The sequence below is a fragment of the Mobula birostris genome, unplaced genomic scaffold (genome assembly GCF_030028105.1).
Source record: "Mobula birostris isolate sMobBir1 unplaced genomic scaffold, sMobBir1.hap1 scaffold_319, whole genome shotgun sequence".
NCBI classification, from domain to species: Eukaryota; Metazoa; Chordata; class Chondrichthyes; order Myliobatiformes; family Myliobatidae; genus Mobula; species Mobula birostris.
The window spans coordinates 162,718-234,806 of record NW_027276252.1 but is presented as its reverse complement, the minus strand read 5'-3'; the positions used below and the strand labels follow the sequence as shown (position 1 = coordinate 234,806).

The window sequence follows — 72,089 nt, the reverse complement described above, 5'->3', positions numbered from 1 at the left end:
GCCAGACTTTTGGCAGCAGGAGAGGGAGGGAGGCAAAACGGGAAAGGGAAAGAGAGGAGGAGGGGTCAAGAAGAATGCAAGTCAGCAACAAAATGAAAATAAGATAAAGAGTGATAGAAAGATAGGGTGAACCAGGGGTCCAGAGAAAAACAGTTTGATTTTATCATCAGGTATACATACACTGAGTATAAATGCCATAAAGAGAGAGAGAAGGAGACAGACGGGTTCAAAGGGAGAGAGAAGGAGACAGACGGGTTCAAAGAAAGAGAGAAGGAGACAGATGGGTTCAAAGATGAGTCTAGGGGGAGAAGAGAAGAAAAGTGGATTTCATCAGCAGCTGCCATATGTATGTTTTCAACCTATTGACTTTTGATAGGGAAAGCTGTTGTAATGGGCAGATGTAGCTTTTAAGGTAAATAGACAGCTCTTCCGGAACCATACTGACAAGTGGCAGAATCTTTGTTACAGAATATGCTGCAGCACTGTGGAAAACTTTCTCAAACTAGTGCCTAGTAACAACAACACCCTTCACTCAGCTAAGTGCTCAGCACCACCCTTCCCACAGTATGAAGGTTCCTCACCACTCCTCCCACAACACAGAGCACCATCACCGGACATCCCACAGTGTGGTGCTCTTCTTACAACACAGCGCTTCTCCCTTATCACTCCAGCACAATGCAGAGCTCTGCCACCACCCTTCACAATGCGGAGCTCCCTCACTGCCTCTCCCACAATGTGAAGCTCCCTCACCAGCTTCCCACTATGTAGAGCTCCCTCACTACCCCTCCCACAGAGCTGCAGTTGTCTCTAGCGCTACCCAATCCTCACCACCCTCCCTCACAAACAATGCAACAGCATGGAGCTCCACCACCATTCCTCCTTTACCACCCACAGAGTGTAGTTGGCTGCCAAAGTGGCCATCCCACAGAGCAGTACTCCCTCAACGGCCCTCCAAAACAAAGGCACTTCTTCACCTCCTTTCCCTCAGCGCCTACTCCACAGCATGGCCCTCCCTCAGTGCCCCACCCATGTTCTCTCGTCACCCCTCCCTCACGCCTGCTCCCACAGGGCAGTAGCCTCACAAGCCCTCCCCAGCATGGCGTTCCCTCACTGCCCTTCCCTCAGTGCGCCCTCACCATCCCTCTCACGGTGTGCCTTTTCTCACTATACATCCGAAAACACAGCCCTCCCTCACAACCCCTCCCCAGCATGGCATTCCCTCACTGCCACTTCCTAAGCACCCCTCCCACAGCACAATCCTCTCTTGCTACCCTTCCCTCATCGCCCCTCACGTGCCATGCTGCTTTACCACCTCTGGTCTTCACTGAAGTATTCCACTTCTGCCACTTCAGGGCCCAGAGGGTAAATTGCTATCATTGCGCCCCCCTGCTCCCCATTGTATTCATATCAGGGCCCAGAGGGTAAATTGCTATCATTGCCCCCCCCATTGTATTCATATTGGGGCCCAGAGGGTGAATTGCTATCATTGCCCCCCCCCATTGTATTCATATTGGGGCCCAGAGGGTGAATTGCTATCATTGCCTGCCCTCGGCCCTGCTGCTTTCCTGACATGGTGCACAGCTGCTTGAGAACAATACCCGTTGCTTTTGAGAGAATGTAGAATACTTGTGGCATCTGCAGAGTGACAGCCAGCCTTTGTTCCGCTGAGCTGGACCCTCGGCCAAAACAAAACAGCCTTCAGTGACCAGGAGACCCGCCCCCTGCACTGCTCAGCCGCTCCAGATAACCGCCCTTCGTCAGTTGCAGCTTCAAGCTGTATGTGTGTGTGTTACTGCGAACCTCAGCCCTCAATGTAGACAGCAGCCTGCAGAGACTTGTCCAGCATAGAAACTACAACCCATCTCATCCAGACCAACTGCCATCCCTACCTGCCTGCATGAATTTCACATCCTTCTGAATGCCTGCTAATTCAAATATCTGTCCAGGTGCTCCTGAATGTTCTTCCTTTCCTACCACCACCTCCTCTTCTGACAACCTATCCCAGATGCCAACTACAAGAGCTAAGAAAAGACCATGCTATGTACAGACACCCAATCAGTAATAAAGACATGGTCTGCAAGTTACAACAGGAGAGAGAAAATGTATGTAAATGGCAATGCTATGATAGTCATGGGGAATTTCATTATGCAGGTAGATTGGGAAAATCAGATTGGTACTGGGTCCCAAGAGGGGGAATGTCTCGAATACCTATGAGATGGCTTTTTAGAGCGGCTCGTGGTCAGCTATTTTATATTGTTTTTTGAGCAATGAACTACAACTGATAGAGAGCTTCAGGTAAAGAAAACTATGAAGCCAGTGTTCATAATATGATAAAATTTACCCTGCAATTTAGAGAAGGAGAAGATAAAGTCCATAAGACATAGGAGCAGAATTAGGCCATTCAGCCCATCGAGTCTGTTCCACCATTCCATCACGGCTGATCACAGATGCCACTCAACCCCATACACCTGCCTTCTCGCCATATCAGGAAATGATCAACTTCCACCTCCTCTTCCACCGCAGTCTGTGGCAGAACATTCCACAAATTCACTACCCTCTGGCTAAAAGAACTCCTCCTTACCTCGGTTCTAAAGGGTCGCCCCTCAATTTTGAGGTTGTGCTCTCTAGTTCTGGATACTCCCACCACAGGAAACATCTTCTCCACATCCACCCTATCTAGTCCTTTCAACATTCGGTAGGTTTCAATGAGATCCCCCCACATTCTTCTAAATTCCAGTGAGTACAGGCCCAAAGCTGCCAAATGTTCCTCATATGTTAACCCCTTTATTCCTGGAATCATCTTCATGAACCTCCTCTGGACTCTCTCCAATGATAACACATCCTTCTCAGATATGGGCCCAAAACTGTTGACAATACTCTAAGTTCAGCCTGACTAGTGTCTTATAAAGGCTCAGCATTATCTCCTTATTTTTACATTCTATTCCCTTTGAAATAAATAGCAACATTGTATTTGCCTTCTTCACCACAGACAAAACATTTAAATTCACCTTCTGGGAGTCTTGCACGAGGACTCCGAAGTCCCTCTGCACATCTGATGTTTGGATAATAGTCTGCACTATTGTTCCTTTTACCAAAATACATTATCATACATTTCTTAACACTGTATTCCATCTGCCACTTTTTTGCCCATTCTTCCAATTTGTCTAAGTCCTACAGCAACCACATTGCTTCCTCAGCACTACCAACCCCTCCACCTGTTTTTGCATCATCTGCAAACTTTGCCATAAAGCCATCAATTCCACTAGCTAAATCATTGACAAACAATGTGAAAAGTAGCGGTACCAATACTGACCCCTGAGGAACACCACTAGTCACTGGCAGCCAATCAGACAAGGCCCCCTTTTATTCCCACTCGCTGCCTCTTGCCTGTCAGCCATTCCCCTATCCATGCCAGTATCTTTCTGTAACTCCATAGGTTTTTATCTTGTTAAGCAGCCTCACCTGTAGCATTTTATCAAACGCCTTCTGAAAGTCCAAGTAAATGACATCCACTGCCTCTCCTTTGTCAACCCTGCTTGCTACTTCCTTGAAGATCTCTAACAGATTTGTCAGGCAAGATTTCCTTTGACAGAAATCATGCTGATTTTGTCTTATTTTATCATTCGTCTCCAAGTACCCCGAAACCTCATCCTTAATAATAGACTGATACATGTGAGGTATGCTTCTCCCTCTCAAATTGCAGTATGAATTCAACCATATCATGATCACTGCTTCCTAATGGTTTCTTTACATTAAGTTCCCTAATAAGATCTGAGTTATTACACAACACCCAATCTAATATAGCCTTTCTCCTACATTCCTTGTTTCTTTTTCGTGTGCACAGAATTGCCTATCTGTCCCCTTCACTATAGAGTACCCTATTACTACTGCCATCCTGTTCAGTTCTCTACCCTTCTGAGCCACAGGGCCCTGCCAACAGTACTCAAAATGGAGTACTTGTTGTTGAGGGGGACAGCCACAAGGGTGCTCTCCACTATCTGAGGTTCTCCCTTCCCTCTCCTGACAGTCACCTATTTATCTGTCTCCTTTAGCCTGGAGTGACTACCTCCCTGTAGTTCCTGTCTATCACCTCTTCACTTTCCCAAACAAGCTGAAGATCATTGAGCTGTAGTTCCAGTTCCTTAATACGGTCTCTAAGGAGCTGCGGGTGTGGCCATCGGGGAGGCTGGGAGTCCCCTGGAAATTCCTCATCTGTAGACAACCCCCTATTCTCTCAAGAGTTAAATAAGAAATAAGATATAAGAATGAAAGAATGGACTTATCTCCTTATCTTACCTCCGCCTGTTCTCGCTGAAGACCTGATGAGCCAAAGCCTTACCACTCTGACTCAGACCATTCCCATAACAATCGCTCCGACAATGATCGCTCACTGGACGGTACCCCTCTTTTAAGGAGAATCGTTTTTTTAAAGCTCTTTGCTGGACTTGCGCTGGGAATGTTTCTACTGAGGGGCATCCTTTTAGAACAGAGATGAGGAGGAATTGCTTTAGCCAGAGCGTGGTGAATCTGTGGAATTCATTACCACAGGCAGTAGTTGTGTATATTTAAGACAGAGGTTGACAGATTCTTGATTGGTCAGGACATGAAGGGATACTGGGAGAAGGCAGGAGATTGGGGCTGAGAGGAAAGTTGGATCAGCCATGATGAAATGGCAGAGCAGACTCGATGGGCCAAATGGTCTTATTAATCATTCATTCCTGCCCTCTCTCAATAGATTTTCAGTAATGACTACAACATGCTATTTCCATGTACTGATCCATACTCTGCTCATCACCTGTACTTATAATACTCTGAGCATGCAACTATATACCCTGCAAAATATCCGAGCCATCATACCTATGGTTTTAATTATGCCTTTCAATACTTGCTCGGACATTTACCTTCTGGTCCGATCCTTCCCTTACTGATCTGGGGCTCCAGTTCCCAGCCCCCTGCTAAACTAGTTTAAATTCTCCTGAGTAGCATCAGCAAGCCTTGCCAGACTATTGGTTCCTCTCTAGTTCATGAGCAACCCGTCCCTCTTATACAGGTCACTCCTTCCCCAGAAAAGGTTCCAATGATCCAAGAACTTGTCCCCTGCACCATCTCTGCAGCCACTCATTCCTCTGGCTGTCACCCCATTCCTATCTGCACTAGCCCATGGTACAGGGAGTAACTCTTCAGCCTCTTTCCTAATTCGATATACTCACTGCATCTTGGAGCCAATATGCACCATTATCTCTGGCTGTTCCATCTCCCCTTTGATAATATCCAGCGGCCACCCCAATACATCATGGACTCGAGCACCCGGGAGGCAACACACCATCCTGGTGTCTCTTTTGCGGCCACAGAATCTCCTTTCTGTTCCACTACCTTTCGAGTCCCCTATAACTACCTCACTGTCTGACTTTACCTTTCCCTGTTGAGCCACAGAGTGCCACTGCCTGGCTGCTGCAGTCTACTGATGGGTCATCCCCCCAGCAGTATCCAAAGGGTTACACTTGTTGCTGAGGGGAATGGCCACAGGGCAACCCTGCACTGACTTCTTAATCCCCTTACCCATCTGCTGTCTGAAGCCTGTACTCTGGGTGTGACCACCTCTTCAAAGGTCTTGTCTACAATTTCTTCGGCCCCCTGAATGATCCTGAGTATATCCAACTCCTTGGCTCAATCAGTCAGGCGCTGTACTTCCCACAGATGTAGTCATCAGGGAAACCTGAATTCCCACATTTGATGGGAGCAGCAGTCTATCTTGACTACTTTCTGTTAAAAAAGAGAAAGGCTTGCCTCTTCTTAACCATACCTTCACTCATTCACGCGGAAGCCTGTTAATCTGTCACGAGCACACTCCAACAATGTCGTTTCACCTGAGCCTACCCTCCTTTCACTTGCAGCTGAGTTTAGGCCTCTGATGCCAACATTTTCTGTACATGCGCAGCCCAAAAAGACTGGCCTTGCCCAGATCTGTTCTTTTTATCCTCTCTCTTCTGACATCCATGGAACTCTGATGCCGATACATACTCCTCTTGTTTGAGCCGCCAAAAAAAACAGCTTTACCCAACTCTGCTGTTTTTATACTCACACTCTAAACTTCGATAGGCCTCCAACGCCAAACGTTAGAATAGTTATGGGGGATTTCAATATGCAAGTAGATTGGGAAAATCAGGTAGGTGTTGGATCCTAAGAAGGGGAATTTGTAGAATGCCTACGAAATGACTTTTTAGAGCAACACATAGGAGAGGTCATTAGGGATCAGCTTTTCCAGATTGGGTGTTGTGCAATGACCGAGAATTGGTTAGAGAGCTTAAGGTAAAAGAACCCTTGGGGAAAGTGATCATAATACACTTGATAGAGATGTACAAGATAATAAGAGGCATTGATTGTGTGGATAGTCAGACGCTTCCCAGAGCTGAAATGGCTAACATGAGAGGGCACAGTTTTAAGGTGCTTGGAAGTAGGTACAGAGGAGATGTCAGGGGTAAGTTTTTTACACAGAGTGGTGAGTGCGTGGAACGGGCTACCGGCGATGGTGGTGGAGGTGGAAATGATAGGGACTCCTGGATAGGTACATGGAGCTTAGAAAATAGAGGGCTATGGGTAACCCTAGGTAGTTCTAAGGTAAGGACGTGTTTGGCACAGCTTGTTGGGCCGAAGGGCCTGTATTGTGCTGTAGGTTTTCTATGTTTCTATAATATAATATAATTTACCTTGCAATTTGAGAAGGAAAAGCTAAAGTCAGATGTGTCAGTATGCATCAGTGGAGTAAATGGAACTACAGAGGCATGAGAGAGGAGCTGATTGGAAGGAAACACCAGCAGGGATGACAGCAGAGCAGCAATGGCTGGGGTTTCAGGGACTTATTCAGAAGACACAAGATAGATACAGCACAATTATTCTAAAGGCAGGATGATGCAACCGTGGCTGACAAGAGGTCCATAAGATCATAAGTCACAGGAGCAGAATTAGGTCATTCAATCCATCGAGTCTGCTCCACCATTTAATCATGGCTGATCCCAGATCCCATTCAACCCCATACATCTTCTCACCATGTCCTTTGATGCCCACACCGATCAGGAAATAATCAACTTTCCCCTTAAATATACGCACAGACTTGGCCTCCACCACAGTTTCTGGCAGAATATTCCACAGAATTACTACTGTCTGGCTAAAAAAATTCTCCTTACCTCTGTTCTAAAAAGATCACCCCTCAATTTTGAGGCTGTGCCTTCTAGTTCTGGGTACCCCCAACATAGCAAAAACATCCTCTCCACATCCACCCTATCTCGTCCTTTCAACATTCAGTATGTTTTAATGAGATCTCACACACTCTTCTAAATTCCAGTGAATACAGGCCCAAAGCTGCCAAACACTCCATATGTTAACTGCCTCACTCCCACAATCATCCTCGTGAACCTCCTCTGGACTCACTCCAATGACAACACATCCTTTCTGAGATATGGGGCCCAAAACTGTTGACAATACTCTAAGTGCAGTTTGACCAGTGTCTTATAAAGGCTCAGCATTATCTTCTTGCTTTTATATTCTATTCCCCTTGAAATAAATGCCAACAACAAAGTCAAAAGGAGAGTAGATAATCGAGCAAAAGTTAATGGGAAGTTAGTTTGTGAATCCATTAAAAACTAAAAGAAAGCAACTTAAAAAGGTAAAAACAAGGAAAAAATGGAATACAAAAATAATCTAGTCAGTAATATTGGAAGATACCAGAAGTTTCTTCAGATATATAAAATGTAAAAGAGAGTAGATATTGGAACTCTGGAAAACAATGCTGGAGAGGTAGTCATGGGAGACAAGGAAATGGTGGATGAATTGAGTAAAAGTGCAAGACATCAGCATATGCCCGTTTGAGAGTGTCACTGCGCAGAAGTGAGTAACATTGCCATTACCAGGGAAAAATGCTTGGGAAACTAAAAGGTCTGAAGATAGATAAGTCACCTGGACCAGATGGTGTACACCCCAGAGTTCTGAAAGAGGTGGCTGCAGAGATTGTAGAGGCATTAGTAATGATCTTTCAAGAATCAATGGATACTGGCATGGTTTTGGAGGACTAGAAAATTGCGCATATTACTCCAGTCTTCAAGAAGGGAAAGAGGCAGAAGAAAGGAAATTATCGGTCAGTTAGTCTGACCTCAGTGGTTGGGAAGATGAGTCGATTGTAGTTTCAGGATACTTGGAGGCACATGACAAAATAGGCTGTAATCAGCACGGTTTCCTTATGGTGAAAATCTTGTCTGATAAATCTGTTGGAATTCTTTGAAGAAATAACAAGCAGGATAGATAAAGGAGAGTCGGTTGATCTTGTGCGCTTGGGTTTTCAGAAGGCCTTTGACAAGTTGCCACATAGGAGGCCGCTTAACAAGGTAAGGGTTATGGTGTTACAGAAAAGATTCTAGCATGAATATAGCAGCGACTGATTGGCAGCTGGCAAAGAGTGGGAATAAAGGAAGCCTTTCCCAGTTGGCTACCAATGACTAGTGGTGTTCCATGGGAGTCTGTGTTAGCACTGCTTCTTTTTACTTCAAATGTTAATAACTTGGGTGATAGAATTGATGACTTTGTGGCCAAGGTTGCAGACAATATGATAGATGGAGGGGCAGGTAGTTTTGAGGAAATAAGGAGGCTACAGAAGGACTTACACAGATTAGGAGAATGGGCAAAGAAGTGGCAGATGGAGTACAGTATAACAAGTATTCACTTTAATGTTACTGGTTATGCACTTTGGTAGAAAAATAAAAGGGTAGACTATTTTCTAAAAGGAAAGAAAATTCAAAAATCTCAGGTGCAAAGGGACTTGGGATTCCCTAAAGGTTAATTTGCAAGTTGAGTTTGTGGTGAGGAAGGCAAATGCAATGTTAGCATTCATTTCAAGAGAACTCAAATATAAAAGCAAAGATGTAATGTTAAGGCTTTATAAAGCAATGGAGAGGCTTCACTTGGTGTATTGTGAGCAGTTTTGAGCCCTTTATTTGAAAAGGGAGCTGCTGACGTTGGAGAGGGCTCAACTGAGGTTCACGAAAAGAATTCCGGGATTGAAAGGCTTGTCATATGCCATGAAGAGGTACCTGGCATCCCCATCCCAGTCCCTTTCACATGCACATTGATTTCTCTAACTTCCGTTAATGCCCCTCCTCCCCTTCTTACCTCATCCCTTATTTATTTTTACTCCCCCCTTTTTTTCTTTTTTTCCTTTTCTCTCTGTCCTTCTCACAATTATTCCTTGCCTGCTCTCCATCTTCCTCTGGGCTCCCCTCCCCCTTTCTTTCTCCCTAGGCCTCCAGTCCCATGATCCTCCCCCTTCTCCAACTCTGTATCCCTTTTGCCGATCAACTTTCCAGCTCTTAGCTTCTTCCCTCCCCCTCCTGTCTTCTCCTATCATTTTGGATCTCCCCCTCCCCCTGCCACTTTCAAATCTCTTACTATCTCTTCTTTCAGTTAGTCCTGACAAAGGGTCTCGGCCTGAAACGTCGACTGTACTTCTTCCTATAGATGCTGCCTGGCCAGCTGCGTTCCACCAGCATTTTGTGTGTGTGGCTTGTCATATGAGCAGTGTTTGATGGCTCTAGGCCTGTATTCACTGGAATTCAGAAGACTGGGGGTGGGGTGGAATCTAATTGAAACGTCAAATATTGAAAGACCTCAACAGAGTTGACGTGGAGAGGATGTTTCCTACGGTGCAGGGCTCTAAGACCACAGGACACAGCGTCTGAATAGAGGGACGTCAATTTAGAACAGAGATAAGGAAGAATTTATTTAGAAAGTGGTGAAACTGAGGAATTAATTGGCACAAGTGGCTATGAAGGTCAAGTCATTGGGTATATTTAAGGCAGAGGCTGATAGATTCTTGATTAGTCAGGGCATGAAGGGATATGGAGAGAAGGTAGGAGACTGGGCCATCATGATGAAATGGCAGAGCAGACATGATGGGTCAGAGGGCCTTATCCTGCTCGTATATTTTATAATCTTATATCACTGAAACTAGTCTCCCCGCCACGGATTCTATCTGTACTTCTCACTGTCTCAGTAGAACAGCAAGTAAATCAATGACAGAAATTCTCTCTTCTCCTCATACAGAAGATACCAAAGTCTGAAAGCGTGCTCAAGGACAGCTTGGATCCAGCTGTTGTAAGACTATCACATGTTTCCCTAGTACGATGAGATAGACTACTGAACTCACAATCTATCCTGTAGCCATTTTGCATTTCCTGCAAAGCACTTTCTCTGTACTATAAAACTTCTTTCTTCACTCTGTTGTTGGTTTACCTTGCACTACTTCAATACACCGTTGTAAAGAAAAAAGAATTTCTGGATGTATATTACATACATTTCTCTGACATTAAATGTACCTATTAAAACTTAATGATTGATATTAATAACACTATGCAAAACGTGTTTTCCCTGTATCATGGTATTCGTAAAAATAATTAGGCAATTTCTCAATTTACCAATAGCAATTTGAAGAAATTATGGAAACACATGCTCCCAAAGATAAAGATTGGGATTCAGGTTGTATTCAGGCTATTAAGTATGAATTAAGGAAAATTTGGAAAGTCTATGATTAAATGTATAAAGCTTTGCTTTAAGGGATAATCAGCTGTAACAACTTCGAAGACCTACTACAGAAGAGGTAGACCCTGAGGCCAAGTCCAAATCCTTGCCACGTTCATCCAGAGTGGTAATATCCAAAAACATTTTGTGAGGTTTGGAAGTTATGGACGTAAAACAGAGAGTTGAGCCAGTAACTAAAATACTAAAGAGTTCAGTAACTGTTTCAGACTATGTGCTGAATCTTTCGAGTTGTTTCAAACAATCCTAATTAATAAGGAAGTACAGTTTTTAAAGTGGAAGTATTGTCTGGCGTGTTCGATTGTGTGCTATGTTTAATTAGACATTGTCCCACAAGATGAGAAACAAACATTCATTAGGGAAACCATTATATGTGAATAGATCAGCACCTGGACCAACAAGATATGAAAACATTTCTTCAATCATCATTTCTAATTATAATACTTTCTGCGAAAAGCATGGCAGCATCACGTCCCATCTTATTCCCTCTCCCATTCTTTGATTTCCTAACTAATTCTCCAATTATTTCTATTTCCCACTCCGCTAATGTCGCGTTTCTCCGTTATCTATGTTGTTCTGCACGATCAACATAATTTGACTTTTATCCTTCAAAGTTTAAAGTCAATTTATTATCAAAGTCCTTAGACATTACCATCTACTACCTTGAGATTTATTTTCTTGCAGGCATTTGCTGAGAAAAAAACATGAAATACAATCGAATTTATGAAAAAAAACATAGACAAAGGCTGACAAATGCAACACACATCATGCTGGAGGACACTGTCCCGATGAAGGGTCTCGGCCCGAAATGTCGACTGTTTACTCTTTGCCATAGACGCTGCCTGGCCTGCTGAGTTCCTCCAACATTTTGCGTGCGTTGCTTTGGATTTCTAGTATCTGCAGATTTTCTCTTGTTTGGAAAGGCTGACAAACAACTGGTGCCGCTGCATTCGGACACAGCAGCCACTCCTGGTGCACTTGCTTGTATTGTACACGTTTATTTAAGATCGAGAGTCACTACTGGATACTAGATATATCAGGTACTGCAGCTCCATCCATTAGCAAATCGCTCGATAACGATGGAGCTGGGCATGTTGCGGCTTGGACTTGTTCTGCACCGTTGGACGGTGCGGAGTTCCAGTCATTTTCTTGATCGCGGGTCCCTGTTTGATACTGGTAACGTAGAATACAGCAAGCCAGCTTCCTCGTTTCACTGGCAAGACCAATGAGGTGCGAGCTGCGTTGTCTTGATTGCGATGAGGACGCCTATTGCAGTCGCCCAGAGGAGACACCGAGGCAGAGTGGGAGAGAAAACTTGTTGGAATCCGTACGGGGTTGTGGACTCGTCCTCGTCGGTGCTGCCCTCTAGTGTTCTTTCAGAGCTGCCTGTCATTGTTTTGTCGGTGCTGCCCTCTGCTGTTCGCTCAGTGGAAGAATAAGCTGGACCAGAACATGCCGCTCAGGGATTAGGGCTATATTTTTTTTCGTGACTGTACGTTTTTCTAAACACAATGCATTCTGCAGATGCTGGAAAGCCAAATCAACACACATAAAATGCTGAATGAACTCAGCAGGTTAGGCATCATCTATGAAAGTGAAGAAACAGTCGACGTTTTGGACCTGGACACTTCTTCAGGTATGTTTTTCTGCTGTTATAACCATAAGTGCATTTGTGCTATGTAGTATGTACTATGTGCTATGTACTATGTACCATGTACTATGTGCTATGTACCATGTACTATGTACTATGTACCATGTACTATGTACTATATGCTATGTACCATGTACTATGTGCTATGTACTATGTACCATGTGCTATGTGCTATGTACTATGTGCTATGTACCATGTGCTATGTACCATGTGCTATGTACTATGTGCTATGTGCTATGTACCATGTACTATGTACTATGTGCAGTGTCCTGAGGGCTTCTGGTAATGTGATTGGAACCTTGGGACTGGAGGAATGCTGTTTCTGTTGTCTATATTAGCCAATTTCCCCCGGGATTGATAAAGTATGACTACGACTATATTCATGTATGGTTGAATAATAATTAAACTTGAACTTGAACCAATTTAAAAAAGAATGCAAACTGTGTACTTCCTGAGGAAGTGAGCCAGATGGTTGTAGATTCAGTATAGTCTAGTCGTGATTGAAATTATCCATTGCCTTTTCAGGAGCCAGATGGTTGTAAAATTATAACTGTTTCTGGACCTGTTAAAGTGGAACCTCAGGTACATAGTACCTTCTTCTCAAAGGTAGTAGCACGAAGAGAGCATTGTTTAGATGTTGAGAGTGTTTCGTGATGGATGTTGCTTTCTTGTGGCAGTGCTCCATGTAAAGGTGCTCAATGCTGGGTAGGGCTTCACTTGTACTGAACTAGAATGAATCCACTACATTTTGTAGCATTTTCCATTCCTGCATTTCGGTGCCTGTGTACCAGGCCTTGATACAATCAGCGAACTTACTCTCCACTGTGCTTCTCTCGAAGTTTGTCAAGGTGTTCGGTGATATGCTGAAGCTACACAAACCTGTATGAAGGTAGAGACACTGTCACGCCCTCCTTATGAAGGCACATACATGCTGGTCCTATGACAAACCCTCTGATATCACAACACCAGGGCTTTAAGGCTACTCACCCGCTCCACCTATGTTCCCCAAAAGAGGACTGGCTTATGGATCTCCTGTTTCTTCCTCATGTAGTCGATAATCAGCTCTTTGCTTTTGCTGATCTTCAGTGAGAGTTTGTTGTAATGGTACCACTCAACCAGGTTTTCAATCTCCCTCCTAGATGCATAATCATCACCACCTTTGTTTCGGCCAACAACAGTGGTGTCATCAGCAAACTTAAATACAGAATTGGAGTTGTACTGTGTGACACAATTACGAGTATAAAGTGTATAGAACAGCAGATAGAGAGAGAGAGACTTTCAGTTTCCCTAGAACCTGCTCCCTAATAATGAATCCTGACCTGGCACTCCCACCATACTGCTAGTGTCTTCAACAGTGAAGACTGATGCAAAATACTATTCAGTTCAGTTCATCTACCATTTTTTGTCCCCCATTACTACCTCTCCAGCATCATTTTCAAGTAGACAAAATATCCACTCTCACCACAAGCAAGAGAAAATCTGCCGATGCTGGAAATTCGAGCAACACACACAAAATGCTGGAGGAACTCAGCTGGCCAGGCAGCACCTATGGAGAACGGCCCGAAACATCGACTGTACTTTTTCTCCATCGATGCTGCCTGGCCTGCTGAGTCCCTGCAGCATTGCGTGTGTGTTACTCCACTCATACTTCTCTTTTACACTTTATGTATCTGGAAAAACTTCCTTGGCATCCTGTTGAATATTATTGGCTAGCTTACTTTCATATTCCAACTTTACCTTAATGACTTTTTTAGTTGCCTTCTGTTAGTTTTTTAAAGCTTCTCAATCCTCCAACTTCCCACTAAATTTTGCTCTATTATATGCCCTCTCTTTGGTTTTTATGTTGGCTTTGACTTCTCTTGTTAACCACGGTTGTGTCATCTTTCTTTTAGAATACTTCCTCATTGGGATGTATATATCCTGTGCCTTCCAAATTACTTCCAGAAATTCTAGCCACTGCTGCTCTACTGTTATCCCTGGCAGTGTTCTTTCCCAATCAATTGTGGCCATCTCTTCTTTCATGCCTCTGTAATTCCCTTTACTCCACTGTAGTACTGATACATCTGACTTCAGCTTCTCCTTCTCAAGTTTCAGGGTGAATTTGATCATATTCTGATCACTTTCCCCAAAGTGTTCTTTTACCCCAAGCCCTCAGTTCAATCCTGGTTCATTGCACAACATCCAATCCAGAATAGCTGATCCTTTAGTGGGCTCAGCCACAAGCTGCTCTGAAAAGTCATCTCAGAGGCTCTCTGGAAATTGCCCCTCCTGTAATCCAGCACCAACCTGATTTTCCTAATCTACCTGCATATCGAATTCCCCTTTGACTATTGTAACATTGCCCTTTTGGCATGTATTTTCTATCTACGATTGTAATTCATAGACCACATCTTTGCTACTGATTGGAGGGCTGTATACAACTCCCATCAGGGTCTTTTTGCCCTTGCAGATCCTTAGCTCTATCCACAATGATTCAACACCTTATGGTTTGAACCAAAATGGAAGAGAACAAAAGTTACCTGAGGCATGAAGTTACATAGCCCTTGGACCAGAGCCAATAAGATGGTGTTATGGGTCAGTTAGATGACCCTTAGCCAATAACATTGAAATACAACATTTGAACTGGTAACGAATGAATATAAATGCAGATACTTCAAATGCAAAAGTAGCAATACTTCTCCCACCATCATGGATGTGGAGGACCCCATGGACACTTGGAGATCAGAGCAGAACCACGAAGATTACCTGGCCAGCATAGCCTGATATTACCTTTTCTATTCTTTGACTGTTCATGGAGGGTCAGGAATACTTAGTAAGTATGGCCCTTCTAACGTCCTCCTCGGTGACGATGAATCTCGATGCCACCAGGTCCGGTTCAACCGGAGGGAGTGGGACGCTCCTCTTCTGTTTGAATCTTGGGTAGAATACGTTAAGTTCGTCACGAAGAGAAGCACCACAGTTTTTGATATTCCCAGCCTTTTCTTTGCGCCCAGTGATCTCATTTAGACCCTGCCATAGTCTACTGGCATCCCTCTGGTTAGCCTGGGCTTCCAACTTGGCTCGATATTGCCTCTTGGCACCCTTAATGACTTTCCGGAGTTCACGCCTGGATTCCATGTAGCGACTGGTATCCCCGGACCTAAAAGCCGCAGCTCTAGTCTTTAAAAGGGACTTGACCTCATAATTCATCCAAGGTTTCCGGTTAGGGCATACCCGGATCGTCTTGCGAGACACACAGTCCTCCGTGCATTTCCAAATAAAGTCTGTGACAGCTGAGGCATACTCATCGAGGTTAGCTACCGAATCCTTGAATACTAACCAGTCCACCGACTCAAAGCAGTTACGGAGGACCTCATCCATTTCCTCCGTCCAACGCAACACTACTTTTGACACCGTGACCTCCTGCTTCAGTTTCTGTTTGTAAGCTGGGAGGAGGAGTACGGCCTGATGGTCCGATTTTCCGAAGTGAGGTCGTGGGACGGAACAGTAGGCATCCTTGACTGCTGTGTAGCAGTGGTCAAGTATATTTGGGCCTCTAGTGGGGCAGGAGACATGGTGGTATAACTTTGGCAACGCCTTTCTGAGGTTGGCCAGGTTAAAGTCCCCGGCTGTAATTAGCAAAGCCTCCGGATACCTGGTCTCAAGTTCACTGATGTTGGCATACAGTATGTTCAGGGCACACTCCATGTCCGCCTGGGGGGGAATGTAGACCGCTGTCAGTATGACCGAGGTGAATTCCCATGGCAGATAGTAGGGACGACACTTCACCGACAGGTGTTCCAGGTCTGGGCTGCAGAAGCTTGTCATTGCCACTGTGTCCGAGCACCACGCAGTGTTGATCAGTAGGCAGACACCACCTCCCCTTGTCTTGCCTGAAGACGCTATGCGGTCCATCCGATGGATCGAAAATCCCACCGGTCAGATGGCATAGTCGGGGGTGGCAGAGGAGAGCCAGGTCTCTGTGAAACAGAATACACAGCAGTTCTGCATCTCCCTGCAGTAGGTGAGTCTCCCTTTAAGATCATCCACCTTGTTCTCTATGGCTTGCACATTAGCTAGCATGGAGGTCAGTGACCAGTGGTGTGCCTCAGGGATCCGTTCTGGGACCCCTTCTCTTCGTGATTTTGAAAAATAACCTGAATGAGGAAGTGGCGGGATGGGTTAGTCAATTTGCTGATGACGCTAAAGTTTGGGGTGTTGCGGATAGTGTGGAGGGCTGTCAGAGGTTACAGCAGGACATCGATAAGATGCAAAACTGGACTGAGAAGTGACAGATGGAGTTCAACCCAGATAAGTGTGACGTGGTTCATTTTGGTCAGTTAAATATGATGGCAGAATATAGTATTAAAGGTAAGACACTTGGCAGTGTGGAGGATCAGAGGGATCTTGGGGTCCAAGTCCATAGGACACTCAAAGCTGCTGCGCAGGTTGACTCTGTAGTTAAGAAGTCATACGGTGCATTGGCCTTCATCAACCGTGGGATTGAGTTTAAGAGCCGACAGATAATGTTACAGCCATATAGGACCCTAGTCAGACCCCACTTGGAGTACTGTCACCTCACTACAGGAAGGATGTGGAAACTATAGAAAGGGTGCGAAAGAGATTTATAAGGATATTGCCTGGATTGGGGAGCATGCCTTAAGAGAATAGGTTGAGTGATTTGGCCTTTTCACCTTGGAGAGACGGAGGATGAGAGGTGGACTGATAGAGGAGTATGCAGAGAGTGGTGAGTGCATGGAATGGGCTGCCAGCAATGATGGTGGAGGCAGATATGATAGGGTCTTTTAAGAGATTCCTGGATAGGTACATGGAGCTTAGAAAAATAGAGTACTAAGGGTAACCCTAGGTAATTTCTAAAGTAAGTACCTGTTTGGCACAGCATTGTGGGCCAAAGGGCCTGTATTGTGCTGAGGTTTTCCTGTGTTTCTATGTTTCTAGCACGGAAGCCAGTGACGGACGGGCCATTGGCAGGACGTAGATCCTATATTCGGTGCACAGAAGAGAGACCGAGCGCAAATTCATCAGCTGACGAAGATCCCCCTTCTTAGGCAACAGGACCATGACCAACCTATGCCAAGAGACGGGCTATTCAACTGATGCCGGACTTTCATCCAGGACCCTGGTTAATCATCATGCAGTATGTTCCAGAAGTCGTGGACATACTCCATAGTCAACCTGCCCAAACGCGGGACTTGCCTCCAGGTGTCTGGTTAAGGGCACCGGTCAGTTCCTCCAGCGATAGGGGACAGTCCAGCCGCTGGATAGCTGACATTTGGCAGATCTTCCCACAGCACTCCCTACACCTGCTCACTTGGCGGGTCCAGCGAGAACAGGATCGTCTAAAATAAGCGAACTTCATTGAGGGAGTAGCCATCTTCTATCAGCTCCACAAGTTGCCTGAACACACACCGCCATTTCTCCAGAGAATAAATGAAAGATGACACAGTCCAGCTCTTGTTACAGCTGGATTCCTGACACCAGATGTTGTTGAGACTTCTTTCTTCCATAAGCCATAAGACATAGGAGCAGAATTAGGCCATCTTTTCCATCGAGTTTGCTCAGCCATTCAGTCATGGCTGATCCTTTTCTCCTCCTCAACTGCAGTTCCCGGCCTTCTCCCCATACCCTTTGATACCATGTCCAACCAAGAATCTATCAATCTCTGCCTTAAATACACCCAACGACCTGGCCTCCACAGCTACATGGGGCAACAAATTCCACAAATTCACCAACCTTTAGCTAAAGAAATTTCTCCGCATCTGTTTTGAAAGGGTGCCCCTCTATCCTGAGGCTGTGCACTCTTGTCCTAGACTCTCCCACCATGGGAAACATCATTACCACATCTACTCTGTCTGGGCCTTTCAACATTCAAAAGGTTTCAATGAAAACCACCCCCCCTCCATTCTGAATTCCAGCGAGTACAGACCCAGCATCATCAAACGCTCCTTGTCTGATAACTCTTTCATTCCTGGAATCATCCTTGTGAACCTCCTCTGGACCCCCTCCAATGCCAGCACATCTTTTCTAAGATGAGGGGCCTAAAACTGGTCACAATAGTCAAGGTGAGGCCTCACCAGTGCTTTATAAAGGGGTGTATGGGGCGTCAGGGAGGGGTAGCACCTCTGGTGGGGGAACATGTCGCGTCCTTTTCAGGGCGGTTAGTCCACCTTTGGTCCCCTCCTGGCACTCAGCTCTCACCTGTGGCTCCCCGTAGCTGTTTGCATGCGACAGCGGCCACACCCTGGGAAATGGCTTCGACAAGCCGGCTAAACCAGGTGAGGGTAGCAGACGGGTCTTAAACCCTCGGTGAGATAGGGAGTTGCCTATCCCAGCATGTGAAGACAGACTCCGGCGGATTGAGCGGACGAGATCAATGGAAGGTCCAACGGTCAAGAAGATGGTCTCTGCAAGTGTTGTGGAATGTGTAGAGCAGGGCAAGACACAGAAGACGTCCTGGTCATCCACTGTGCCTAGTCCCATCTCCAGCCGTCTCGACTCTGTCTTGCCACTGGATCAAGATGGGAATTGGGAAAAGAGAGTGAGGCTGACGCTGCGCAACTCTCCCTCACTTAAATCCAAATCACGCACTAGTCTCAACACCATCTGGTGTCGAGATCTTCACTGATGTCAATGATGGACGAACATAAAGCCTCAGCATCACATCCTTGCTCTCATATTCTAGATCTCTTGAAATGAATGCTAACATGGCATTTGCCTTCCTCACCAACGACTCAACCTTCAAGTTAACCTCAAGGGCGTTCTGCATAAGGACTCCCAAGTCCTTCTGCATCACAGATTCCTGTAACTTCTACCCGTTTAGAAAATAGTCCACACATTTATTTCTACTCCCAAAGTGCATGACCATGTATTTTCCAACATTATATTTCATTTGCCACTTTCCTGCCCATTCTCCTAATTTGTCCAAGTCCTCCTGCATCCCACCTGTTTCCTCAACACTATCTGCCCCTCCACAAACCTTTGTATCATCTGCAACAAAAGTGGACGAGCTTGAGACACAGTTGGAAATTGGTAAGTATGATGTTGTGGGAATAACAGAGACATGGCTTCAAGTGGACAGGGCCTGGGAAATGAATATTCAAAGGTATATGTCCTATCAAAAGGACAGACTGATGGGCAGAGGGGGTGGGGTGGCTCTGTTGGTGAGGAATGATATTCAGTCCCTTGTGAGGGGGGACATAGAATCAGAAGACGCAGAGTCAGTATGGATAGAACTGAGAAATCCTAAGGGTAGAAAGACCCTAATGGGAGTTACCTACAGGCCCCCAAACAGTAGTCTGGATGTAGGGTGTAAGTTGAATCAAGAGTTAAAATTGGCATGTTGCAAAGGTAATGCTACAGTTGTTATGGGTGATTTCAACATGCAGGTAGACTGGAGGAATCAGGTTGGTACTGAACCCCAAGAAAGGGAGTTTGTGGAGTCCCTCCGAGATGGATTCTTAGAACAGCTTGTACTGGAGCCTACCAGACAGAATGCAATTCTAGATTTAGTGTTGTGCAATGAACCGATTTGATCAGGGTCCTCAAGGTAAAGGAGCCATTAGGAGGTAGTGACCATAATATGATAAGTTTTAATCTACAATTTGAGAGGGAGAAGGGAAACTCGGAAGTGTCAGTATTACAGTTGAACAAAGGGAACTATGGTGCTATGAGGGAGGAGCTGGCCACAGTTCAATGGAACAATACCCTAGCAGGGATGACAGTGGAACAGCAATGGCAAGTGTTTCTGGGAATAATGCGGAAGGTGCAGGATCAGTTCATTCCAAAGAGGAAGAAAGATCCTAAGGGGAGTAAGGGGAGGCTGTGGCTGACAAGGGAAGTAATGGACAGTATAAAAATAAAAGAGAAGAAGTATAACATAGCAAAGATGAGTGGGAAGCTGGAGGATTGGGAAACTTTTAAAGAGCAACAGAAGGTAACCAAAAAGGCAAAACGCGGAGAAAAAATGAGGTACAAAGGTAAGCAACACACATAAAAGTTTCTGGTGAACGCAGCAGGCCAGGCAGCATCTCTAGGAAGAGGTGCAGTGGACGTTTCAGGCTGAGACCCTTCGTCAGGACAGTTAGTCCTTCCTAGAGATGCTGCCTGGCCTGCTGCGTTCACCAGCAACTTTTATGTGTGTTGCTTGAATTTCCAGCATCTGCAGAATTCCTGTTGTTTGAGGTACAAAGGTAAACTAGCCAAGAATATAAAGGAGGATAGTAAAAGCTTCTTTAGGTATGTGAAAAGGAAAAAAAATAGTTAAGACCAAAATTGGGCCCTCGAAGACAGAAGCGTGTGAATTTATTATGGGGAACAAGGAAATGGCAGATGAGTTGAACAGGTACTTTGGATCTGTCTTCACTAGGAAAGACACAAACAATCTCCCAGATATAATAGTGGCCAAAGAACCTAGGGTAATGGATGAACTGAAGGAAATTTATATTAGGCAGGAAATGGTGTTGGATAGACTGTTGGGTCTGAAGGCTGAGAAGTCCCTGGGACCTGATGGTCTGCGTCCCAGGGTACTTAAGGAGGTTGCTTTAGAAATCGTGGACGCATTGGTAATCATTTTCCAATGTTCTATAGATTCAGGATCAGTTCCTGTGGATTGGAGGGTGGCTAATGTTGTCCCTCTCTTCAAGAAGGGAGGAAGAGAGAAAACAGGGAATTATAGACCGGTTAGCCTGACGTCGGTGGTGGGAAAGATGCTGGAGTCAATTATAAAAGATGAAATTATGACACATCTGGATAGCAGTAACAGGATCAGTCCGAGTCAGCATGGTTTTATGAAGGGGAAATCGTGCTTGACTAATCTTCTGGAATTTTTTGAGGATGTAACTATGAAAATGGACAAGGGAGAGCCAGTGGATGTAGTGTACCTGGACTTTCAGAAAGCCTTTGATAAAGTCCCACACAGGAGATTAGTGGGCAAGATTAGGGCACATGGTATTGGGGGCTGAGTACTAACATAGATTGAAAATTAGCTGGCTGACAGAAAACAAAGAGTAGCAATTAACGGGTCCCTTTTGGAATGGTAGGCGGTGACCAGTGGGGTACCGCAGGGTTCAGTGCTGGGACCGCAGCTGTTTACAATATATATTAATGATTTAGATGAGGGAATTAAAAGTAACATTAGCAAATTTGCCGATGACACAAAGCTGGGTGGCAGTGTGAAATGTGAGGAGGATGTTATGAGAATGCAGGGTGACTTGGACAGGCTGGGTGAGTGGGCAGATGCTTGGCAGATGCAGTTTAATGTGGATAAATGTGAGGTTACCCACTTTGATAGCAAGAACAGGAAGGCAGATTATTATCTAAATGGAGTCAAGTTAGGAAAAGGGGAAGTACAACGAGATCGAGGTGTTCTTGTACATCAGTCACTGAAAGCAAGCATGCAAGTACAGCAGGCAGTGAAGAAAGCTAATGGCATGTTGGCCTTCATAACAAAGGGAATTGAGTATAAGAGCAAAGAGGTCCTTCTGCAGTTGTACAGGGCCCTGGTGAGACCACACCTGGAGTACTGTGTACAGTTTTGGTCTCCAAATGTGAGGAAGGACATCCTTGCTATTGAGGGAGTGCAGCATAGGTTCACAGGGTTAATTCCCGGAATGGCGGGACTGTCATATGTTGAAAGATTGGAGCGACTGGGCTTGTATACTCTGGAATTTAGAAGGCTGAGAGGGGATCTTATTGAAACATGTAAGATTATTACGGGATTGGACACGCTGGAGGCAGGAAGCATGTTCCTGCTGAAGGGTAATTCCAGAACCAGAGGCCATAGTTTAAGAATAAGGGGTAGGCCATTTAGAACGGAGTTGAGGAAAAACTTTTTCACCCAGAGAGTGGTGGATATATGGAATGCTCTGCCCCAGAGGGCTGTGGAGGCCAAGTCTCTGGATGCTTTCAAGAAAGAGATGGATAGAGCTCTTAAGGATGGCGGAATCAAAGGTTATGGGGATAAAGCAGGAACTGGATACTGATTGTGGATGATCAGCCATGATCACAGTGAATGGCGGTGCTGGCTTGAAGGGCCGAATGGCCTACTTCTGCACCTATTGTCTATTGTCATCTAAATCATTTATATACAACTTAAAAAGAAGTGATCCCAACACAGACTCCTGTGGAACACCACTAGTCACTGGCAGCCAACCAGAAAACGATCCTTTTATTCCCACTTGCTACCTCCTACCAATCAGCCAATGCTCTAACCATGTTAGTAGCTTTCCTGTAATACCATGGGCTCTTAACTTGGTAAGCAGCCTCATGTGGGGCACCTTGTCAAAGGCCTTCTGAAAGTCCAAATATACAACATCCACTGCATCCCCTTTGTCTATCCTATTTGTAATCTCCACAAGGAACTCCTGAAGGAAACCATGCTGACTCTGTCCTATCTTGTCCTGCGTCATTAAGTACTCCATAACTTCATCCTTAACAATTGACTATAACATCTTCCCAACCACAGAGGTCAGGCTAACTGGTCTATAATTTCCTTTCTGCTCCCTTCCTCCTATCTTATAGAGTAACATTTGCAATTTTCCAGTCCTCTGGTACCATTCCAGAGTTCAATGATTTTTGAAAGATCATTTCTAATGCCACCACAATCTCTAACGTTACCTCTTTCAGAAACCTTGGGTGCAGTTCCAGAACTCCAGGTGAGAGAGGATTCGCCGATGTTAACAGCCAGAGAAATCGGTCCCAGCTTCAGCAAAAGTTGCACACACTGGCAGGCAACCAGCCTTTGTCACTGCCACTGAGCACAGTTCAGCAAAACAGCCTTCCCCCAAGAAGAAAACCGCTCCAGTTCACTGCCAAGTATGAAATAACACTTTCAAGAACTTCCTCCATCCTCACTGCCATTCGTCAGTGTTAATTTCCGAAATAAATTGACTTCTTCCAAGAGCCCACATGCCGCTGCCCCTACTACAGTGTAGTTGTCCCTCACCACCCCTACTACAGTGTAGCACTAGCTCACCACCCCTCCCACAGAGCCCATCTCCCCTCATTGCCACTCCGGTCTTGTTAGCTCCTTTTCCAACCATAAGACCCTCAGAGCAGAATTAGGCCATCCTCTGCCACTTCATCATGTCCGATCCATTTCCCTCACAGCCCCAGTCTCCTGTCTTCTCCCTTATCCCTTCATGCCCTGGCCAATCAAGAATTTATCAACTTCTGCCTTAAATATACCAAGTGATTTGGCCTCAACAGCTGCCTGTGGCAGAGAATTCCACAGATTCACTACTCTCTGGCTAAAGAAATCCCTCCTCACCTCTATTCTAAAAGGACGTCCCTCTAATCTGAGGCAGTGTCCTCTGGTCCTAGAATTGCCCACCATAGGAAGCATCCTCTCCACATCCATTCTATCAAGGCCTTTTACCATTCAATAGGTTTCAATGAGGTCACCCCTTCTTCTGAATTCCATGAATACAGGCCCAGAACCATCAAATGTTGCTCATAAAATTGAACTTTCAATGCTGGAATTATTTCGTGATCCTCTTTTGAACCCCCTCCAATGTCAATAGACAATAGACAATAGGTGCAGGAGTAGGCCATTTAGCCCTTCAAGTTAGCACCGCCATTTACTGTGATCATGGCTGATCATCCACAATCAGTACCCTTTTCCTGCCTTCTCTCCATATCCCTTCACTCCGCAATCTTTAAGAGCTCTATCTAACTCTTTTTTGAAAGAATCCAGAGAATTGACCTCCACTGCCTTCTGAGGTAGAACATTCCACAGAACCACGTCAGCACATCCTTCCTTAGATAAGGGGCACAACTGCTCAGTATACTCCAAATGAGGCCTCACCAGTGCCTAAAAAGCCTCAACATTACATCCCTGCTTTTATATTCTAGTCCTCTCAAAATGAATGCTGACATTGCATTTGCCTTTCTCACCACAGACTCAACCTGCAAATGAACTTTTAGGGAATCCTGCACAAGGACTGTCAAGTCCCTTTGCACTTCAGATATTTGAATTTCTTCTCCCAAAGTGCAGGACCATACACTTTCCATTACTGTATTCCATCTGCTACTACTTTGTCCATTCTCCTGATCTGTCCAAGTCCTTCTGTAGCTGCTCTGCTTCTTCAATACTTCTTGCCCCTCCCCTTATCTTTGTATCATCCACAAACTTGGCCAAAAGCCATCGATTCTGCCATCTAAATCACTGAAATATATCGTAAAAGGAAGTGGTCCCAACATGGACCCCTGTGGAACACCATTAGTCTTTGGCAGCCAACTAGAAAAGGCTCCCTTTATTCCCACTCTTTGCCTCCTCCCCATCTGCTAATGCTCTATACATACATACATGTCTGTAATACCATGGGCAACTTGTTAAGCAGTCTCATGTGGCACCTTGTCAAAGGCCTACTGAAAATCTAAATACAAAACATCCATCAATTCTCCTGTGTTTACCCTGCTTGTTATATCTTCAAAGAATTACAACAGATTTGTCAGGAAAGATTTTCCGTCAAGGAAACCATGCTGACTATGGCCTATTTAATCATATGCCTTCAAGTACCCCGAAACCACATCATTAATAATCGACTGCAACATAAGACCATAAGACATGGGAGTAGAATTAGGCCATTCAGCCCATCGAGTCTGCTCCACTATTCCATCATGGCTGATCCTAGATCCCACTCAACTACATATACCTGCCTTCTCACCATACCCTTTGATGCCCTGACTGATCAGGAAATGATCAACTTCCACCTTAAATGTACACATGGATGTGGCTTCCAGCGCAGTCAGTGGCAGAGCATTGCACAGATTTGCTACTCTCTGGCTGAAAAAAATCCCCCTTACCTCTGTTCTAAAGGGTCGCCCCTCAATTTTGAGGCTGTACCCTCTAGTTCTGGATACCCCCACCATAGGAAACATTCTCTCCACATCCACCCTATCTAGTCCTTTCAACATTGAATAGGTTTCAATGAAATATCCCCACATTCTTCCAAATTCCAGTGAGTACAGGCCCAAAGCTGCCCAACACTCCTCACATATTAACCCCTTCATTCCCGGAATCATCCTCCTGAACCTCCTCTGGACTATCTCCAATGACAACACATCCTTTCTGAGACATGGGGCCCAAGACTGTAGGCAATACTCTAAGTGCAGCCTGACCAGTGTCTTATAAAGGCTCAGCATTATCTCCTTCCTTTTACATTCTGTTCCCCCTGAAATAAATGCCAACATTGCATTTGCCTTCTTTACCACAGACTCAACCTGTAAACTAACCTTCTGGGAGTTTTGCACAAGGTCTCCTAAGTCCCTCTGTACCTCTGACGTTTGAACCTCCTCCTCATTTAGATAATAGTCCACACTATTGCTTCTTCCAGTAGAGGAAGGCATGCATGGACATATCCGAATGGGAATTGAAGCAGAGCTGACGTGGGTGGCAACTGGGAGATCCTGTCTGTTGTGGCAGACAGAGTGCAGGTGCTTGGCGAAGCGGTCCCCCAACCTGCATTGGGTTTCACCGATGTAGAGGAGGCCGCACCGGGAGCACCAGATGCAACAGATGACCCCAACAGACTCACAAGTGAAGTGTTGCCTCACCTGGAAGGACTGTTTGGGGCCCTGAATGGTGGCAAGAGGAGAGGTGTAGACAATAGACAATAGACAATAGGTGCAGGAGTAGGCCATTTGGCCCTTCGAGCCAGCACTGCCATTCACTGTAATCATGGCTGAACATCCACAATCAGTATCCAGTTCCTGCCTTATCCCCATAACCTTTGATTCCGCTATCTTTAAGAGCTCTATCCATCTTTCTTGAAAACATCCAGAGACTTGGCCTCCACAGCCTTCCGGGGCAGAGCATTCCATATATCCATCACTCTCTAGGTGAAAAAGTTTTTCCTCAACTCCGTTCTAAATGGCCTACCCCGTATTCTCAAACTGTGGCCTCTTGTTCTGGACTCACCCATCAGCGGGAACATGCTTCCTGCCTCTAGCATGTCCAATCCCGTAATAATCTTATATGTTTCAATAAGATCCCCTCTCAGCCTTCTAAATTCCAGAGTATACAAGCCCAGTCGCTCCAATCTTTCGACATATGACAGTCCTGCCATCCCGGGAATTAACCCTGTGAACCTACGCTGCACTCCCTCAATAGCAAGAATGTCCTTCCTCACATTTGGAGACCAAAACTGCACACAGTACTCCAGGTGTGGCCTTACCAGGGCCCTGTACAACTGCAGAAGGACCTCTTTGCTCTTTATACTCAATTCCCCTTGTTATGAAGGCCAGCATGCCATTAGCTTTCTTCACTGCCTGCTGTACTTGCATGCTTGCTTTCAGTGACTGATGTATAAGAGCACCTCGATCTCGTTGTACTTCCCCTTTTCCTAACTTGACTCCATTTAGATAATAATCTGCCTTCCTGTTCTTGCTACCAAAGTGGGTAACCTCACATTTATCCACACTAAACTGCATCTGCCATGCATCTGCCCACTCACCCAGCCTGTCCAAGTCACCCTGCATTCTCATAACATCCTCCTCACATTTCACACTGCCACCCAGCTTTGTGTCATCGGCAAATTTGCTAATGTTACTTTTAATTCCCTCATCTAAATCATTAATATATATTGTAAACAGCTGCGGTCCCAGCACTGAACCCTGCGGTACCCCACTGGTCACCGCCTACCATTCCAAAAAGGGACCCGTTAATTGCTACTCTTTGTTTTCTGTCAGCCAGCCAATTTTCAATCTATGTTAGTACTCAGCTCCCAATACCATGTGCCCTAACTTTGCCCACTAATCTCCTATGTGGGACTTTAGCAAAGGCTTTCTGTAAGTCCAGGTACACTACATCCACTGGCTCTCCCTTGTCCATTTTCATAGTTACATCCTCAAAAAATTCCAGAAGATTAGTCAAGCACGATTTCCGCTTCGTAAAACCATGCTGACTCAGACTGATCCTGTTACTGCTATACAGATGTGTCATAATTTCATCTTTTATAATTGACTCCAGCATCTTTCCCACCACCGACGTCGGGCTAACCGGTCTATAATTCCCTGTTTTCTCTCTTCCTCCCTTCTTGAAGAGAGGGACAACATTAGCCACCCTCCAATCCACAGGAACTGATCCTGAATCTATAGAACATTGGAAAATGATTACCAATGCGTCCATGATTTCTAAGCCACCTCATTAAGTACCCTGGGATGCAGACCATCAGGGCCCGGGGTCTTATCAGCCTTCAGACCCAACAGTCTATCCAACACCATTTCCTGCCTAATATAAATTTCCTTCAGTTCATCCTTTACCCTAGGTTCTTTGGCCACTATTATATCTGGGAGATTGTTTGTGTCTTCCCTAGTGAAGACAGATCCAAAGTAGCTGTTCAACTCATCTGCCATTTCCTTGTTCCCCATAATAAATTCACCCGCTGCTGTCTTCAAGGGCCCAATTTTGGTCTTAACTACTTTTTTCCTTTTCACATACCTAAAGAAGCTTTTACTATCCCCCCCCCCCCCCCCGCCTTGTCTTTCTCCCTGGACCTCCTGTCCCATGATCCTCTCTTATCCCTTTTGCCTATCACCTGTCCAGCTCTTGGCTCCATCCCTCCCCCTCCTGTCTTCTCCTATCATTTTGGATCTCCCCTCCCCCTCCAACTTTCAAATCCCTTACTCACTCTTCCTTCAGTTAGTCCTGACGAAGGGTCTCAGCCTGAAACGTCGACTGCACCTCTTCCTAGAGGTGCTGCCTGGCCTGCTGCATTCACCAGCAACTTTTATGTGTGTTGCTTTTACTATCCTCCTTTATATTCTTGGCTAGTTTACCTTTGTACCTCATTTTTTCTCTGTGTATTGCCTTTTTAGTTATCTTCTGTTGCTCTTTAAAAGTTTCCCAATCCTCCGGCTTCCCACTTGTCTTTACTATGTTATACTTCTCCTCTTTTATTTTTATACTGTCCATTACTTCCCTTGTCAGCCATGGCCTCCCCTTACTCCCCTTAGGACCTTTCTTCCTCTTTGGAATGAACTGATCCTGCACCTTCCGCATTATTCCCAGAAACACTTGCCATTGCTGTTCCACTGTGTAGGGACAGGTGTAGCATTTGTGCTTACAGGGATAAGTGCCAGGTGGGAGATCCGTGGGGAGGGACGTGTGGACCAGGGAGTTGCAGAGGGAACAATCCCTGTGGTAAGTGGAGAGGGAAAGATGTGCTTAGTGGTGTGGTCCTGTTGAAGGTGGTGGAAGTTGTGGAGGATAATGTGCTGGATCCGGAGGTTGGTGGGGTGGTAGTTGAGGACAAGGGGAACTCTGTCCCTGTTGTGGTTGTGGGCAGATGGGGTGAGGGCCAAAGTGCAGGAAATGGAGGAGATGCGGGTGAGGGCATCATTGATGACGGCAGAAGGGAAACCAGATCCTTAAAGAAAGAGGATATTTGAGAACTCCTGGAATGGAAAGCCTCATCCAGGGAGCAGATGTGGCGAAGATGGAGGAACTGGGAATGGGGAATGGCATTTTTGCATGTGGCAGGGTGGGAAGAGGTATAGTCGGGGTAGTTATGAGAGTCAGTGGGCTTACAGAAGATGTCAGTGGACAGTCTGTCTCTAGAGATGGAGACTGAGAAAGGGGAGAGAAGTGTCCAGGATAGACCAAGTGAACTTGAGGGCTGGGTGGAAGCTAGAAGTAAAGTCGATGAAATTGACAAGCTCAGCATGGGTGCAGGAAGCAGCAGCAATGTAGTCGTCAATGTACCGAAGGAAAAGTTGAGGAGCAGTACCAGAATAGGTTTGCAGCACAGATTGTTCCACATAACCAACAAAGAGGCAGGCATAGCTGAGGCCCATGCGAGTTCCCATAGCTACACCCCTGGCCTGAAGAAAGTAGGAAGAGCCAAAAGAGAAGTTATTAAGTGTGAGTACCAGTTCCGCCAACCAGAGGAGGGTAGTGGTGGTGGTGAACTGGTGAGGTCTATTATCCAGAAAGTAGTGGAGGGCTTTGAGGCCTTCTTGATGGGGAATGAAGGTGTATAAGGATTGGACATCCATAGTAAAAATGAAGCGGTTGGGACCGGGGAATTGGAAGTTATTGAAGAGGTGGAGGGCATGGGATGTATCCCGGATGTAGGGTGGGAGGGACTGAACTATGGGTGACAAAATGGAGTCCAGGTAGGCAGATACAAGTTCGGTGGGACAGGAGCAGGCAGAAACTATGGATCTACCGGGACAGTCAGGCTTGTGGATCTTGGGGAGGAGGTAAAACCGAGCTGTACGGGGTGTGGGAATTGTGAGTTTTGTGGCTGAGGATGGAAGGTCTCCGGAGTTGATATGGGTGGTGATAGTACGGGAGACAATGGTTTGATGTTTTTTGGTGGGGTCCTGTTCCAGGGGTAAGTAAGAGGAGGTGTCAGAGAGCTGCCATTTGGCCTCAGTGGGGTAGGGTCGGGACCTCGGTCCGAGCTGGATCCAGAGCTGGGGGTGGCAGAGCCTGTGGCCTGCAGGGCGCCAGAACTGAGGTCGGAGTCGGAGGCGAGTGAGTCCACGGCCCACCGGGGGCTGGTGCCCATGTCCGGGAGGCTGTGGTTCCAGTCGGGATCAGAGTCAGAGGCGGATGGGTCTTCGGCCTGCCGAAGGCCTGAGAAGTCGAGGTCCAAGGGGTCGGGGTCCGGGCTGGAGCCAGTCGTCGTCATGGGCTCCAGGCGGGCGAGCTTATGGTCCTTCTTGGATGTAAGGAAGAAGAAACGGCGGTTGGAGGCATGAATCCGGTGGAGAATGAAGTGTAGGAGAGGTCCATGGTGAACGGTGGAGAGCGAGGCCCGGAGTGGTGGCAGAGAGAGGGACAGGGCCCGTAGGTATCTCCGCATGGCAGCAAGTGTGGCGCAGAGAATCAGGCAGGAGCAGCGGAGGGAGCAGCAGTCAATGAAACGGAGGTACCTGGGATCCTCGCTGGGCCCAAACTGGGAGGCCTGGAACCGGAGCTGGAATCCCTGTGGTACATGATGGCGGTGGAGACACGTTCCCAGGAAGGAGACAGTAAGAGATTTGAAAGTGGGAGGGGGAGGGGGAGACCCGAAATGATAGGAGAGGACAGGAGGGGGAGGGATGAAGCCAAGAGCTGGGAAGTTGATGCAGTATACAACTCTGAGATTCGTCTTTACCAGATAGTCACAAAACAAAGAAAACCAAGGAAGTCATTCAAAGAAAAACATCAACCGCTACCCTGCACAAAAAAGACAGCACCGAACAGCAACGTGAACATCAAACCTCAAACCCCCAACCCCCTCCCTCGCACAAAACAGATCGCACCAAACATCATGACATCGAACCCCAAACGCCCAATCCTCTCCCTCACACAAAATAACTCATATCACACCAAACAACAATGTGACATCGAACTCCAAATGCCCAATCCCTTCCCTCACACAAAACAACTCATATCACACCAAACAGCAACGTGACATCGAACCCCAAATGCCCAACCCTCTCCCTCACACAAAACAACTAACAGATCACACCAAACAACACGGTAACATCGAATGCCAAACCCCCAACCCCCTCCCTCGCACAAAACAACTAACAGATCACACCAAACAGCAACGTGACATCAAACCCCAAACCCTCAATCCCCTCCCTCAGACAAAACAACTAACAGATCACACCAAACAGCAACGTGAAAGAACAGGCGAAACACAGAATGCAAAAACAAATTGAACTGAAGGAGACGATTTGAACTGCAGGTAGTTTGAACTGAAGTCCACAGCCAATTTACCCATTTCCCCCGGAATCAATAAAGTATGTCTGTCTATCTATCTATCTATCTATCTATCAATCCATAAATCGCAGAATTTCGGTTAATCCTCCAATAGCATCGAGGAAGAAAGATCTTCTGAGATCCCTCACACACGGTCATTTTATCTGGCGGTAGCAAGAGATCCATCCCAGCAGTGAGTAAGAGACAGGTGCTCAACACTCGCTTACCTCCAAATTCACATCTTGCTTCAACCTTCCTCACACCCCATCTTAAGCTTCTTCGCCTCAAGTCCACTCACACTCACCTCCTGGAATTTCCTCAGAGACAGCAGAATGCTAGATCACTCATTTGACCTCCAAACTGTAAGTCGCAGGCTCCAACAGTTCCAGAAATACATTTAAGATAAAATGAAGATATAGAAAACGCAAAATAAACCAATCAGGAGGGACGGACTACAGGAGGTATAAATACCACTGGACTAGGCATGCCAGGCATCATCCCTGTGGAAGATGGCAGAGTTTGTCATCAAAACATTAGCTATAATCAATACCTGAGTCTGGATGGAAGCCCGAGAAGGGTTTACTCATTGAAGTAAATAGTTCCCCAGACTACCTGAAAGACATTGCCCGAGGAAGCATTTTTTGCAGGCACCATCTTGTCCGTATTCAAAATAATTGGATCTATCATACTACGATGACTGGATCAGATTCTATCATATTTAGATCAATTCCCCTAAGGGTTCCTTTACCTTAAGCTCTCTAATCAATTCTAGTTCATTGCACAACAGCCAATCCAGACTAACTGATCCCCCAGTGGGTTCAACCACAAACTGCTCTAAAAAGCCATCTCATAGGCACTTAAGAACTTCCCTTCTTGGGATACAGCACGAACCTTATTCTCCCAATTTACTTAAATATAAATCTCCCATTACTATCTTAACATTGCCCTTTTGACACGTATTTTCTATCCCCCTTGTAATTTGAAAACTACATCTTTACTACTGTTCAGAGATCTGTATATAATCCCCATCAGGGTCTTTTTACCCATTGCAGTTTCTTAGACCTAACCACAATTCTACACCATCTGATCCGATGCCACATCGTTCTAGTGATTAGATTTATTACCAGCAGAACCATACTACCTTCTGCCTACCTACCTGTCCTGTTGATACAATGCATATCCTTCTTTCAGCCACGATTCACTAATGCGCACGGTCATATATGCCAGTCTGTAACTGTGCTACAAGTTCATCAACATTATTCCATATACTGTGTGCATTCAAATATAACACCTTCAGTCTTGCATTCATCACCCTTATCATTCCAGCTCCCACCCACCTTCCCAGTTAGTTTAAACCCTCACAAACTGCTCTAGCAAACCTGCCCAAAAAGATATTGGTCCCTCTCAGGCACAGGTGTAGCCCAATCCTTTTGTACAGGCCGTACCTTTCCCAAAAGAGATTCCCTCAAAACTAATCAGTAAACTCCAAGTTCTGGGCCACAATACCTTCTGTACAACTGGATCCTGGATAACCTCACTTGCAGACCCCAGTCAGTTTGAATTGACCGGAAGAAGCTGCAGAAGATCGTGAACACAACCCAGCACATCACACAGACCAATCTTCTGTCCTGGGACTCACTTTACACGGCACGCTGTTGGAGCAGTGCTGCCAGGATAATCAAGGACACGACCCACCCAGCCAACACACTTTTCGTCCCTCTTCCCTCCGGGAGAAGGCTCAGGAGCCTGAAGACTCGTACGGCCAGATTTGAGAACAGCTTCTTTCCAACTGTGATAAGACTGCTGAACGGATCCTGACCCTCCAAATATCTGGACTTGCCTCTCAGTTTTTTTGCACTACCTTACTTTCCCTTTTCTATTTTCTCTTTATGACTTATAATTTAAATTTTTAGTATTTACTATCGATTTGTACTCCAGGGAGCACGAAGCGCAGAATCAAATATCGCTGTGATGATTGTATGTTCTAGTATCAACTGTTCGGCGACAATAAAGTATAAAGTAACGTAACCCTCCTCCATGATCTCCATCAGCACAGGAACACCACAAGGCTGTGTGCTTATCCCCTGCTCTACTCACTTTACACCTATGACCGTGTGGCTAAGCACAGCTCCAACACCATATTCAAGTTTACTGATAACACCGCTGTTGTGGGCTGTATCAAAGGTGGTGATGAATCAGCATTCAGGAGAGAGATTGAAAGTTTGGCTGAATGGTGTCATGATAACAACCTCTCACTCATTGTCAGCAAGACAAGGAACTAATTGTAGACTTCAGGAGAGGGAAATCAGAGGTCCGTGAGCCAGTCCTGACTGGGGGATCAGAGGTGGAGAGGGTCAGCAACTTTAGATTCCTGGGTGTCACTACCTCAGAAAAACAGTTCTGGACTCATCATATAAATGTAATTGCAAAAAAAAATGACAGTGCCTCTACTTCTTTAGGAGTCTGCAGAGATTCGGCATGACATCAAAAACGTTGACAGATTTTATAGATGTGCAGTGAAGAGCGTAACCGACTGGCTGCATCATGACCTGGTCTGGGAACACCAATAACTTTGAACCGAAAATCCTACAAAAGGTAGTGTATTCGGCCCAGTACATCACGGGTAAAGCTCTCCCAACCATTGCGCACATCTACATGAAACGCTGCCAATGGAAAGCAGAATCAGTCATCAGGGATCCTCACCACCCAGGCCAAGCTCCTTTGCTCTTTTTTTCACTGCTGCCATCAGGAAGAAGGTACAAGAGGCTCAGGACTCACGCCACCAGATTCAAAAACAGTTACTACCCCTTAACAATCAGACTTTTGAACATAAGGAAATAACTACACTCATCTGTTGAGATGTTCCTACAACCAATGATCTCACTTTACATAGTCATAGTCATACATAGAAACATAGAAAATAGGTGCAGGAGTAGGCCATTCGGCCCCTCGAGCCTGCACCACCATTCAGTATGATCATGGCTGATCATCCAACTCAGAACCCTGTACCAGCCTTCCCTCCATAACCCCTGATCCCTTTAGCCACAAGGGCCATAGCTAACTCCCTCTTAAATATAGCCAATGAACTGGCCTCAACTGTTTCCTGTGGCAGAGAATTCCACAGATTCACCACTCTGTGTGTGAAGAAGTTTTTCCTAATCTCGGTCCTAAAAGGCTTCCCCTTTATCCTCAAACTGTGACCCCTCGTTCTGGACTTCCCCAACATCGGGAACAATCTTCCTGCATCTAGCCTGTCCAATCCTGTTAGGATTTTATATGTTTCAATAAGATCCCCCCTCAATCTTCTAAATTCCAGCAAGTATAAGTCTAGTCGATCCAGTCTTTCATCATATGAAAGTCCTGCCATCCCAGGAATCAATCTGGTAAACCTTCTTTGTACTCCCTCTATGGCAAGGATGTCTGTCCTGAGACTAGGGGACCAAAACTGCACATACAGTGCACCATTTGGGGGGGGGGGGGGGTTGAGGAAGTGATACAGAATGAAGGGATTGTTGGGAGAGTGACACTGGGAGGAGCATAATACTGATCCCGGGGGAAATTGGCTTTCATTACAGTTGCACCATAAATAATAAATAGTAATAAAACCATAAATAGTTAAATGGTATTATGTAAATTATGACAGGAAATAAGTCCAGGACCATCCTATTGGCTCAGGGTGTCTGACCCTCCAAGGGAGGAGTTGTAAAGTTTGATGGCCACAGGCAGGAATGACTTCCTTTGACACTCTGTGTTGCATCTCGGTGGAGATCTACCGAGAACACTATGGTAAAGGACATAGAGTTGTGATCACTACCTCCAAAAAGCTCTCCCACCAAGAGATCTGACACCTGAACAGGTTCATTTTAAGGACTCTTTATCTTTATATTTCATGTTCTCGTTACTTATTGCTACTTATTTACATTTGCATTTACACAGTTTGTTGTTTTCTGCACTCTGGTTGATCTTCCATTGATCCTGTTATAGTCACAACTCTACAGATTTGCTGAGTATGTCTGCAGGAAAATGAATCTCAGGGTTGTATGTAGTGACATACATGTACTCTAATAATTACTTTGAATTTTGAATCTGCTAAATCATCCTGGACTTACCCTCAATGATGCATGGCACAGACAGCAATCCAAAGATTACTAGCCTGTAGGTCCTGCTTTTCAGCTATCTACCTAGCTCCCTAAAATCTATCTTCTGGACCTCCTCAGCTTTCCTACCTAGGTCTGGTACCGATATGTACCAAGACTTCTGGCTGCTCACCCTCCCCCTTTAGAAAGCTGTGGACCCAATCTGATATATCCTGACCCTGGCATCTGGGAGGCACCAGACCATCCGGATGTCTCTATCATGTCTACAGCACCTCATCTCTATTCCTCTGACTATGGAATCTCCTGTGACAGTGTACTGCTCCCTCCACATCCTTAACACAGTGGATCGGTCCCCCAAAGGTCCCTACTACTATGCAGCAGTCCCTCGCACAGCACAGAGCTCCCTCACACAGTACAAAGCTCCCTCAGTGCTCCTCCCAGTGTCACTCTCCCAACAATCCCTTCATTCTGTATCACTTCCTCAACCCCCCCCCCCCCGATGGTGCAGTGATCCCTCACTCCCTCAAGGTGGAGAGATCCCTCATACACCTCCCCCCATGGCGCAGTGATCCCTCCCCTCCCCTCACGGTGTAGTGATCCCTCGCCGCCTCCCCCATGGTGCGGTGCTCCCACAGTCAGGCTCCACTCCATCTGGATCGTTTTCATTGGGTTCAGCACACCCCATCGCCCTGTGAGAGAGCGCGACTCAGTCCGCATCCTACTGCGCGACCTTGCGCGTCATTTTACATTGTCGCATCTCCTGACGTTCGCACCCATGACGTATTTTGGGAGCGACGCGGTACCGAGGAAGATGGCGCTGTTGTGGAGGTCAGTAGGAGAATTTTATACTTTGTATTGTGTCTGGAATCTGATATTCAAAAGGCACAGGTTAATAAGGAGGTTGTAGTAGCAGTCCTCTTTGATATTGAGAACGATTGTTATATGCTTTGGAAGGATGGACTGTTGATAAAACTATTAAGCGTTGAGTTTGGTGTACGAATGTAAAGCAACACACATCAAAGTTGCTGGTGAACGCAGCAGGTCAGGCAGCATCTCTAGGAAGAGGTACAGTCGACGTTTCAGGCCGAGACACCTATTCCTATAGATGCTGCCTGGCCTGCTGTGTTCACCAGCAACTTTTATGTGTGTCGCTTGAAATTCCAGCATCTGCAGATTTCCTCGTGTTTACGAATATATAATTGAGCTAAAGGTTTTTTATGTTAGATGGCTATACAGGCCAGGGTGAGTAAGGAGCATTCTAAGGTTTATCCCGTAGATAATGGTCCTCCACTAGGGAGTGTTTGTAGTCCTGTCCTGTTCACAGACATCCCACCCTGCAAAAACTCATTTCAGGAAGGTAGTACTCCCGCCCCCCGCAACCCCATATTTCCCACCCCGTCGACCTCCAAGGGTGTATGTAATACTTTGTTTACTGATTTTGTCTAATCTGTAAACCAAGTTGGGTATATGCAGAAAATGTGACATTAAAATATGTACTTATATTATCATGTTTATACTATTACAACTTTAAGCAAGTCTACAGGGAGTTTGGCCTCATCACATAGGGCATCAATAGTGTAGCTCCTTAGCAGCCAGCCAGCTAGTTTAAATAACGTTAGTTATGCTGTAATGACACCTGTTAAACTCACCTCAACATCTCTCTTACATTTTAACCCACCATGGACAATAGAAAAGTCACTGTTGCAAACAGTGCAGCGAGCAACTCTCATTATTTTTGAGGTCGACTGTAAATCCCGCCCACAGAGAAAACTGATAGGTCTACTTGGGTCCCCAACCTTTCTTGCACCGCAGACCGGTTTAATATTGACAACATTCTTGCGGACCCGGGGCGGGGGTGTTAATCACGACCGGGATATAGGTGATAAGTCAATTATAAGTCAATGGCATCATAACATTTTATGTAATGTTTAGATATTAAACACACTGCATATTTTCCCCGTATGAACATATAAAATCATTGCAACACGTAAATATCGCTGAATCAGTGGGAGCCCTGGGCTTGTTTCCCTGCAACAAGACAGTCCTATCGAGGGGTGATGGGAGACAGCGATACTCGAAGGGAGTTCCTTATGTCCAGTCTATTCCGCAATTTAGTTTTCGTTGCGTTCATTGCAGAAAACTCCGCTTCGCAGCGATATGATGTTGGAAATGGAAGCAACGTTTTCAGTGCTTCCGTGGCTATCTCAGGATATTCAGCCTTGACTTTGATCCAGAATGCTGGCAGAGATGTTATGTCAAACATACTTTTCAGCCCACCGTCATTTGCAAGCTCGAGGTGTTGATCTTCTTGTGCTGACATGGATGACGCGCGGGTGATGACCTCGCGTGCGTTCAAGTTCAACAGTGGACGTGACAGGGAATGAGGAAAGGTGCAGCTGACTCATAGCGTTTCATATCGCCAAATAGTCTTAGTCATTGTCATACTATATTGATCCTGAGGGAAATTTGGTTTTGTTACAGTTGCACCAACCAAGAACAGAATATAAATATAGCCATATAAAACCATAAATGAATAATATGTAAATTATGCCAGGAAATAAGTCCAGGACCAGCCTATTGGCTCAAGGTGCCTGACCCTCCAAGGGAGGAGTTGTAAAGTTTGATGGCCACAGGAGGAAATGGCTTCCTATGACACTTAGTGAAGAATCATATTGTTTCCTCGCGGCCCGGTGTTTGGGGACCACTGTTAGCACGAAGAGAGACCAATCAGGATGCTCGCTCTCCCGCTCAAAAAAATCTATTTTCAGGATATTGTATATAAATTCCGGGCGTCAGGGAGCCACTATTAATATGTGGGAGACTCCTGGAACTTCCGGGAGAGGTGGTATGTCTGTGTTCAATATTTTGATAAATGATTTTTTTCTAAAGGTGACCCTCACAACTTTAAGTCCTTGTGTGCTGATGAACCAGCGAAAAAGCAAATCAAAAGCAACCAAACGCTAATCCCACTTACCTACGCCATGTCCGTATCTCTCCATCTTTTTTATATACACATGCCTATCCAAACGTTTCTTAAAAGCCTCTAATGTATTTGCCTCCACCACCATATCAGACAGTGCATTCCAGGCATCCACAACTCTGAGTAAAAAAATGTATCCCTCACATCTTCCTTGAACCTACTTCCTCCAACTTTTAATGTATGTCTTCTGGTATTAGATATTTCAGCTCTTGGGAACAGATACACTCTGTCTACTGTACCTATATCTGTCATAATCTTGTAAACTTCCATCAGATCTCCCTTCAGCCTCCTCCACTCCAGAGAAAACAACCCATGTTTATCCAGCATCTCGTAATAGCACGTGCCCCCTAAACCAGGCAACATTCTGATAAATCTCTTTTGCACCCTCTCCAAAGCCTCAACATCCTACCTATAGTGGGGCAACCAGAATTGTACACAATACACCAGATATGGCCTAACCAGAGTTTTATAAAGTTGCAGCACAACCTCCTGACTTTTGAACTCAGTGCCTCGACTAATAAAAACAAGCATTCCATCAGCCTTCTTAACCACCTTATTGATCTGTGTAGCCACTTTCAAGGAGCGATGAACTTGGATCCGAAGATATCTCTGCTCAGCAACGGTGTGCTCTCTCCTTGCATTTGCTCTACCAAGATACAACACCTCGCTTTTATCTCCATCTCCATCTGCCATTCTCAGCCATATATGCAACTCCTTTATATCATGCTGTATTTTTTGCTAGTTTTCTACACCATCCACAACTCCATCAATCTTGGTATTATCTGCAAATTTATTAACCCACCCATCTATATTTTCATCCAAATCACTTGTATATATCACAAACAGCAGAGGTCCCAGCACAGATCCCTGCAGAAATTCACTAATTACAGACCTCCAGTTCAAATGTTCCTTCAACCACTACCCTCTGTCTTCTATGCGCAAGCCAGTTCAGAATTCAAACAGCCAATTTGCCACAGACCCCATGCATCTTAATCTTCTGAATTAGCTTTGCAGGAGGGATTTGTCAAACACTAAAGTCCGTGCAGACAACATGTACTGCCCTACCCTCATCAACCTTACTCATCATATGTCAAAAAACTCACTCAAGTTGGGAAGGCACGAACTGCCACACATAAAGACCATAAAACATAGGAGCAGAATTAGGCCATTTAGCCCATTGAGTCTGCTCCAACATTCATGACTGATCCAATTTCCCTCTCAACCTCTGCCTTAAATATACATAAAGACTTGACCTCCACAGCTGCCTGTGGCAAAGAATTTCACAGATTCACCACTCTCTGGCTAAAGAAATTCCTCCTCATCTCTGTTCTATAAGGAAACCCCTTTATTCTGAGGGTGTGTCCTCTGGTCTTAGATTATCCCACCATGAGAAACATCATTTCCACATCCATTCTAAAAAAGGCCTTTCACCATGCAATAGGTTTCTATGAGGTCACCCCTGATTCTTCTGAGTTCCAGCAAATACAGGCCTAGAGCCATCAAACATGCTTCATATGACAAGCCATTCAATCCTGGAATCATTTTCATGAGCATCCTTTAAGCTCCAGTTTCAGTACATCCCTTCTTGAAGAGTGCAGTAACATTTCCAATTTTCCAGTCTTTTGGAACCATTCCAGAATCTAGTGATTCTTGAAAGATCATTACTGATGCCTCTACGATCTCTTCAGCCACCTCTTTCAGAACTCTGGGGTGTACTCCATCTGGTCCAGGTGACTTATCTACCTTCAGACCTTTCAGTTACCCAACAACTTTTTCTGCAGCTATGGTAACTTCACACTCCTGATACCTGGAACCTCCACCATACTGCTAGTGTCTTCCACCATGAAGACTGATACAAAATACTTAGTTCGTCTGCCATTTTGTTTGTCCCCCATTACTATCTCCCCAGCATTGTTTTCCAGCAGTTTGATATCCAGTCTCGCCTCTCTTTTACTCTTTATGTGTCTTAAGAAACTTTTGGTATGTTCTTTAGTATTATTGTCTAGCTTGCTTTCATATTCCATCTTTACCTTAATTACTTTTTTATTGTCTTTTCTTGGTTTTTAAAAGCTTCCCAATCGTCTAACTTCCCACTGATCTTTGCTCAATCTGCCCTTTATTTGGTTTTTATGTTGGTTTTGATTTCTGTTGTTAGCCACAGCTGTGTCATTTTTCCTTTAGAATACTTCTTTATCTTTGGGATGTATATATCCTGTGTCATCCAAATCGCTTCCTGAAAAATCCATGGACTTCTCTCTAATTCTTGCTAATTAGGCCATGGGTTTCCAAGTGCTCATATCCCTAAGAATTTTCTCCAGCATATCCCTACATTTGAAAAGAGATTCACCAGTCTACAGTGCTCTGGATTTTTCCTTGTTCCCCTCTTAAATAGAAGTACAACATTGGCCACTCGCCAGTACTCTGGGCTAGACCTGTGGCTGGAGAGGACATGACGATACTGGCCGAGTGCCCAACAACCTTATCTCTTGCCTCCCTTAATAACCTGGGGTAACTCCCATCAGGTCCTGGGGACTTGCTCATTAGGAGGCCCAACACTTCTTCCTCCTTGACCTCTAAATACCCTAACATATTTATATACTCAATACTGATCTCTTGAAGGTGGGACGAGTAAATTTTAATCCAGGTTCAGAATCAGCAATTGTTTTAACTTTAGTTATGTCACCTTTATCAAGAAAGTGTTCACGGGAGGAGAATAGGTATAGAAATAGTGATAGGGCAGGAAAATCTGATGGAATGCTGGCAGTTTGGGGAAAATCTGAAGAAATAAGTGATCAAGAATTACAGAATATTGAAATCAATCAGGACATGGGTCTTTGATGTGACAGGATTGTGAAAGGGGTAATGACAGCAGCAACGATGTCTACCAAGGAAAGGGAATGGAGCTGAAAGGAAAATGGTGCCATGGTGGGCAAAAGAAAGTGGGCAAGCCAGGAGCCATCGTAATAGATCAACAGGACATACAATTTTCAAAAATCAATTGATTATAAAGAGATGCAAGCAATAGTAAGGATAACGATTGGAAAAACGAAACAGGAACATTGGAGTAAATTTTCTGGCTCCTGAGGAATGCAAGCATCCATTGAAAGTCCCGCTGAAGGGTCTCGGCCTGAAATGTCGACTGTACCCTTTTCCATAAATGCTGCTTGGCCTGTTGAGTTCCTCCAGCATTTTCTTGCTTGGATTTCCAGCATCTGCAGATTTTCTCTTGTTTACCCACTGAAAGAGTTTGGAAGATGATAAAAAGAACGAATGGTCTCACCGGGGCAGTTGGATTTGTATCAGCCAGTGTTGTGTGATAGGGAGAGTGCTGCAGCGTCGAATGTAAATGCTAGTGCATACTTTTGTTAAAATACACAGTTCTGGCAATATGAGTAATGGCAGAAGAAGTGGACAAGACAGGTAACATTATTAGAGAACTTGGAAACAGATGGAAATTTTGAAGGTACATTAAATGTGATGATTGAACAGTGTTCTTCGGCAAAGAAAACGTCACCTGGGAAGCATCAAATAGGTTATGTTATGCTTTCTAATTTGAGTGAGAAAGGAAAGGAAGTTACTTTAAAGTTATTTAACCATGTTTGGTACAAAGAAACCTTCCTAAAGAAACAATCATAGTTCCAATACGTAAACCAGACAAAAATACTAGTAATTTAGCAAGTTGTAGACCAATGGCATCTATCTCACATTTATGTAAAACCATGGGGAAAAATAAGAGATTGACATTTGAAACTGAAAGAAGATGGGGGTATTTTTAAATATCAGAGTGGGTTTAGGAGAGGAAAGAGAAACCTTGGATCCAGTTTGATGTCTAGACCATGAGGTGAGGAGTCCTCGGCCCGAAACGTTGACTGTTTACTCTTTTCCATAGATGCTGCCTGGCCTGCTGAGTTCCTCCAGCATTTAGTGTGTGTTGATATGATGTGGAAGGAAGGTTTGATCATCAAACTAAATAAATTGGGAATTAGAGGTTGAATGCTAAAGTAGTTTTTTTAATTCTTAGAAATATCATACTGCAAGTTGGGAAATCTATGTCAAGTAAACAAATTGTGGGAAATGGAACCCCTCAGGGAGGTGTTGTTAGTCCACAATTATTTGCTACAATAATAAATGATATTTTCTAATATAAATAGAAGTATCGGAGTATCATTGTTTGCGGAGCTACGTCGGAAAGGGGTAGGAATGTGGAATTTATAATACAGAAACCGAGGCAGTAGTTAAAGTGGAAGATTGGACATTAAAATGGGGATTCTAATTTTCAGCAGAGAAATCCAAAATAATGGTTTTCATTAGGGAGAGGATAGAACAACACTTCAACTAAAACTTGATGGAATAGAATTAGAAAGTATGGATACCCTTAAGTTTTTAGGAATTTATTTAGATAAAAGACTCGCATGTTAAACATATATTAAGGAAATAATAACTCAAAGTAAGAAAGTGCCAAATGTTCTGAAGTGTTTAATAGGAAAAGGAGGGGGAGCTGATGGGAAATTCCTGAAAGCAATAAAAGTAATGAGATCAATACTGAACTTTGGAACTATGGATCAGTACCACACAGTATGTTCAGGGTACTGGATATAACTCAAACTTATGCATCAAAGGTAATCATTCGGGCAATAAGGACAAGACCAGTGGCAACAATGCCAGTAGACTTGGGAGAGACAGCTCTGGAACTGAGAAGAACGCAGCTTGCATTAATAAATTGGGTAAACCTTCAAGGGCCTGGAGAAAATCACCTGACTGAACAGCTTTTAGATCCCTGCTGGGAACAGGAAAGAAAGGAAAGTTTGCATGGACTATTGAAGGAAAAGCAGGAGGGACAGGAATTAGTCATAAGGCAGTGAGTGCCACAGTGCCTTTGCCTGGTTTTAACATGGAAAAGCAGGTGAGGATGTATGAGGACTTTTCAGTGTATATGGGTGGAGGCAGTGACAGCAATGAGAGTTGTAATATTGTCTCATTCAAGCACGACAATCAGGAGTCTAAAACATATTCAGAGACAAGATCAGAAAGTGTATAACCATATAATAATTACAGCACGGAAACAGGCCATCTCGACCCTTCTAGTCCATCCGAACTCTTACCCTATCCAATTCCCGACGACCTGCACTCAACCCATAACCCTCCATTCCTTTCCTGTCCATATATCTATCCAATTTAACTTTAAATGACAACATAGAACCTGCCTCAACCACTTCTGCTGGAAGCTCGTTCCACACAGCTACCTCTCTCTGAGTAAAGAAGTTTCCTCTCATGTTACCCCTAAACATTTGTCCTCTAATTCTCAACCCATGCCCTCTTGTTTGAATCTACCCTGCTCTCAATGGAAAAAGTCTAACCCCGTCAACTCTATCAATCCCCCTCATAATTTTAAACACCTCTATCAAGTCTCCCCTCAACCTTCTATGCTCCAAAGGATAAAGACCTAACTTCTTCAACCTTTCTCTGTAACTTAGGAGATGAAACCCAGGCAACATTTTAGTAAACCTCCTCTGTACTCTCTCAATTTTATTGACATCTTTCCTATAATTCGGTGACCAGAACTGTACACAATACTCCAGATTTGGCGTTATACAAATTCAACATTACATCCCGACTCCTATACTCAATGCTCTGATTAATAAAGGCCAGCAAACCAAAAGCTTTCTTCACCACCCTATCCACATGAGATTCCATCTTCAGGGAACTATGCACCATTATTCCTAGATCCCTCTGTTCTAAAGCATTCTTTAATGCCCTACCATTTACCATGTATGTCCTATTTTGATTAGTCCTACCAAAATGTAGCACCTCATATTTTTCAGCATTAAACTCCATCTGCCATTGATCAGCCCACTCTTCTAACTGTCCTAAATCTCTCTGCAAGTTTTGAAAACCTACCTCAAGTATGTGTGAGATAATACAAATCTTATTTAGACTTAGAATGACGGGACTCTGTAAATGTTTTGTGTGGATTCCAGCTCGTGTTTGTATTAGAGGGAATGAGCAAGCAGTTAAGTTTGTAAAGGAGGCAACTGAGCAGATGTGGACATTCAAGTAAAATTATAGTAAAGGAGAAATGAAAAACATTATTAAAAGTAAAATCAAAAAATGTGGAGAACACAATGTGATGAAGGCAGAACAGGAAGACAGCTTTTTAATATTCAGAAAGAAATGGGATGGTGGAGGAATGCAGGAAAGGAGGTGATAATATCGAGATTGAGGTTTGGGCACACATGGTTAGACAGTGCATTGTTGTTAATGAAGAAACACAATAGTGGGAGGTGAGGGTATTGAAATCAGCAAGAAATGATTGAGTGTATACTGGTGAGATGTCCAAGATGTAATCAAGAGAGGGGGTGGTTGATTTTAAAGTTATCATAGAATAAAGCACAATTTAACATTAACAGTATTTTGCAGGAAGGATCACAGGATTATTGTTTTAAATATATCGTGCAGTTCCTTAAAATACAGGTCTTTTTTATAGAATTTAATACAAATATAAATATTTAGGATTTAGATATCCTGCCCCACGCTCCAGTTCAGTAGATGGCAGTAATGCACCTTTTTAGTTGGTCTGCCAACCACCAATAAAAAGCAGTTGAAGGTCATTCAGAGATTCTTGTCTCACCGTGAGGTTGGGATTGCTGGGGAAGGTAGAGAGAGCCTCCTGGAAGGGGAACAGCCTCAGTGGAGGGATCCCAGTGTGGGACAGCAGATCAGGGCAATTCCTCCTGCAGTGTGGTGCTCCCTCACTGCCCCTCCCGCAGTGTAGTATCTGCCATGAGGCACAAATCCTGGTACCTCCCCCACTCGAGGCTGCTACCATTATCCCACTTAGGCTGCTCTTTACCACAAGACCCCTCCCTTTCCTACCTGAGCACCCACCTCCAGTCTGAGACCCTCTGCTAACCCTACATTTAGCCAGTTGTGTTTCCAATTAGTCACCTCTCCATGGATCCCCTGCAGTGTAACCTAAACAACATATCATATCGACCTTACTGGAGCCCCTCTGAACCTACTATTTACTATCCTGGCCTCATAGACAAATCATCAATAAAACTCAGTGAACTTCAAAAGACACGATGTTCCTCAGACAAACTAGGCTGATTACCCCTAATCAACCTGTCTTTCAGAGGTATGTGTATCTTGTCCCTCAGAATCTCCCCCAGTATCTTACCCTTACTGGTCTATAGTTCCCAGCTTTTGCATTGCTGACATTGGTAAATAAAGCACAGCATTTTCTATCCTCTAGTCTACTGGATTTTCACCCATGGCAAATGATGTGTATAATATCAGACATGGCTCTTGCAGTTTTCATTCCAGCTTGCCACAATGGTCTTGGATATAACTGGTCAGGCCCTGGGTATTTCTGTACGTTAGTAACTTTAAAGTAATCTATTATCATGTCTGTTATAATGTGGACTGTCCCCAGTGCATTGCCATTTAATTTTTCTAGTTGCAAAGTCTTCATGCCTTTCTCTACGGTAAAAGCAAAGGAGAAACAGTCATTAAAGACCTTCTGCTCTCAGGATGAGGCTTTTCATTCTAGAATGAAGGAGATGTTCTCCTCCAAAGAAAGGGGCTTTCCTTCCTCCACTATCAACGCTACCCTCTTCCAATTTGTGCACGTCTGCTCTCACCCCATCCTCCCTCCACCCTACCAGGAATAGGGTTCCTCTTGCCCTCACCTATGACCCCACCTGCCTCTGCATCCAGCACATAATTCAGCATCATGTTTATAATCACCGGCATGTGACGTGAAATTTGTTAACTTAGCAGCAGCAGTACAATGTATTACATAATCTAGCAGTGAAAAAATAAATAAATAAACAAGTAAATCAATTAAGTATTTTGAATAGATTTTAAAAAGTGCAAAAACAGAAATACTATATATTTAAAAAAAATTGAGGTAGTGTGCAAGGATTCAATGTCCATTTAGGTATCGGATGGCAGAGGGGAAGAAGCTGTTCCTGAATCACTGAGTGTGTGCCTTCAGACTTCTGTACCTCCCCTCTGATGGTAACAGTGAGAAAAGGGCATGCCCTGGGTGCAGGAGGTCCTTAATAATGGACGCTGCCTTTCTGAGACACCGCTCCCTGAAGATGCCTTGGGTACTTTGTAGGCTAGTGTCCAAGATGGAGCTAACGAGATTTATAACCTTCTGTAGCTTATTTCTGTCCTGTGCAATAGCCCCTCCATTCCAAATAGTGATGTAGCCTGTCAGAATGCTGTCCATGGTACAACTATAGAAGTTTTTGAGTGTATTTGTTGACATGCCAAATCTCTTCAAACTCCTAATAAAGTATAGCCACTGTCTTGCCTTCTTTATGACTGCATCAGTGTGTTGGGACCAGGTTAGATCCTCAGAGATCTTGACACACAGGAACTTGAAGCTGCTCACTCTCTCCACTTCTGGTCCCTCTAAGGATAGGTATGTGTTCCTTCGTCTTACCCTTCCTGAGGTCCACAATCAGCTCTTTTGTCTTATTGATGTTAGTGCCAGGTTGTTGCTGTGGCACCATTCCACTAGTTGGCATATCTCACTCCTGTACGCCCTCTCGTTACCACCTGAAATTCTACCAACAATGGTTGTATCATCAGCAAATTTATAGATGGTATTTGAGCTATGCCTAACCACACAGTCATGTGTATATAGAGAGTAGAGCAGTGGGCTAAGCACACACCCCTGAGATGCGCCAGTGTTGGTTGCCAGCGAGGAGGATATGTTATCACCAATCGGTACAGATTGTGGTCTTACGGTGAGGAAGTCGAGGATCCAGTTGCAGAAGGAGGTACAGAGGCCCAGGTTCTGCAAGTTCTCGATCAGGATTGTGGGAATGATGGTCTTAAATGCTAAGCTATTGTCCATGAATAGCATCCTGAAATAGGTGTTTGTGTTGTCCAGGTGGTCTAAAGCCGTGTAGAGAGCCTCTGAGATTGCGTCTACCGTTGTCCTATTGTGGCGATAGGCAAATTACAATGGGTCCAGGTCCTTGCTGGGGCAGGAGTTCAGTCTAGTCATGACCAACCTCTCAAAGCACTTCATCACTGTCAATGTGAGTGCTACTGGGCTTTAGTCATTAGGGCAACCCACATTATTCTTCCTTGGCACTGGTATAATTGTTGCCTTTTTGAAACAAGTGGGAACTTCCACCCATAGCAGTGAGAGGTTGAAAATGTCCTTGAATACTCCCGCAAGTTGGTTGGCACAGGTTTTCAGAGCCTTACCAGGTACTCCATCGGGACCTTGCGCCTTGCGAGGGATCACTCTCTTTAAAGACAGCCTAACATTGACCTCTGAGACGGAGATCACAGGGTCATCAGGTGCAGCAGGGATCTTCACAGCTGTGGTTTTGTTCTCCTTTTCAAAGCATGCATAGAAGGCGCTGAGTTCATCTGGTAGTGAAACATCGCTGCCCGTCATGCTATTGGGTTTCGCTTTGTGGGAAGTAATGTCTTGCAGACCCTGCCAGAGTTGCTGTGCATCCGATGTCGCCTCCAACCTCGTTCGAAATTGTCTCTTCGCCCTTGAAGTAACCCTACACAAATCATACCTAGTTTTCTGGTACAGGCCTGGGTTGCCAGACTTGAATTAGATTAGATTAGATTAGATTATGAGGACACACAGTCCTCTTTTATTGTCATTTAGTAATGCATGCATTAAGAAATGATACAATATTCCTCCAGTGTGATATCACAAAAACACAGGACAGACCAAGACTGAAAAAAAACTAACAAAACCACATAATTATAACATATAGTTACAACAGTGCAACAATACCATAACTTGATGAAGAACAGTCCATGGCACAGTAAAAAAGTTCAAAGTTTCTCGAAAGTCCTACATCTCATGTAGACGGGAGAAGGAAGAAAACTCTCTCTGCCATGCCCCACCACAGTCCGACTCTGAGTCGTCCAAAAACTTCGAGCTCTGATCAGCCCTCCGATACCGAGTACCGAGCACCATCTCTATCCAAACGTTTCGACTTCAGCAGCAGGCAAAGCCGGGGACCTTGAGGTCTACCCTCCGGAGATTCTCGATCGCACAGTAACAACAGCAGCAGCGAACCAGACTTTTCAGAAATTTCATCAAATGTTCCTCTGCTTCTCACGTCTGTCTTCATCAAATCAGAATTGTCCACGGCCCCTATTTAACAGATACAATATCATTTCACTGGAGAGCTGCGGCGCTGCGTCGCGCTGCCATCTCCTCCTCCCGCCACAGATCTAGCCTTCAGCAGACAACATACCTCCTGGTTCACCCACAGCTTTTGGTTTGGGAACGTACAGTAAGTCTTTGTAGGCACACACGCATCCACACAGGTTTTAATGAAGTCAGTAACAACTGCAGCATACTCATCCAGGTTCAAAGGTGAATCTCTGAATACGGTCCAGTCCATCAATTCAAAGCAGTCCTGTAGGCGCTCCTGTGCTTCCCTTGTCCAAACCTTCTTTGTCCTTACTGCTGGTGCTGCAGTCTTCAGTCTCTGCCTGTACTCAGGGAGTAGAAGTACAGCTACGTGATCAGATTCCCGAAGTGAGGGTGTGGAATAGCACGGTAGGCATTCTTGATGGTGGTGTAGCAATGGTCAAGTGTATTGTTTCCTCTAGTATTGCAAGTGATCTGTTGATGGCATTTGCTTAGTGATTTTTTTTCAGACTGGCCTGGTTAAAATCTCTCAAAACGATGGTGAAGGCGTTAGGGTGTGCTGTTTCGTGCATGTTGATCCCATTGCTCAGATCATCTAAAGCCTGATTGACATTAGCCTGAGGTGGAATGTAAACCGCTGCCAGAATGACGCCAGAGAACTCCCGTGGTGGGTAAAACGGATGACACTTTACTGCTAGATATTCCAGATCTGGAGAGCAGAATTGGGACAGCACTGATATATTTGTGCACCAAGAAGAGCTGATCATGAGGCATACTCCTCCACCTCTGCTTTTGAGAGACTCTATAGATCTATCCTGATGGTGTATAGTAAACCTGTCGATCTGGTTCGCTGCATCCGGTCCAAAACTTCTGCCATCTCCATTGGAATCCTACCACCAAGCACATCTTTTCCTCCTCCTCCCCTCATCGCCCACTTTCTGCTTTCCGCTGGGATCGCTTCCTATGCGACTCCCTTGTCCAGTCGTCCCTCCCCACTGATCTCCCTGCTGGCACTTATCCTCGCAGGCGGAGCAAGTGCTACACCTGTCTCTACACCTCCTCCCTCACTACCATTCAGAGCCCCAATCTGTCCTTCCAGGTGAGGTGACACTTCACTTGTAAGTCTGTTGGGGTCATATCCTGTGTCCGGTGCTCCCGGTGTGGCCTTCTGTATATCAATGTGACTGGATGTAGATTGGGAGACCACTTCAGCAAGCACCTATGCTCCATCCGCTAAAAAAAATGGGATTTCCCAGTAGCCATCCATTTTAATTCCACTTCCCATTCCCATTCCGACAAGTTAATCCATGGCCTCCTCTACTGTTGCAATGAGGCCACACTCAGGTTGGAGGAACAACACTTTATATTCCGTCTGGGTAGGCTCCAACCTGATGGCGTGAGCATCAATTTATTGAACTACTGGTAATTCCCCCCCCCCCCCACCACCATTCTCTATCCCCTTTTTCCTCTCTCACCTTATCTCCTTGCCTCCCTCTGGTGCTCCTCTCCCTTTCATGGCCTTCTGTCCTCTCCTATTAGATTCTCCCTTCTTCAACCCTGTATCAACCATGACATGGTCACATGGTGTGAGCAGAATTATCTGCAGCTTAATGTGAAAAAGGCTAAGGAGCTGGTGGTAGACCTGAGGAGAGCTAAGGTACCGGTGACCCCTGTTTCCATCCAGGGGGTCAGTGTGGACATGGTGGAGGATTACAAATACCTGGGGTACGAATTGACAATAAACTGGACTGGTCAAAGAACACTGAGGCTGTCTACAAGAAGGGTCAGAGCCATCTCTATTTCCTGAGGAGACTGAGGTCCTTTAACATGTGCCGGACGATGCTGAGGATGTTCTACGAGTCTGTGGTGGCCAGTGCAATCATGTTTGCTGTTGTGTGCTGGGGCAGCAGGCTGAGGGTAGCAGACACCAACAGAATCAACAAACTCATTCGTAATGTTGTGGGGATGGAACTGGACTCTCTCATGGTGGTGTCTGAAAAGAGGATGCTGTCTAAGTTGCATGCCATCTTGGTCAATGTTTCCCATCCACTACATAATGTACTGGGTGGGCACAGGAGTACATTCAGCCAGAGACTCATTCCACCGAGATGCAGCACAGAGCATCATAGGAAGTCATTCCTGCCTGTGGCCATCAAACTTTACAACTCCTCCCTTGGAGGGTCAGACACCCTGAGCCAATAGGCTGGGCCTGGACTTACTTCATAATTTACTGGCATAATTTACATATTACTATTTAACTATTTATGGTTCTATTACTATTTATTATTTATGGTGCAACTGTAACGAAAACCAATTTCCCCCAGGATCAATAAAGTATGACTATGACTACTATCTCTTTCACCAGTCAGCTTCCCAGCTCTTTACTTCCCCCTTCCTCTCCAGGTTTCATCTGTCACCTTGTGTTTCTCCCTCCCCCTCCTCCTACCTTTTAACCCTGATTCCTCATCTACTTTTCTCCAGTCCTGCTGAAGGGTCTCGGCCTGAAACATTGACTGTACTCTTTTCCATAGATGCTGCCTGGCCTGCTCAGTACCTCTGGCATTTGGTGTGTGTTACTTGGATTTCCAGCATCTGCAGATTTTCTCTTGTTTGTCATTAGGGATCTTGCTAATCACCTGCAGCTCCTCACAATGATGTTCACTTTGGTCTTTGAGAGGCCCTGTTGTCTTCCTAGTTTACCTTTTACTTTGTCTGAATATACTTAACAAATGTTTTTCAGTTCTCCTTAATTTTATCTGCTGAATTTGTCTCCTGCCCCCTTTTTGTTGCCTTCCTGATTTCTTTCTTGACTTATTTCTCACTCACGTTCCCAGTAACTCCAGGGATTTACGTGATCCCAACTATCTGTACCTAACCCATGCCTCCTTTTTCCTGGCCACAGCCTCAATATCCTTTGCCATGCTAGGTAACCGCTCATAGCAGTCTTTCCCGTCACTCCAACAGAAAACTTGAGATCATACTCACTCTCTCACCTTTAAGAGCCTCCCATTTGGTGGGAGGAGAGAGAGCAGCGCACCTGCGCGTGCGCAGCCCTCCGGTGAAAAATGGTATCGTATCTGTTAAATAGGGGCCGTGGACAATTCTGATTTGATGGAGAGGGACGTCAAAGCACAGAGGAACATCTGGAGAAATTTCTGAAATGCTCGTTTGCTGCTGTCGTTACTGCGTGGTCGGGAATCTTTTGGAGGGTAGGCCTCAAAATCCCCAGCTTTGCCTGCTGTTGGCGACTGAGGTTGAGGTTGAATCGTTCGGACAGAGATGGCGCTCAGTACTCGGTGTCGGAGAGCTGATATGAGCTCGAAGTTTTCGGATGACTCAGAGTTGGACTGTGGTTGGCATGGCAGGGAGAGTTCTTCCTTCTCCCATCTGCATGAGATGTGGGACTTATGAGAGACCTTGAACTTTTACTGTGCTCATGGACTTCTTCACCAAGTTATGGTATTGTTGCACTGTTGTAACTATATGTTATAATTATGTGGTATTTGTCAGTTTTTCAGTCTTGGTCTGTCCTGTGTTTTGTGATATCACACCAGAGGAAATATTGTATCATTTCTTAATGCATGCATTACTAAATGACAATAAAAGAGGACTACGTGTCTTCATAATCTAATCTAATCTAATCTAAATTGCCTGGAAGCAACTTACTCCAGTCAACCTTTCTCATATTATCGAAATTTGCCATTGCCCCAGTTTAGAACTTGAGCCTGTCAACTGGTTCTGTGCCTTTCTTAACTAGTTAAAAAATAGTGGAACTATGGTCACTGGCCAAAAAGTGCTCCCATATTGGTTGCTCAGTCACTTGCCCCATCCTATTACCCAAGAGTACATCGTGATTATCAAAATCGAAGGGGAACCTTTTAGAATGGTAAGGAAGAATTGTGATTATCTTCTATTTGTTTCTCACTCTCTCTTTTCTGCATCTGCATCTCAATTAAAACTCTGATTATCTCCTTATTTCTCAGCAACACCCATAAACTGGATGATCTTTCAGTAATTTAATCTCAGACTACTACTGTGATGTTCACCTTATCAGAAATTAAACTTCCCTGTCCTCTTTCCTGTAGCTCAATTTCACCTAAAGTCCCTGTACAGTAGAACGTTTACCTACTAGTGCTGATTCACCATTCACTACCTTTCTGTAATAGCAATAGTATCCCAGTGCCATGTACCTATTCATTTACCTGACAGGCCTCTTATTTATTTATTTATTTATTGTGGTACAGCGTGAAATAGGCCATTGCGCCCCTTCAAGCGTGCCAGCCTGCATCCCCCAATTTAACTCAAGCCAAATCACCTGACAATTTACAATGATGAATTAACATATTAGACGGTACGTCTTTGGACTGTAGGAGGAAACCAGAGCATCTGGAGGAAACCCACACGGTCACGGAGAGAACACAGAAACTCCTTATGGGCAGTGGTGGGAATTGAACCCAGATCACTGGTATTATAAAGCAGTGTGCTAGCTACTATGCTGTTGTGCCAACCCTGCATTGCAATGAATGAAATTTAATGTGGTAGACTTCCCTTATTCCTGGCCGTTTTCCTTCTTATTATTTCTATTCAGCTTATGGTCGCTGCTGTCCGATTCACTTCCCACCTTCTTATTTGCATGCTTGCTGCTTTGAATCCTTGTTCCTGCCAACCCACCTGAGTAGCACTGGCAAAGCTGCATGCTAGAATATTGTTTGGCCGTCCCTCTTATACAGGCCACTTCAACTTCAGAAGAGATCCCAGTCCACAAATCTGAACTCCTACTCGCTGCAACAGTTTTTCAGTCACACAGTCATTTAGACCATAAGACATAGGAGCAGAATTAGGCCACTTGGCCCATCGAATCTGCTCCGCTGTTCAATCATGGCTGATCTTTTTTTTCTCCTTCTCAACCCCATTCCCCGGTCTTCTCCCCATTTGATGCCACGTCCGATCAAGGATCTACCAATCTCTGCCTTAAGTACACCCAACAACCTGGCCTCCACAATAGCATGTGGCAACAAATTCCACATATTTACCACCCTCTGGTTACTGAGATTTCTCCGTATCTCTGTTTTGAATTGAAGCCCCTCTATCCTGAGGCTGTACTCTCTTGTCCTAGACTCTCCCACCATGGAAAACATCCTTTCCACATTTACTCTGTCTAGGCCTTTCAACATTCAGAAGGTTTCAGTGAGATCCCCTCCTAATCTTTCTGTATTCCGGCGAATACAGACCCAGAGCCATCAAGCATTCCTCATATGATAACCCTTTCATTCCTGGAATCATCCTAGTGGAGCTCCTCTGGACCCCCTCCAATGTTAGCACATCTCTTCTGAGATGAGGATCCCAAAATTGTTCACAATACTCAATATAATACCTCACCAATACCTTATAAAGCCTCAGTATCACATCCCTGCTCTTATATCCTAGACCTTGAAATGAATGCTAACATTTCATTTGCGTTCCTCACCACCAACTCAGCCTGCACGTTAACCTTCAGGGTGTTCTGCACAAGGATTCCCAAGTCCCTTTGCATCTCAGATTTTTAGATTTTATCCCTGTTTAGAAAATAGTCTGCACATTTATTTCTACTCCCAAAGTGTATGACCATGTATTTTCCAACATTATATTTCATTTGCCACTTTCCTGCTCATTCTCCTAATTTGTCCAAGCCCTTCTGCATCCTACTTGTTTCCTCAACACTACCTGCCTCTCCACCAGTCTTCGTATCATCTGCAAACTTGGCAACAAAGCTATCTATTTCATCATCTAAATCATTTATATACAGCATAAAAAGAAGTGGTCCCAACACTAACCCCTGCAGAACACCATAGACACTGGCAGCCAACCAGACAAGGATCCTTTTATTCCCACTCACTGCCTCCTACCAACCAGCCAATGCTCTAACCATGTTAGTAACTTTCCTGTAATACCACGAGCTCTTAACTTGGTAAGCAGCCTCATATGTGGCACCTTCTGAAAGTCCAAATATACAACATCCACTGCATCCCCTTTATCTATCCCACTTGTAATCCCCTCAAAGAATTCCAGCAGGTTCATCAGGCAGGATTTTCCCTGAAGGAAACCATGCTGACTTTGTCCTATCTTGTCCTGTGTCACCAAGTACTCCATCACCTAGTCCTTAACAATTGACTGTAACATCATCCCAACCACTGAAGTCAGGCTAACTGGTCTATAATTTCCTTCCTTTCTAAAGAGTGGAGCAACATTTGCAATTTTCCAGTCCTCTAGCACCATGCCAGATTCCAATGATTTTTGAAAGATCATTTCTAATGCCACCACAATCTGTAACACTACCTCTTTCAAAACCCTAGGGTGCAGTTCATCTGGTCCGGGTGACTTATGTACTTTTAGGTCTTTCAGCTTTTTGAGCACATTCTCCCATGTAATAGTAACTGCACCAGCTTCTCTTCCTTCACACACTACAACATCTGGCACACTGATAGTGTCTTCCACAGTGAAGCCTGATGCAAAATACTCATTTAGTTCATCAGCCATCTCTTTCTCCTGCCTCATTTTCTAGATGGCCGATATCCACTATATCCATTTGCTTTGTCCTCACCAGCACTTGGCATCCAGAGATTACTACCCTTGGAGTTGTGCTTTTTAATTTCTTTCCAACTCCCTAATTGTCTGCAGGACCTCATCCTTCTGTTTGGGAGTGAGATATCCCACAGTAGCATCTACTGAGTGCAGCTGGTTGTTAAACTAGTCAGTGAGGGAAACAGGTGGAACGACACATCACAAAGATCATAACCAATGTCCCTGACACCCACAGACCTTTACACTCTGGTAGTATCTTCGACAGTGAAGACAGATGCAAAGTACTCATTAAGTTCATCTGCCATTTCTTACTCCCCCATTACTACCTCAGCAGCATCATTTTCCAGAGGTCCAATATCAACTCTCACCTCCCCTTTACTCTTTATATAACTGAAAAAACTTTTGGTATCCTGCTTTATATTATTGGCTAGTTTGCCATCATATTTCATCTTTTCAAGAAGCTTTCAACTTCTACCCAATGGTTTGGCCTCCACAGCTGCCCGTGGCAACAAGTCCCTCAGATTCCCCACTCGCTGCCTAAAGCAACTCCTCTTATCTCCATTCTGAATGGACATCCCTCTTTTCTGAGGTTCTGCCCTCTGGTCCTTTACTCCACCACCATAGGAAACATCCTCACCACATCCACTTTATTGATGCCTTTCAACATTCGATAGTTTTCAATGACATTTTCCCCTCCCATTTTTCTGAATTCTAGTGAGTACAGGCCCAGAACCATTCTGCATCAGTGCATCCTTTCTTAGATAAGGAGCCCAAAACTCAGAATCAGAATCAGGTTTATTATCACCGGCATGTGACGTGAAATTTGTTACGGTAACTTAGCAGCAGCAGTTCAATGCAATGCATAATCTAGCAGGGAGAGAGAAAAAAAATAAATAAAATAAAACATAATAAATAAACAAGTAAATCAATTAAGTATATTGAATAGATTATTAAAAAATGTGCAAAAACAGAAATAATGTATATTAAAAAAAAGTGAGGTAGTGTCCAAAGCTTCAAAGTCCATTCAGGAATCGGATGGCAGAGGGGAAGAAGCTGTTCCTGAATCGCTGAGTGTGTGCCTTCAGGCTTCTGTATCTTCTACCTGATGGTAACAGTGAGAAAAGGGCATGCCATGGGTGTTGGAAGGCTTTAGTAATGGATGCTGCCTTTCTAAGACACTGCTCCCTAAAGATGTCCTGGGTACTTTGTGCCCAAGATGGAGCTGACTAGATTTACAACCTTCTGCAGCTTCTTTCGGTCCTGTGCAGTAGCCCCTCCATACCAGACAGTGATGCAGCCTGTCAGAATGCTCTCCACGGTACAACTATAGAAGTTTTTGAGTGTATTTGTTGACATGCCAAATCTCTTCAAACTCCAAATAAAGTACAGCCGCTGTCTTGCCTTCTTTATGACTACATCAGTGTGTTGGGACCAGGTTAGATCCTCAGAGATCTTGACACCCAGGAACTTGAAGCTGCTCACTCTCTCCACTTCTGATCCCTCTATGAGGATTGGTATGTGTGCCTTCGTCTTACCCTTCCTGAAGTCCACAATCAGCTCTTCCACCTTACTGACGTTGAGTGCCAGGTTGTTGCTGCGGCACCACTCCACTAGCTGGCATATCTCACTCCTGTATGCCCTCTCGTCACCACCTGAGATTCTACTGACAATGGTTGTATCGTCAGCAAGTTTGTAGATGGTGCAAATACTCACAATACTCCAAGTGAGTCCTCACCCCTACCTTGTTAAAAAGCCTTAACATTACATCCTTGCTTGAGTGGCTGGGTTGTTTTCACTGGAACAGAGGAGTCTGAGGAGAAGCAATGCGGGGGCATAAATGATGAGGAGTCTCAGCAGAGTCAATCGGAAAGAGCAATTTATGAATACTTATCCTAGACTGTCTGTCTCTGTCTCTCTCTCTCTCCCCCTCACAGGTTGGTTGGCCGCAGCCGCCTGAGCTCACCACTCTCTCCTGCTACCCTTCTCATCAGGTGAGTCACTGCTGAGGAAAAGGCTGGGGCGCTCACTGCTTTGTGGATGTTCCCACTGTTTTGTGGTGGGGAGAATACACTGAATTTGGGGGCATTACTATCATGTGGGCACGTGGCCAAGTGTGTTAAGGCGTTCGTCTAGTGATATGAAGGTGGCTAGTTCGAGCCTCAGTTGTGGCAGCGTGTTTTGTGTCCTTGAGCAAGGCACTTAACCACACATTGCTCTAGTGTCTGTGTGCGGAGTGGCTCCCCACACACACTTCCAATCTGCGCCTTGTAAGGCGTGAAAATGCTTGACGCAGGCCTCTCATGGTCTGAGTGGACGTTCCCTCCCCTTACTATGGTTTGCGAGGGTTCCCACAGTTTTCGGGGTGTTCTAAAGAACAGTTTGTAGACAGACCTTGGTCCAAAACATCAACTGTTTATTCCCTCCATAGATGCTGCCCGACATGCATTTTGTGTGTGTTACTTAAGATTTTCAGCATCTGCAGAAACTTTTGCTTTCATGTTCTATTGTCTTGGCAATGTCCCATGGATTGCGGTGATGAGCGTTGGCGAGAGGTGTATAAATGTCTGATGCTCTCCTGCCCCTCCTTTAGGTTCTCTCGAGCAGGTTCCACAGCCCAGCGGGAGATGGATCGATTCTGGCAGAAGAACCAGCAGCTGAACAGGCCGCTGTCCCCCCACATCACCATCTACAGGTGGGCGCTGGGAAGGGTTCTTGTTGGTACGCTTGCTGGAGGGAGGGGTTTCTGCTGGACAGTGTGCTGAGGAGGTTTCCCATCCCAGGTGCCTGGCATGGAGGACTTCAGTTACAGATAGGCTGCAGTTGCTTTCCCTGGAACAAAGGGGCCCAAGTAGGACCTGATATAAGATTATAAGAGGCACAGATAAGGTAGAGGGTCAGAATCTTTCTCATGGTAAAGTGTAGAAGGCACAGGTGTAAGGTGAGGGGGTTGACCTTTACAGGGGAGCGTGCACAGAGAGTGGGTGTTATGAAATTCACTGCCAGAGGAGGAGTGCAATCAAATACAGCCTCTGTATTTAGAGACTAAAACAGGATGTAAAGGATTCAAAGTACATCACCCTGAAATTTGTCCGTTTACAGGCAACAAACCCGAAAGAACCCAATTTTTTTAAAAAGACCAACACCCTAGACGCAGAGAAAGAGAAAAAAAACACACATCATGCAAACAATAAAAGCAAGCGACAGCATTCTGAACCAGATTGAGTCCGTAGACCCGAATCCCGGAGCAGCAGCAGTGGGCCCGTAGCCTCGCTCCTAGTTCATCACATAGATCCCGGAGCAGCAGGAGTGGGCCCGTAGCCTCGCTCCTAATTCATCACATAGATCCCGGAGCAGCAGGAGTGGGCCCGTGGCCTCGCTCTTAGTTCATCACATAGCAGGGCAAATCGCTGTGAAGCTTGCAGGCACGAAACACGTAGCAAGCAGAGCACTCTCACTGCCTGAGCGCCGTGGAGACAGGAGTGAACATTGCAGAAGAGCGAGTGGAATCGGTCCAACCCTCGCCTCCGGTCTTGACGTCCTGCCTTGTCAATCTATCTGGGCTCGCATTTAAATTGTCCAAGCGCCGGATCATGCCTTGCAATAGGACCCCGAGTCCTGATGCAGCAATACATTCTGGGCCTAACCTCGCCATCCAGCCTGAGGTTTTTCTTGACCTTTCCAAATTGCCCCAGCGCTTAGATCAATTCAACCTTGCTCCCGGCTTAGGTGAATGAGCTACAGAACTCCTCCACACAGACTCCTCTCCAACTCCGACACCATCTCAGATATGTAACGCTCCAACTTTGCATTGTACCAGCATGGTTTCCCCTCAAGTCAGCTTCACCCTTGCTCACCTCTTCATTGTTTGCGATGTACTTTGCCACAGGTTACCTCAGAAAAAGTGTTATTATAATGTTTTTAGTCGTATTTCTTGCCTTTTGAACTATCAGTATGCTGTCGTCCGCATACATCAACTGATCTAATTGGATAAGGTGGATTACTGCTGATAGGTGATACGCTTTGGCATGGTCACGGTGGGAGGAAGGGCATCTTTCTTCGATGATTGACTTGATTGGAATGGGATGAGTAGGAGAATGGGTAGGTGGAGGAAGGAGGAGATGGGGAAAGGAATGAGGATTGAGAACAGGTGGTGGAGGTGGGGTTGGTATTAGGAAGTTGTGATGAGGGGGGATGTGCGGCCAGTCTGCCAAAACCCCTGTCCCAATGTCACTCTGTCCCACCAGGTGGTCCCTGCCCATGGCCATGTCAGTGATGCATCGGGGCACAGGGGCTGCCCTCAGTACAGGTGAGAACACATCACTGCTCCTATATCAGCCCTAACCCCACCCCGTTGCTGCTGCCCTCACCCCACATCACCCTTATGTCTCAACTCCGTCACTCCCCTATGTCCCCACTGCCGTCAATCCTACACACTCCTCCAACCCCATTCATCCCTACAGCCCCACCCCCACTGCCCCTACGTCTCCACACGCCCTCTGCACATGCACAACTCCCTCCCCTATCTCAAGTTCCAACCCCTGACCCCAACCTAATAATCCCTCATCACCCCTACTCTCCACTGCCCCTGTGTCTTCACACACCCTCTGCACCTGCACAACTCCCTCCCCTATCTCAAGTTTCGACCCCTGCCACTGACTGACCTGTCCCTACCTCCCCCAGGAGTTTCTCTCTTTGCCTTGGCTGCCTTGCTGCTGCCCGGTGACTTCCCCAGTTACCTAGAAGTTGTGCGCAGCCTGCAGCTCGGCCCAGAGCTGATCGGAGCCGCCAAGTTCTGCATCTCCTTCCCCCTGGCCTACCACACCTGGAATGGAGTGAGACACCTGGTGAGTGATGATGGGGAGGGGCTGTACTGATATATGGAAGTGGTTGAGGGGGTGATTTTGTGTGTGTGTGTGTGTGTGTGTGTGTGAATGATAGGTGATAAGGTGAGGCTGTGGTGAATGCAGGTTGATGGGCTGAGAGGCGAATGCGTCAGGGGGAGGGTGTGGGGACAGCAACTGGTTGTGGGGTGACGCATATTTGGTGACAGGTGAGTAGTGGCTGGGGCATGAGACTGTTACCCGCTGTTGGTTTTCTCTGCAGGCCTGGGACACGGCCCGTGCTCTGAAGATGCCACAGGTGGAGAGTTCGGGGTACCTTGTCCTCACGCTGACCCTGGCCACCTGCCTGACACTGGCCTTGATGTGAGGAACAGTCATTGTTGTGGGGGGCAATGGAGGGATATGTGGTAGGGGTTGTCCAACTCTGTACATTATTTCCAATAAAACTTTGATTTCATCCTTGTCCTCACTCTTCATATGGGGGCCCCTTCCTCTCCCCTCTGTGTGTAAAGCATCAGTGATGAGAAGGTCACTTTCCACACAGCAGCCTTGCTGGTCTGGTTCAGCTTCCATGTTGGTGAGGTCAGTTCTTCCATTGTCACTCAAGCTGCCATTCTGGTGAAGTTAGCTTGTCCATTCTCCAGCAGCCATGTTGGTGAGGTCAGTTCTTCCATTGTCACTCAAGTTGCCATTCTGGTGAAGTTAGCTTGTCCATTCTCCAGCAGCCATGTTGGTGAGGTCTGTTCTTCCACGGTAGCTCTCTGGCAGCTATGTTACTGAGGTCAGTTCTTCCATTATGGCTGTCTGGTAGCAATGTTGGTGAGTCTGTTCTTCCGCTTGCACTCTCCAGTAGCCATGTGGAATGAGGCTGTGGCCCCAGTTGGCGGGGGGGAGAATGATGAGGTGCAGTAGTGACATTGGTTCACAGCTGGGCCAGTTATACTTCTGCACGTGGCAGTGCATGTGCAGGCTGATTGGCTAATACCCATTGCAGTTGAATGTCCTGTCCTTAAGGTGGATAAGGTAATGGTGAACAATCAGAGAGTGGAGCCAAGGTTTGATTCAGTGTTTTTATTTGGTTAAATCTCAAGTCCCCTGATCCCACCCATATCCCTGTAGGGTCTTGCAAACAGAAAGTTCTGGCACCGGGAGAGCAGGATCGGGCTCTGCTGCGTGGGACCTCACAGCTCCTTAACACCCAACCCATTACTCCAGGGCTTGTGACTCTCCCGGTGCCTAGCATCCTGGGAGGAGAGGGGCAGATCTGGGTAGGAGGGGTTCCTGTAGGCCCAGGGTTGCCACCTGCTGTCTCCTGGTCACTGGCCCTTTTTGGAAGTCATGGAGAAAGAGCAGAGGTGTCTTGAGTCCAGCCACAGCTTTCCTCAAAAGTCTTCTCTGGGACCTGCTCCACGCTACTTGGGGGCCAAGTGACAGAATCAGAGCTGTGGGAGGACAGTGAAATGACAGTATGGTACTCACTCGCTGTACTTTCATGCCCCCTCACTGACCCGCTCTCTTTGTCTCTTTCTCAGCACAGCTCTGCCTCTTTACCACTGACACCACCCTTTCATAGCACAGCACTCCCTCATTGTCCCTCATAGTGCTGTGCTCGCTAACTGCGCCTACCTCACCACCCCTCCCCCTCGCCCCTCCCTATAGTGTGAGAACAGAACTGCACATAAAACTTCAAGTTTGGTCTCACCAATCTCTTGTACAGCTGTAATGTGACTTCCCAAGTCTTGTGCTCGAGAGGATCAGAAAGACCAGTGGGAATTAGAACAGATCTGCAGTTGTATCACTGAAGGGTAAAATAGAAATAAGGAAGTAGTTCCAGTGGGGATTTTAACTTTCTCGCTATGGACTGGGATTGTCTTTGTCCAAGGGGCTAAGGAAGTATTAAGTCCCTTGAGGGACTAGGAGGTAATCTGTGCAAAGCCGGGGTATGTGAGTAAGATTCCCAATACTTCTCATCAGTGTTTGCCAGGAGGAAGGATGTAGAGGCTGGAGAGTCATACATAGGGCTGTCTGATATTATGAAGTGTATCTTCATTAGAAAACAGTAAGTGCACATGGAGGGCAGATAAATCTCCAAGGTCAGACAGAATCTCTCCCAGGACACTGAGGGAAGAAAGGGTGGAGATTTTTGCATCTTCAGGTAGGGTGCTAGAGGATAGGTGATGTTCATAAAGAAGGGAACTTCAGGTCAGTGAATTTTAAATCAGTAAGGAAGATGTTGGAGAAGATGCTGAGGGACAGGATTAATGTTTACTTGGGACTGATCAGAGGAGTCAGCATAGTTTTGTGCATGAGAGATGATTTTCACAACTGAGAATGTTGAGGATAAAACTGAGGAAGCAGGGTTGTAGAGGTATGGCACAGGGCAGGCAATTTGGCCCGTGGTGTTGTGCTGATCTTGATGTCAATTTACACTAAATATCTTCTTCACCTGTATCATCCGTATCTCTCAATTCCCTTCAAATTCCCATGTCTAATGAACAACCTACCATGAGGGACTTTGTCAAATACCTTACTATAGTCCATGTAGATAACATCCACTGCTTTACCCTCATCTTCCTTTCTCACTTCAAAAAACTCGGGCATGTTTGCTTTTCAGCATTTTCTCCTCACCGCTCACATGGAGTTCCCTGGCCTCTAAGCAACTTGATTATCCCTATTCCCCTTCTTGAACAAAAGCTCAATGTTTGCTCTTCTCCATTCCTCTTGTCCTGTTTCTAGTGATGACACAAATATCAGAATCAGGTTTAATATCACTGCATATGTTGTAAAATTTGTTAACTTTATGGCAGCAGTACATGATAATACATGATGTAGAGAAAAAAACTGAGTTACATTAAGTATGTACATTGCCTATAAAAAGTATTCACCCCCCCCCCTGGAAATTTTCATATTTTATTGTTTTATAACATTGAATCACAGTGGATTTAATTTGGCTTTTTTTGACTCTAATCAACAGAAAAGACTCTTTCGTGTCGAAGTAAAAGCAAATTTCTGCAAACTGGTCTAAATTTATTACAATTATTAAGCACAAAATAATTGGTTGTAATAATTGACTCACCCCTTTCAAGTCAGTATTTAGTAGATGCACCTTTGGCAGCAATTACAGCCTTGGGTGGGTCTCAATTAGCTGTGTATATCTGATCAGTGCAATTTTTCCCCATTCTTTACAAAACAGCTCAAGCTGTCAGATTGCATGGGGATCATGAGCAGATCAGCCCTTTTCCAGTCCAGCCATAAATTTTTAATTGGATTCAGGTCTGGATTCGGACTTGACCACTCCAGGACATCAACTTTGTTGTTGATAAGCCATTCCTGTGTAGCTTTGGCTTTATCCTTGGGTCATTGTCTTGCTGTAAAACAAACCTTCTCCCAAGTCGTAGTTCTCTTGCAGACTGCGTCAGGTTTTCCTCCAGGATTTCCCTGTGTTTTGCTGCATTCATTCTGCCTTCTACCTTCACAAGCCTTCCAGGGCCTGCTGTGGAGAAACATCCCCACAGCATGATGCAGCCACCACCAGGCTTCATGATTGGGATGGTGTGTTTTTGATGATGTGACGTAGCATTTAGTCTGATGGCCAAAAAGCTCCATTTTGGTTTCATCAGACCACAGAACCTTCTTCCAGCTGACTTCAGAGTCTCCCACATGCCTTCGTGCAAACTCTAGTCGAGTTTTTTCAAAAGTGACTTTCTCTTTGCCACTCTCCCATAAAGCTGTAACTGATGAGCATCTGGGCAACAGTTGTTGTATGTGCAGTCTCTCCCATCTCATCTCGTACAGTGAGTGCTGTATTGCCGGAGAAGAGGACAGGAGGCTGATGGTGAGCGCTGTATTGCACGGGGTGGGGGGGGGGGGGCGGTTCGGTAAGTTAATGGCGAGCGTGGTGCATTTACCGAGCATTGAATAGACTCACCCAGTTTGGGCTGTGATGTCAGCCTCTCCCTCCTGAACCACCTCCCCCAACTTCCCTTTACACACTGCCGACTGACTTATGGGAGTGAACAAGCTCCACTGGTGTAGTAAAAAACTGGAGGGAAATTTAAAGAAGGAATCTTTACAGGCTGTGACTCAGCTGCTATCCTGCCGCTTTGCTGTTGTTGTAAACATTGCAAAAGGTAGATTATGTAGGTTAGAAGTGAATTGTATTGTGGTTTTCATATTGTTTTGCTGTTTTCTCATTTAGTTATGTATTATGAGGACTGGGAGAAATTCAGAGTTCAGCAGAGGAGGGCAAAGGGCTTAATTAGGAAGGGGAAAAAAGATTATGAGAGAAAACTGGCATGGAACATAAAAACTGACTGTAAAAGCTTTTATAGATATGTAAAAAGGAAAAGACTGGTAAAGACAAATGTAGGTCCCCTGCAGACAGAAACAGGTGAATTGATTATGGGGAGCAAGGACATGGCAGACCAATTGAATAACTACTTTGGTTCTGTCTTCACTAAGGAGGACATAAATAATCTTCCAGAAATAGTAGGGGACAGAGGGTCCAGTGAGATAGAGGAACTGAGCGAAATACACGTTAGTAGGGAAGTGGTGTTGGGTAAATTGAAGGGATTAAAGGCAGATAAATCCCCAGGGCCAGATGGTCTGCATCCCAGAGTGCTTAAGGAAGTAGCCCAAGAAATAGTGGATGCATTAGTGATAATTTTTCAAAACTCGTTAGATTCTGGACTAGTTCCTGAGGATTGGAGGGTGGCTAATGTAACCCCACTTTTTAAAAAAGGAGGGAGAGAGAAACCGGGGAATTATAGACCGGTTAGCCTAATGTCGGTGGTGGGGAAACTGCTGGAGTCAGTTATCAAAGATGTGATAACAGCACATTTGGAAAGCAGTGAAATCATCGGACAAAGTCAGCATGGATTTGTGAAAGGAAAATCATGTCTGACGAATCTCATAGAATTTTTTGAGGATGTAACTAGTAGAGTGGATAGGGGAGAACCAGTGGATGTGGTATATTTGGATTTTCAAAAGGCTTTTGACAAGGTCCCACACAGGAGATTAGTGTGCAAACTTAAAGCACACGGTATTGGGGGTAAGGTATTGATGTGGATAGAGAATTGGTTAGCAGACAGGAAGCAAAGAGTGGGAATAAACGGGACCTTTTCAGAATGGCAGGCAGTGACTAGTGGGGTACCGCAAGGCTCAGTGCTGGGACCCCAGTTGTCTACAATATATATTAATGACTTAGATGAGGGAATTAAATGCAGCATCTCCAAGTTTGCGGATGACACGAAGCTGGGCGGCAGTGTTAGCTGTGAGGAAGATGCTAAGAGGATGCAGGGTGACTTGGATAGGTTGGGTGAGTGGGCAAATTCATGGCAGATGCAATTTAATGTGGATAAATGTGAGGTTACCCACTTTGGTAGCAAAAATAGGAAAACAGATTATTGCAACACACATCAAAGTTGCTGGTGAACGCAGCAGGCCAGGCAGCATCTGTAGGAAGAGGTGCAGTCGACGTTTCAGGCCGAGACCCTTAGGAAAAGGGGAGATGCAACGAGACCTGGGTGTCATTATACACCAGTCATTGAAAGTGGGCATGCAGGTACAGCAGGCGGTGAAAAAGGCGAATGGTATGCTGGCATTTATAGCGAGAGGATTTGAGTACAGGAGCAGGGTGGTACTACTGCAGTTGTACAAGGCCTTGGTGAGACCACACCTGGAGTATTGTGTGCAGTTTTGGTCCCCTAATCTGAGGAAAGACATCCTTGCCATAGAGGGAGTACAAAGAAGGTTCACCAGTTTGATTCCTGGGATGGCAGGACTTTCATATGAAGAAAGACTGGATGAACTAGGCTTGTACTCGTTGGAATTTAGAAGATTGAGGGGTGATCTGGTTGAAACGTATAAAATCCTAAAGGGATTGGACAGGCTAGATGCAGAAAGATTGTTCCCGATGTTGGGGAAGTCCAGAACGAGGGGTCACAGTTTGAGGATACAGGGGAAGCCTTTTAAGACCAAGATTAGGAAAAACTTCTTCACACAGAGAGTGGTGAATCTGTGGAATTCTCTGCCACAGGAAACAGTTGAGGCCAGTTTATTGGCTATATTTAAGAGGGAGTTAGATATGGCCCTTGTGGCTAAAGGGATCAGGGGGTATGGAGGGAAGGCTGGTGCAGGGTTCTGAGTTGGATGATCAGCCATGATCATAATAAATGGCGGTGCAGGCTCGAAGGGTCGAATGGCCTACTCCTGCACCTATTTTCTATGTTTCTATGCCATTCTTTTTTACCTTTTAGTAACCCCCAATTCCATTGTAGCTACTCTGCAGCAAACAACTTACACATGCAGCAATGGCTCCAGCAAAACTGAAAAGCCACTTCATTACAAATCATAGCCGTATGACACATAAAAGTGCTGATTAATTTAAACGCCTATGGACTCTCAAAGCAAACAGTAAAGTTCTTAATGAAAATCAAATTACAAGCTTTATTTAAATTCAATCTACTGAGCCTACATTTAGAAAATTTAAACCCGATTTTGGCTTAATGTTTCCCTGTTTATGCTTCTAAGTTCCTACCTGATAGCCTCATATTTTCCCTTACTCCAGTTAAATGCTTTCTTAACTTGTCTGTTCCTATCCCCCTTCAAAGCTCTGGTAAAAGAAATAGAATTGTATTACTATCTCCAAAATGCTCTCCCACTGAGAGACCTGACACCCTGAACAAGTTCATTTCCCAATACCAGATCAAGTACAGCCTTTCCTCTTGTACGCTTATCTACATATTGTGTCAGGAAACCTTCCTGAACAGACCTCACAAACTCCACCCTATCTGAACCCCTCACTGCAGGGAGATGTCAATCGATATTTGAGAAATTAAAATCTTCCGCCATGACAACCCTGTTATTATTACACCTTTCCTGAATCTTTCTCCCTATCTGCTCCTCGATGTCCCTGTTACTATTGGGTGGTCTGTGAAAAAACACCCAGTGAAGTTATTAACCCCTTCCTGTTCCTAACTTCCACCCACAGAGACTCCGTAGACAATCTCTCCATGACTTCCTCCTTTTCTGTAGCCATGACACTATCTCTGATCAACAATGCTACTCCCCCACCTCTTTTACCTCCCTCCCTGTCCTTTCTGAAACATTTAAAGCCTGGTACTCAAAGTAACCATTCCTGCCCCTGAGCCATCCGTCTCTGTAATGGCCACAACATCACAATTCCAAGTACTGATCCACGCTCTAAGCTCATCTGCTTTGTTCATGATGCTTCTTGCATTAAAATAGACACATTTCAAACCATCGGTCTGAGTGTGTCCCTTCTCTATCACCTGCCTATCCTCCCTCTCGCACTGTCTCCAAGCTTTCTGTATTTTTAAGCCAACCGCTTCTTCCTCCGTCTCTTCAGTTTGGTTCCTCGCCCCCCCAGCAATCCTAGTTTAAACTCAGTGTCAAAAAAAGGCAAATTAAATTCACTGTGATTCAATGTTGTAAAACAATAAAACATGAAAACTTCCAAGGGTAGTGAATACTTATTATAGTCACTGTATATGTCAGTTAAATAGTTAAGGTAAAATAAGAAGTGCAAAATAACAGAAATAAAAAAAAACAGGTAGTGTTCATGGGTTCAATGTCCATTTAGAGATTGGACGGCAGAGAGGAAGAAGCTGTTCCTGAATCATTGAGTGTGTGCCTTCAGGCTCCTATACCTCCTTCCCGATGGTAACGGTGTAAAGAGGTCATGTCCTGGGTAGTGGGACAGTGCCTTTCTAAGGCTCTGCTCCTTGAAGATGTCTTGAGAACTATGGAGGCTGGTACCCACGATAGAACTGACTAATTTTACAAATTTCTGCAACTTATTTTGATCTTCTGTAGTAGCCACCTTGAAATTGCTCACTCTCTCCATTTCTGATCTCTCTATGAGGATTGGTTTGTGTTTCTTCGTTTTACCCTTCCTGAAGTCCACAATCATCTCTGTGATCCTGCTGAGCTTTGTCAAAGTCCCAGCAATCTCCTCACGTGAGGGCATAGAGAGGATCTGTAGAATCTTTTTACCTAGGGCAGGGCAGAGCAGGGTAGTCTCAAACTAGGGGGCACAAAAGAGTGCCAGAGGAAGGGGCGAGGCAGATACAATTATAATGTTTGAAGGGTAATTGAGCAGGTATGAGAAAGAGGAATACAGGCCTAATGCAGGCAAATGGGTTTAGTGTAGACAGACATCTCAGTTGGTATGGGTGAGGTAGACAAACATAGCCTGTGTCTGTGTTCTACCGTTCTACATAGAACATAGAATAGTACAGCACAGTACAGGCCCTTTGGCCCACAATGTTGTGCCGACCCTCAAACCCTGCCTCCCATATAAGCCCTCCATATTCCTCCATATACCTGTCTAGTAGTCTCTTAAATTTCACTAGTGTATCTGCCTCCACCACTGACTCAGACAGTGCATTCCACGCACCAACCACTCTCTGAGTAAAAAACCCTCCTCTAATATCCCCCTTGAACTTCCCACCCCTTACCTTAAAGCCATGTCCTCTTGTATTGAGCAGTGGCGGCCTGGAGAAGAGGCGCTGGCTATCCACTCTACCTATTCCTCTTATTATCTTGTACACCTCTATCATGTCTCCTCTCATCCTCCTTCTCTCCAAAGAGTAAAGCCCTAGCTCCCTTAATCTCTGATCATAATCCATACTTTCTAAACCAGGCAGCATCCTGGTAAAGCTCCTCTGTACCCTTTCCAATGCTTCCACGTCCTTCCTATAGTGAGGTGACCAGAACTGGACACAATACTCCAAGTGTGGCCTAACCAGAGTTTTATAGAGCTGCATCATTACATCGCGACTCTTAAACTCTCGACTTATGAAAGCTAACACCCCATAAGCTTTCTTAACTACCCTATCCACCTGTGAGGCAACTTTCAGGGATCTGTGGACATGTACCCCGAGATCCCTCTGCTCCTCCACACTACCAAGCATCCTGCCATTTACTTTGTACTCTGCCTTGGAGTTTGTCCTTCCAAAGCGTACCACCTCTCACTTCTCCGGGTTGAATTCCATCTGCCACTTCTCAGCCTACTTCTGCATCCTATCAATGTCTCTCTGCAATCTCTGACAATCCTCTACCCTCTCTACAACACCACCAACCTTTGTGTCGTCTGCAAACTTGCCAACCCACCCTTCTACCCCCACATCCAGGTCGTTAATAAAAATCATGAAAAGTAGAGGTCCCAGAACAGATCCTTGTGGGACACCACTAGTCACAATCCTCCAATCTGAATGTACTCCCTCCACCACCACCCTCTGCCTTCTGCAGGCAAGCCAATTCTGAATCCACCTGGCCAAACTTCCCTGGATCCCATGCCTTCTAACTTTCTGAATAAGCCTACCGTGTGGAACCTTGTCAAATGCCTTACTAAAATCCATATAGATCACATCCCACTGCACTACCCTCATCTATATGCCTGGTCACCTCAAAGAACTCTATCAGGCTTGTTAGACACGATCTGCCCTTCACAAAGCCATGCTGACTGTCCCTGATCAGACCATGATTCTCTAAATGCCTATAGATCCTATCTCTAAGAATCTTTTCCAACAGCTTTCCCACCACAGACGTAAGGCTCACTGGTCTATAATTATCCAGACTATCCCTACTACCTTTTTTGAACAAGGGAACAACATTTGCCTCCCTCCAATCCTCTGGTACCATTCCCGTGGACAACGAGGACATAAAGATCCTAGCCAGAGGCTCAGCAATCTCTTCTCTCGCCTCGTGGAGCAGCCTGGGGAATATTCTACTTATGTTTTGTACATCAATGATTTGGATTGGATATATAAGGTAGCTAAGTAAGGTAGCAGGTGATACAAACTGGTGTTATGGATGCAGCAAAGCACAGCTCCTGTTCCGTTTTCAAGTTTGCTGATGACACCACCTTCATGGGCTGAGTCAAAGGTGGTGATGAATCAGCATACAGGAGGGAGATTGAATATTTGGATGAATGTTGCCACAACAACAACCTCTCACTCAATGTCTGCAAGGCCAAGGAGCTGATTATTGACTTGAATAGGAAACCAGAGGTCCATGAGCCAGTCCTCATCAAAGGATCAGAGGCAGAGAGGGTCAGCACCTTTAAGTTCCTGGGTGTTATCATTTCCGAGGCCCTGTCCTCGGTCTAGTACATCAGTGCAATTACAGAGAACGCACAATAGTGTGTCTTCGGAGCTTGCGAAGATTCAGCACAACATCTAAAGCCTCGACTAACTTCTGTAGTTATGTAGTGGAGGGTATACTACATAATGCAACACTGAGCAGCACACAAAATGCTGCAGGAACCCAGCAGAATCTACAGAAGGAAGTAGACGGTCAATATTTTGGGTTGCACCATTGACTGTCTGTGCCTTGGCAGCTAAGTTCTTTCACCATTTTGTGTACTTTGCTCAAGAATTCGAGCATCTGAAGAATTTATAAAGCATTGTTTAGGCCACAGCTAGAGTACTGGTTCTAGACACCACACTATAGGAAGGATGCAATTACACTGGAGAGTGTGCAGAGAACACTCCCCAGATGTTGCCTGGGATTTGAATGTTTTGGTGATCAGGAGGGACTGGGTGGGCCTTGCTTGTTGCACTGCACGGAGGAGTCTGGACAATTGCCTTATTGGAGATTTGCAGCATTATGAAAGGGATAGCTTTCCTATTGGAAGGTATGTCTAAGACAAGATGAAGTTGATTTAAGGTGAGGCAGCAGATTTAGAGGTGTTCTCATTGTGAACTTCCTCACCCAGAATGGGGTATTGAATATGGAATACACTGCCCATGATAGTGGTGGAAGCAGGGATTCTTGCAACACATAAAAAGTATCTGAATCAGCACCAGAGGAAGAGGTAACTACAGGAAAACACAAGCATTTTGTCTGTGTTGCCTGGATTTCGGGCATCTGCAAATTTTCTTGTTTGCAACATAAGGCCAAATGATAATTGAGATGAATGCAGATGGGTCCATATTGCTCAGAATGGATATGCTGGTTGAAGAGCCTATTTTTGTGCCATACACCACCTCTACACAATCTAAGCACCCACTCCCAGTGCACGGATCAGACAGAGTGAAGCTCGACACCGTCGAATCATTCCCCTCCAGTGCACAGGTCAGACACTGAAGCTCCCTCTTCACGTCTAATCACCCACTGCTAGTGCACAGGTCAGTCAAAGTGAAGCTCGCACTCTCCCCACCCCCCTGCACTCCCCCCCCCCGCACTCTCCCCTTCCCACGCTCTTCCCCACCCTCTCCTCCCTCCGCACTCAACCCCTCCTGTTCTCAAACCCCCCGCCAGCTCATCTTCAGGCACCACCCTCACACACCATCACACCCCGCCCCCTCAAGCCTTCATTCCCCTTGCTCCCTAGCATCCTCACCCCCCTCTGCCACCCACACCTTCATACCCATCCCTGTGCCTTTGTCCCCCCATCTGCCCACCCCCACCAACTAAAGTCACCTGTCTGTACTTTACCCTCCCTTGGCTCCCCATTTCACCCCCCTGCACCCCCTCATTTCACCGCACTTCAGCCCCTCACATTTCATCCCCCATCGGCCACTCACATTTCAACCTCCCTCTGCCCCCCACACCCTCTCCCCCTGACCCCCGCACCTTCACACCCTCAGCCATCCATGCCTTCATCCCCTCTCCCACCATCCCTTCATCCCCCTTCTGCCCCTCGCACCATCACACCCCCTGCACCCATGCCTTCATCCCGATTCTGCACCCCCTTCAGCCTCTCTGCCCCTTCACACCTTCAAACCATCTCTCCCCCCACACCTTCAACCCCCTCTCCCCCCACACCTTCAACCCCCTCTCCCCCACACCTTCAAACCCCCCCTCCCCCACACCTTCAAACCCCCCCTCCCCCCACACCTTCAAACCCCCCCTCCCCCCACACCTTCAAACCCCCTCTCCCCCCACACCTTCAAACCCCCTCTCCCCCACACCTTCAAACCCCCTCTCCCCCCACACCTTCAAACCCCTCTCCCCCCACACCTTCAAACCCCTCTCCCCCACACCTTCAACCCCCCCTCCCCCACACCTTCAAACCCCCTCTCCCCCCACACCTTCAAACCCCCTCTCCCCCCACACCTTCAAAACCCCCTCCCCCACACCTTCAAAACCCCCCTCCCCCACACCTTCAAACCGCCTCTCCCCCCACACCTTCAAACCGCCTCTCCCCCCACACCTTCAAACCCTCCCTCCCCCACACCTTCAAACCGCCTCTCCCCCCACACCTTCAAACCCCCCTCTGCCCCCCAAACCTTCAAACCCTCCCTCCCCCACACCTTCAAACCGCCTCTCCCCCCACACCTTCAAACCCCCCTCTGCCCCCCAAACCTTCAACCCCCCTCTGTTCCCCATGTCACCCCTTCTGCCCTCACGCCTTCAACCACCCTATGTCCCTTAATGCCTTGATACCCCCGACCCTCATGTCTTGAACTCTAATGCCCCCACTTCAACCCCCACACCTTCAACCCCCCCTCTGCCCCCCACACCTTCAACCCCTCCTCTGCCCCCCACACCCTCAACCCCCTC

At 45.5% G+C, this 72,089-nt stretch overlaps 2 protein-coding genes across 4 annotated transcripts in view; both read left to right on the top strand.

Annotated features, from left to right (window-relative positions):
- The window catches only part of LOC140192951 (mitochondrial import receptor subunit TOM40B-like), a 162,344-nt gene extending 150,231 nt beyond the window's left edge, over window positions 1-12,113 (top strand). Inside the window, exon 10 of one of the 2 annotated variants that reach the window (XM_072250429.1) lies at window positions 11,266-12,113. In XM_072250429.1, the coding sequence (XP_072106530.1) occupies window positions 11,266-11,308 (43 nt within the window). In that variant the 3' untranslated portion in view covers window positions 11,309-12,113. Of the gene's footprint in view, window positions 1-10,089; window positions 10,167-11,265 lie in introns of those variants that run through there. The other variant, XM_072250428.1, reaches the window with a different exon arrangement.
- Window positions 12,114-35,768: 23,655 nt separating this feature from the next.
- sdhc (succinate dehydrogenase complex, subunit C, integral membrane protein) lies at window positions 35,769-60,015 on the top strand. 2 transcript variants are annotated; one of them, XM_072250420.1, is made up of 6 exons: window positions 35,799-35,854; window positions 56,652-56,708; window positions 57,308-57,409; window positions 58,962-59,023; window positions 59,398-59,561; window positions 59,821-60,015. In XM_072250420.1, the coding sequence occupies exons 1-6, from the start codon at window positions 35,802-35,804 to the stop codon at window positions 59,923-59,925; spliced, it is 543 nt and encodes a 180-aa protein (XP_072106521.1). In that variant the 5' UTR covers window positions 35,799-35,801; the 3' UTR covers window positions 59,926-60,015. The 2 variants fall into 2 exon arrangements, with proteins under 2 accessions (XP_072106522.1, XP_072106521.1); XM_072250421.1 differs by lacking the exon at window positions 56,652-56,708 and having other exon boundaries at window positions 35,769-35,854.
- Window positions 60,016-72,089: the final 12,074 nt, after the last annotated feature.

What these genes read in the sequence shown, in the direction of transcription:
- sdhc (XM_072250420.1), top strand. Translation starts at nt 35,802, where the DNA reads ATGACGTATTTTGGGAGCGACGCGGTACCGAGGAAGATGGCGCTGTTG. An exon ending in AAGATGGCGCTGTTGTGGAG is followed by an intron (nt 35,855 to 56,651) that starts GTCAGTAGGAGA and finishes TCCCCCTCACAG; the next exon opens with GTTGGTTGGCCGCAGCCGCC. An exon ending in AGGGGCTGCCCTCAGTACAG is followed by an intron (nt 59,024 to 59,397) that starts GTGAGAACACAT and finishes TACCTCCCCCAG; the next exon opens with GAGTTTCTCTCTTTGCCTTG.